This window comes from Rhinatrema bivittatum, chromosome 7 (genome assembly GCF_901001135.1).
Source record: "Rhinatrema bivittatum chromosome 7, aRhiBiv1.1, whole genome shotgun sequence".
In the NCBI taxonomy this organism is placed as follows: Eukaryota; Metazoa; Chordata; class Amphibia; order Gymnophiona; family Rhinatrematidae; genus Rhinatrema; species Rhinatrema bivittatum.
Genome location: NC_042621.1, coordinates 270,898,643 through 270,970,731, shown reverse-complemented (window position 1 = coordinate 270,970,731; position 72,089 = coordinate 270,898,643). Strand labels below are relative to the sequence as shown.

General features: G+C 41.0%; 1 protein-coding gene across 1 annotated transcript; it reads right to left on the bottom strand.

Moving 5' to 3' along the window:
- Positions 1-55,021: 55,021 nt before the first annotated feature.
- LBX1 (ladybird homeobox 1) lies at positions 55,022-56,500 on the bottom strand. The gene is made up of 2 exons (XM_029608018.1): positions 56,176-56,500; positions 55,022-55,514 (listed from the first exon to the last, which is right to left on the bottom strand). The coding sequence occupies exons 1-2, from the start codon at positions 56,498-56,500 to the stop codon at positions 55,027-55,029; spliced, it is 813 nt and encodes a 270-aa protein (XP_029463878.1). The 3' UTR covers positions 55,022-55,026.
- Positions 56,501-72,089: the final 15,589 nt, after the last annotated feature.

Below are 72,089 nucleotides of genomic sequence, written 5' to 3'. Positions count from 1 at the left end.
AACAAATTCAGAGCTTAGTTATGCATTGAGTTAAAAAGAATATTCTCCAATTTCTTTTAAAAGTGCTACTTGCTAACTTCATGGAGTGCCCCCTAATCCTTCTGTTATTTGAAAGAGTGAACAACTGATTCACATTTACCTGTTCAAGTCCTCTCATGATTTTAAACATCTCTATCATATCCCCTCTCAGCCATCTCTTCTTTAAGCTGAACAGCCCTAACCTCTTTAGTCTTTCCTCATAGGAAAGCTGTTCCATCTCCTTTATCATTTTGGTTGCCCTTCTCTGTACCTTCTCCAGTGCACTGGATCTATATCTTTTCTGAGATGCAGTGACCAGAATTGTACACAGTATTCAAAATGCGGTCTCACCATGGAGCAATACAGAGGCATTATGATATTTTCCGTTTTATTAACCATTCCCTTCCTAATAATTCCTAACATTCTGTTTGCTTTTGACCACCATCGCACTCTGAGCCGATGATTTCAATGTATTATCCATTATAATCTCTAGATCTTTTTCCTAGGTGGTAACTTCTAATATGAAACCTAACATTGTTTAACTACAGCATGGCTTATTTTTCCCTATATGCAACACCTTGCACTTGTCCACATTAAATTTCATCTGCCATTTGGATGCCCAATCTTCCAGTCTAGCAAGGTCCTCTTGCAATTTATCACAATCCTCTTGTGATTTTACTACTCTGAATAATTTTGTGGTCATCTGCAAATTTGATCACCTCACTTGTTGTTCCCTTTTCCAGATCATTTATCAATATATTAAAAACCACCGGTCCAAGTACAGATCCCTAAGGCACTTCACTTTCCACTGAGAAAACTGACCATTTAATCCTACTCTCTGTTTCCTGTCTTTTAACCAGTTTGCAATTCACAAAAGTACATTGTTTCCTATCCCATGAGTTTTTAAGTTTCTTGGAAGCCTCTCATGGGGGACTTTGTCAAACGCCTTCTAATAATACAAATACACTATATCTACCAGCTCATCTTTACCCTTATGTTTATTAGGGATGGGCATTCATTGCATTTCAGGAATTTAAAAAAACGATAGGAAAAACCAAGAAATTTCGTGTTGTTTCTCCTATCTTTTTTTTTTTTTTTTTTTTGGTGGGGACCCAAAAAAGCAAACACCCCAGAATCCTTCCCAATATTTTCCATTTATTAAAATATGAAGCCCTCCCTCCACTCTCCGAAACCCTCCCCCCCCCCCACCAGAAATCCCTGGTTGTCTAGTGGGGGGCTGAGGAATGAACTCTTATTCACAGGCCAACAGCTGTGACAGGGGCTACAGGTACCATTGGGAAGCCCCTGTCACATGGTAGGGTTAATGGATGGCCCATGCCATTTTTCAAAATGGCATCAGCCAGCCCTTTGCTGGGGTTTTGGGGTTTTTTTGTTTTTAAACAAACCGGCTTATGACAAAAAAAAAAAAAAAACCATTTGGGGGTGGACCCAAAATGGACTACCCATAGACTGAAAACAAAACCTCAAAGACATTTTTTAAAGGTTCTATCCATAATGTTTATTAACCCCTTCAAATAAATGTAGCAGACTTCTCTTGTATAATCCATGCCAGCTGTTTCCCATTAAACCATGTCTATCTATATGTTCTGTGATTTTGATCTTTAGAATAGTTTTCATGATTTTTCCCAGCACTGAAGTCAGTCTCACCGGTCTATAGTTTCCCGGATCACCCCTAGAGCCCTTTTTAAATATTTGGGTTACATTGGCTACCTTCCGGTCAGGTACAATGGATGAATTTAATGATAAGTTACAAATTACTAGTAATAGGTCTGAACTTTCAATTTTGAATTCTTTCAGAACCCTGGGTGTATACCATCTGGTCCAGGTGATTTGTTATTCTTCAGTTTGTCTATCTGGCCTACTCCATCTTCCAGGTTCACCATGATTTGGTTCAGTTCATCTGAATCATCAGTTTTAAAAATCAGCACCAACCAAAGTGGGAGAGAAAATACACTGAAAGAACCAAGGAGCTACACAATATAGTTGATCCTTATGTGCCTAGTGATATACTGCCAATTTCTTATCAAGGAGCTTTCTCCATCTCTGATCCACTTCATGAGGCACTCCTTTTTTCAAAAAACTTTAATTCTCTACCACGTTGTTCCATTGAACAAAAAAAGAAATTGTACATGTAACCCCACCCGATGGAGGGGGCCTGTGTAATAATGAGTTTGCCCTCTGTGAATAGACTGCTGAGGGGAACTTTCCCTGTGCACCAGCACACACTGAAATAAGTAATTCTGTTTTTAATATTGCAAGAACAAACTGTATTAAAAATGATGTATCAAGAAGATAAAGTTAAACCATAAATATAAAAACCAGCAACTAGAAACAATGCAAACTGTTTCAGAGCAATGTTCTTCATTTGAAATAATTAACCAGGACTTTGTAAATCTTTATGCTTACTAGTACCCAGGCCTGGTATACTTTAAATTACCAGTGAGTTCACTATATCCCAGTCACTGGGCTTAGTATTATTCATGTATGAGCAAAGACAATTGCCTCAGTCCACACTATTTCCACAGGCATGCGCTGCAGTATATAATGTTCCTTGCCTCCAGGAGTTAGTAGTCATGTGACGTACCCATGGGAGTGGGAGGCAATATTGTAGCACAATGCTGTTGCAACTGAGATGTGCAAAAAGGAGGTGCCCCTTTTCCCCTGGGGTATGCTGATAGGGCTGGGGAATAAAGGGTTAACAGTTAAACAATTCAGACTTGGATGTGCTTGTAATCCAGTGGGTTATAGGTGCTGCAGATAATTATTATTATTATTATCATGTATGGCCAACACCCTAAAGTGCCTCTACCTCTCCACATATCCACAGATATCCCTGCAGATTGACATCTTTCCAGCAATCGGCAGGAGATATGGGAGAATTCTCGGACCCTTCTTCTGAGAACTATTGATTGCTTCAAGAAGAGTGCTGACAGAACGTGCAGACCTGCTCCAAAATTCGTTCCTGGGGACAAAGTATGGCTCAGCACAAAGAACATCCAGCTCAGGGTACCATAGATTTATCGGGTTTTATCGGGTCATAAAGCAAATAAACCCAGTGGCCTATCAGTCTAGATTTCACCTTCTCTCCTTATTCATTACCTCTTCCATGTCTCTCTGCTCAAACCATTGATTCTCATCAGATACTCTAAGAAAAATCTTCTCGCCACCCTGTCTCAACTGACTCAGAAACAAAGTTTGAAATCAATGACATCATCCACTCCAAGGTGGTGAGAAATAAACTTTATTACTTGGTGGACTGGAAGGGTTACAGCCCCAAGAAAAGATCCTGGGAACCGACAGAGAACCTCAATGCCCTCTTTCCCCACAAGTACAGATGGCCTGGAGGGATTCCTGGGAGGGGGCCTAAAGGAAAGGTACTGTAATATGTCATTGACCCCAGGTTGCTACACCCCGGGCCTGGTGTGGTTCCATCTTCTTTGTGGCGATATCTTGGCGTGGTCCCCAACATCCTACTTCAGGGCTATATTCTGTGGCCTAGTCTAGGGCACGCAGTACTCACTGCTTTTTATAGGCCCAGCCTCCAGGACTTCCTATGTTGCAGACTGATGACATCACTGCTACTCTGAAATAAAAGGAGGCTCAGTTCCCTTGGTGAATACCTCAGCAATAAGTCCACATCCTTGGTCCTGTGCCATTGTGATTCCTGCTGCTCTTCGGTGGTGTTCCAGCCTTGCCTCACTGCTGCCTCAGTGTTCCAGTCTACTTGTGATGTTCCGGCCTTGCTTCTGACCCCTCTCTACCTACCGTCAGCCCTGAATCCTATCTTCACTGATCCCTGCCTGTTCCTACCTGCTAAATATTCTGGCGTAGCCCTTTTATACACTTTCCGGCCAGTCAGCTGCTGCCTAAGCAATGCTGTGCCCTGTTTAGGCTGATTCAATTCAATAACAGCCCCCAAAGGTCCAATCACCCTGAGTTGTGACACCTGTATTGTTCTTGTTTCTATCTTCTTCGGGAAAGGTACCCCTGAAAATAAACCTCCACATGATGGATCAGATGATCCAAATGCTTTGCCAATTATGCATACCATAACATATTATGAGTGAATGGCACTGGAAAGGTTTCCAGTCAGCCCTGGGAATAACGATTCATATGATATGGATGTTTCTTCTTTATCTGAGGATTCTGTGGAAGAATGATTGGGTATGGTGGATAAGTATCTTTGGGGAGTCCTATATTTAGGAGTGGAAAATGGAGTACAAGTTATGTTTTGGGATTGCTTGGAATGTCAAAAGTACTCCCTTCCCCAAGGAGTGAAACCCATCTGCAAGAAGTGTGATGAACACTTTTTCCGATCCTATTTGTGACTTGGAGATGGCTAAGTTAAGGATATGTATTCATTTAAAACAAAAGTGTAAAATATGACAAATGAGCATATTTTTGTTTTGATCCAAACAAAAACATAATAAAGTTTTCATTTTCGGGAAATAGTGTACACTATTATTTATTTATTTAAAATCCTTTCTATACCATCGCTAAGTTATATACCATCTCAGCAGTTTACATGTAGGCACATAAATTAATGTAGGTAAATGCATACTATTCTACATTCTAACAGGTGCCGCCAAAGGTTCAGTTACAATATATCATTAAAGATAATCAATTGTTTAGTAAAGAGGTCATGACCAGGTGTACCAATAAGGTACTGTTCATGGGTAAAATTCATATTCATAGTGTTACAATTATGTTTATTGTGATATAAGCAAAGGGGACACACTATAGCAGAATACTGTACTCTGGAAACAGAATGTATTATTTCCTGAAAACAAAAAAAACATAAAAAAAACAAATTAAAAAAAACTCGAAAATGAAAATAAAACAAAAAAAAATCTAAGAAAAATCAAGATGAAGATGAAAAACTTAGTGGTGAATTTTAAAAGCCCAATGCGTGCATTAATTAGGGGATGCGTGACCAAGTTGGGCTTGCGCTCGCCGATCAGATTGTAAATGCTGCCAAGACACACATGTATCTTCCGCAGCACGCTCATCTCGAAAATTTTCAAAAGGGGGCAGGACATGGGCACACCTCAAACAGTCATTAGGTGGATGGGAAAATTTAGGAGACGTAGAAGAGCAGTGGGAAAAACTAAGAGAAGATATTATAAAAGCAACTAACCTTTTCATTAGGAAAGCAAATAAAGGCAAGAGAAAAAAGAGGCTGCTATGGATTTCTAAGATGTAGCTGAAAAGGTAATGAAAAAAAGGTTAGCGTACCTCAACTACAAGAGATTACAAAAAGAAAGAGAGAGGCAGCGTTATCTGGAAAAGCTAAGAGAAGCTGGGAAAGTAGTCAGGAATACAAAGATGAAAGTAGTAAAAAAATAAATAGCAAATATGGTAACACAAGTGGACAAGACTTTTTTTTTTTTATGAAACTCAGAGGTAAAGGGGAGGAATATGTAGAGGCTGATGAGGAAAAAGCAGAAGGGCTAAACAAGTATTGTTTGGTGTTCACTGTGGAAGGGCCAGTAACAGGACCATATAAAGTTAACACAAATAGAATTAAAAGTGAGGTAAACCTCAAAATGATTTTCAGAAAAGTGTGTTCTAGAGGAAGTAACTAAACTTAAAATAAATTGATGGAATGGGTGGGATATATCTGAGGGTATTAAGGGAACGTAGAGAAGTTCCAGCAGCTCCGCTGGCTGATCCTTTTCAATGCTTCTTTAGAGCTGCAAGTAGTCTCGGAGGACTGGGAACGGGCAGATGTGGTTCCTCTTCACAAAAGTGGGAGTAAGGAGGAGGCTGGGAACTACAGGCCTGTTGGTCTGACCTCTGTGGTGAGCAAATTAACGAAATCACTGCTAAAACAGAGGATAGTGCAGCTTCTGGGATCCAACACTTATCCCTGGGAGTGAAAAACAAGAAATACATCAACTATTGGGGGATCTGCTGGACACATATGACCCGGACTGACTACTTTCTGAGACAGGATGCTGGGCTCAACAGCAGGGTAAGACAGTGTGGAAAACATGAGGGGGGATCTAGCAAACCTCGAGGAATGGTCTAGAGTCTGGCAGCTAAGATTTTATGCTAAAAAATTCAGCGTCATGCTTTTGGGTTGCAAAAATCCAAAGGCGCAGTACAGTATAGGGATGAAGTTCCTCTAAGCATGAAAAAAAGAGCAGGATTTGGGGAGGTAGCCATCTCTGATGATAAGGTGGATAAAGCAACAGTGAAAGCCAGGAAAATGTTGGGGTGCATACAGAAAGAAAATGCTCCCCATGGAAATGGTGGAGATAAGGGGACAGAATCTAAATTCAAGAAGGCATGGGATAAGCACATTCTGCCGTTCTGTTTCTATGCTTCAATGTTTCTAAGTATATGCCATGTCTCAGAAAGCTGTCATTCAAGTTAATAACCCAAGTGCAGATGGGGCAGATTTCGAGAGAGATTCTGCATCCTGACTGGTAGAGAAGGCAACAGACAAAGTTTATCCGTGGGTAAAACACAGTTTTACCTGCAGAAATGAGCTTTTTGATTATTGCCCACCTTCTAAACATGGGGATTTTTACCTGCATATGGTTGGACACATCCCTGGAGCAAGGTTTGGTCAGGGGAGGCACTGTAAGTTCACCTTGAAACATATCCATAGAAAAAGCAGGTGCAAATTTATGTGGTAAAAATTTATTTTTTGCAGGACAATAATCAAAACACAACTGCGTGCATAGTTTTTCTTTGACTATTTCAGCAGACCCCATGAGTAAAAGCTATCCATAGGGATTGAAGAAACCCAGGAGATTTGATTCCCCATAGGGTACTTGCCAGGTTCTTATGGCCTGGATTGGCCACTGTTGGAAACAGGATGCTGGGCTTGATGAACCCTTGGTCTGACCCAGTATGGCATTTTCTTATGTTCTATGTTCTTATGGCCATCCAGTGCTCCCTCCATGTGACAGGGGCTGGCCAATGGCATGGATATCCTATCACATGGTAAGGGCAAAGGCCATCGGCGCCATTTTTATTAGTGGCAGCCGACGGCCCGAGAGCGGGAGATTGCTCCCGGGACCCCCACTGGACCACCAGGTACCTGTAAAATGTTTTTTGGGGGGTCAGGAGGGTGGGGAAGCAATGGATTAGTTTTAAAGGGTCGGGGTGGGTTTTTTGTTTATCGGCTCATGTGAATCGGAACCGGAATCCGAACCGATTCCGGTTCCGATTCACATCTCTACTTTCAAGCACTCAGCCTTATGCTGCATTGTTCCAAAGCAAATTTGAACCTGTTTTCTGAAGAGGAACAAAGAAGATATTATACAAAGATACTGCCTTTGTCCTACTCTGTCTGGTGCTTGTCTTGTTTGTCTTGTTTCTTAATTGCAGGTGCTGGATGTTCTCATTTTTCTTACAGTGATAGAGAGGAGTCGGAGAAATGTCTTCCAGGGAGAGCTCTGCCTACAGTTGTCACCAAGGACTTTTTGCATTCTGTTTGGATCAAAGAGGAATTTGCGTACTGCTTCAAAGATGGACATTCCCATAGCATTTACGCATCTTAGATGTAGAAATGGATTTTTGATCCAGCTGAGGGGACATACTTAAGTTTTATAAAGATGATTGACCTATCCTGTGAAAGGCATTAGAAGACAAGAAGACTTCTGAAGTTAAGGACTTTGATTTGAATAAAATATGTTTTATGTTGTTAATGCAAAGAGAAAAAAAATTGCAAAACAGAAAAAAAATGTGTAAATGTAATTTTGGGAAAAGTATAACATTTTCATAATAAGATAAAAATATATAAAAAATATTGTTCCATATATTTTTTTGTTTTTTTTCTGCATTAATGTTTATTACCACGTCTACTTAATATATTAAATTCTATTTCAAGTGTCAATGCCTAAACATAGGCATGGCACCTTGCACTAATTGTGATATTTATTTACTTGATCCATAGACTTGTTCCATAAATGTCCCGCCACCACCTTAAAATTAACATAACATAAGAAATGCCATACTGAGTCAGACCAAGGGTCCATCAAGTCCAGTATCCTGTTTCCAACAATGGCCAATCCAAGTCACAAGTACCTGGCAAGTACCCAAACATTAGATAGATCACAAGCTATTATTGCTTATTAATTTCCAAAATAGCAGTTAATGGATTTAACCTCTAGGAATGTATCCAAACCTTTTTTAAACCCAGTAACACTAAGTGCTGAAACCACATCCCCTGGTAATGAATGAACTACTTGCTAACTTCATGGAGTGCCCCTTGGTCCTTCTATTATCTGAGAGAGTAAATAACCAATTTACATTAACTTGTTCAAGTCATTTCATGATTTTGTAGACTTCTCTCATATACCCCCTAATTCGTCTCTTCTCCAAACCGAACAGTCCTAACTTCTTTAGCCTTTCTTCATAGGACAGCCGTTCCATGCCCCATATCAGACCCAATATTCAGACTTATACGGAGATCTGGGGTGTGCAATCATTTTAAACAAAATAAATAATTGTAACAAAATTGTCTATTTTGTCTCATTTCGGGAATGCCACAAAACAAAATTTAAAAAGTTGAAATTTCGTAAAATTTGGTATTTCATGTTAGTGCAAGCTAACCGGGACTTAGTACACACTAATTGAAAATGTTACTGATAAGTTAAAAAGTGTCATTTGAGGAATCTGTTCATTAGCTAGAAGTATTGCTCTGCATTCTCACTGGTTGTCTCCTTAGTTACTTGTTTGTGGGGAGATGGCCAGTGCCTGGTAAGAAGTGTAAACAAACAAGTGATATAATAATATCATCAAGTTCTAGTCAGCAAAAGCATGTAATGCAAATGCATATTTTGAATTTGCCAATCCCTTTGTATTTTAGGAAAGGGGCCTGGCATTTTGGGATATGCATACATTGAATTCCCTCTCTCTCACCAGTCACCACCCCAATCAGTCTCTCTCCCATCTGTCACACCATACATTCCCCCCAGTCACTTCCCCTCTCACCAGTCACCCTCCCCCCAAACACACAGACACCCACCAGGGGAATTAAAAGTATGCATATCCCAAAATGCCAGGACCCCTTTCCCAAAATACAAAGGGATTGGCAAATTCAAACTATTCATTTGGATTACATGCCTTTGCTTGTGTTGACTGGAACTTGATGGTATTATATCTATCACTTGTTTGTTTACACTTGTTACCAGGTACTGGCCGTCCCCCCACAAACACCACCTTGCAACCTTGGCAACACAAACAAGTAACTAAGAAGACAACCAATGGGAATGCAGAACTATACCCGTAGCTAACGAACTTCTCCCCAATTGACACTTCTTAACTGATCAGTTACATTTTCAGTTAATATGCTCTAACAGGACTTAGTCTGCACTAAGTCCCATTAATACGCACTAACTCCAAAATTAGGGAAATCTGAAATAAACACCCCTGAACCATTTTAAAAACACAATCAAATTGATAACGATATGAAACAAAAATGACACGAATTAAAAACAAACAAAACACGTCTCTGTCAGACATAATTTATCCAGCTAAATTACAAGGGATATTCAGCAGCACAGTTATGCCACTGAATATCTGCACAGAAATCGCTACTTAGCCAGACAAGTTATATCATGCCAAGTTAGACCTGCTCAGTGGCAGGTCTAACTTATCCAATTAATTTATCTGGATAAGAGTGAATAATGCTACTTATCTGGTTAAATTAATCATTTAGATACAGCTGCCCCGATGTGCCCACTGCCCACCCACAACTTATCTGGCTCTTTATACAGCCGGATAAGTGACTTATCCAACCATCCAGCGGCCGCTGAAAGTATCTGGCTATCTAGCACTAAACATGCTTTGAATATCCGACTCAGCATGGCAAAGACAGAACTTCTTGTTTTCATCCCAATCCCACTTCCCTCATTTCCTTTTTTTCTGTCTCTGTTGATAATAATCTCATCCTCCTGGTTCTCTTGGGGTCATCTTTGATGCTTCTCTCTCTCTCCTTCTCTACACACATCCAAACACTACTAAAGCATGTTGATTCTTCTTCTATAACATCCTTAAAATCTGCCCCTTCCTTTCTGAGCATGCTACCAAAATGTTCATCCATGCTCTTATCACCTCCTGCTTAAAATACTGCAACTTGCTCTTTGCACGCCTCCAGCAGAACTGACGTTCTCCACTGCAGGCTGTTCAAAATTTGGCAGCATGACTTATCTTTCTTCAACATTACTATGACCATATAACTCCTCTTCTCAAGTCACTACATTGGCTTCTTATCTGCTTCCACATACTGTTCAAGCTTCTCTTTTTTATTTTTATTTTTAAATTTAACATTACATAGCCATAAATGACAAGGTAAAGGCAAATAAAGAAAAATATCTCTACATTAGAAAGAGAAATAATAAAATAAGGTAAAAAAAACATAAAAATACATTGCCTTAGTCCACAATACTTGGGAAGGAGATAACAGGCATTAAGGGAGTGAAATAAGAGGAAATCAAAAGGCTTAACTTGCTACAAGGTAGAAAGTCATAATATTAATGAAAGCTGACTAAAGGTACTGAAGTTGGAAACTTCTTCTGATCTAGGAAAAATCGTAAATGTTCAAGAAGAAGGAAAATATATTTGTTACCAATATAGGTTATAATGCATTTACATGGATATCTAAGCAAAATTGTTGCTCTCAATGACAGAACTTCCTGACGTATAGCAAGAAATAATTTCCTTTTGTCTTGGGTGGATCTAACTACATCTGGATAAATCCAGATACGTTTCCCATAAAAGAGAGTATGTGCTTTATGAAGTAAAATTTTAAAATCATATTTAAATCTTGCTCAAAAACAAAGGAAGCCAAAAGAATCTCTCTTGCTTCAACCTCTCCAAGATGGCAGATACATCCAATGGTGAATCTGAACCTAAAGGAAGACCATTCTTTCATTTTCTACGAGAAGGCAGAAAATAAAGTTTAGTAATAGGTGGACAAGCTTCCTCAGGCAATTCTAGAACTTGAATGAACTATTTCTTCAGGGTATCCTTAACAGAAACCACTGGCAATTTAGGAAAGTTAAGAAAACGCAAGTTCAGACGCCTAGAGACATTTCAGGCTGTTCAGTTTTCTTCTGAGTATCATTCTTGTCTTGTATTAAAGCAACGTTTGAACTTTGGATATTTTGAACTTGCTTTTCTACATTAGTCACCCTTAAATCAATCTCTTGGAACTTTTAAGAGTGAACCTCTGTAAGCTCCAAAACTGTTTTCACCAGCAGCCCAATGTCTGAAGCACAGTTGGAAATAGCCAAATCCACAGGACCACACAGAGTCTAAAGTAACTTCAGGAGGTCTTACCAAAGGTTGTAAGGAAGACCTTAAAAGAAAATATCCATCTCGAACTGCAGCATCTCTTGGGGAGGTATAGGATTGCAATGTCTCCCCAAATCCTCTACAACTGCTGGTAACTGTAACAGCTGGATCTTCTCTGCCGACGGCCCCTCCCGACATGATAACAGTCATAACAGCCTCCTGCAGTGACATCAGTGCCACATTATCGGAGGAGCCCGGCTGAGGTGGAGGAATGTGTTCAGGAGGGCGAAGAGTAACATCCAGTGGATTCACCACTCCCTCAGTGAGAGCTGCTAAGGACTGCACTCCTCCAAAATCCATCGCCCGGGCGCAAGTTGAATCCAATGTGCGCTGGCCGGGGAGAGTCACAGGCATGGAGGGGATTTGCTTGGGCTTTCCCTTATGCTTTGAAGGCACAGTAGAAAGAAGAAAATCAAATGAGATAAGAGATGCAGGCACACATGGCATCTAGCAGGTCACCATCTTGACTCCTTCGCCCCCCCCCCTCGAGCTTGTCTTACTCACCTATAAATGCATTCAATCTGTGACTTCTCTTTCCCTATAACTTTTCCCGTGAACACTGTTCACAGAGCAAGTCACTCTTACCTGCTCTTCTCCTCTACTGTCAACTTCTGACTTCACATTTTCTACCTTGCTGTGCCATGTGCCTGGAATAGATTTGAGTTGGTGCATCTTGCTTCTTCTCTGGCCTTATTCAAATTAGGTTTAAAAAGTCCCCTTTTTTTGAAGCTGCTTATAAATCCTAAGCACTTCTTTATAATAAACATACTGGCCATAGATTCTTGTTTGACACATAGGCTTGTTTGTCACATAGGCTTGTTTGTCACATAGGCTTGTTTCGGACAGTACTACAGGCTACTATATTATCTAAATTGGACTACTGTAACTCCTTATTACTAGGTCTACCAAATAACTCAATACAACCATTACAGATGCTACAAAATGCAGCTGCACGCTTGCTGACTAACATGCACCGCTACAAACACATTACTCCAGCTCTACAATTCCTACACTGGCTTCCGATCCTATCTAGGATAACATTCAAAGCACTCACCCTTATACACAAGACTTTGTATAACCAAGACATGCATTGTTTTTCTGAGTTCTTTACATTCCATACTTCAGACAGACCAATTAGAAAAATGCACCAGGCTAAGCTAACTACTCCTACGCTCAAACAGATAAAATATGTCTCAACGAGAGAACGAACATTCACAATAGCTGGAATCAACCTGTGGAACAAACTGCCCACTGATCTGCGCCTGGAACCCTGCCACAAGAAATTTAAACAGAACTTAAAAACATGGCTGTTTAAACAAGCCTACAATCTGTGATCCTGTCCCTTCAGTTAAAAAAATATATAATATGACATTTATATAATTCTATCTTCCCATTCCAATCTATCTCTTGTTTAATAACACTAAACACACTTTGGCGACATATTTACTTGCAATATTATTAATATTGTTATTTATCTATCATCTAATTCTGACCTTGTAAGATCTGTACTGTTAATAATGTACCATTAATTTGATACTCCGGCTCTTTACGCCCCTGCCAATCTAGTTTAATTTAGTTTATTTTAATTATATTATAATTTCAATGTTATCAGCGATGTATCACTATTTAATTATGTTGGATTGTAAAGCTTGTTGCTAATTTATGTTCATTGTAAACCAAGGTGATGTTTGCTAACGAGCCGCGGTATATAAAAACCCGTAAATAAATAAATAAATTAATAAATTAATTAATTAATAGATTGTAAGCTACATGGAGACAGACTGCCTCTTATTATATCTCTTCAGTGCTGCACACATCTAGAAATGATAAATAGTAGCTGTAGTAGGTTCGGACTCTCTGAATACCCTTCCAAGCTCTCAGGCATTCTTACTTATGGTGGGCCTCTCTGCCCTCCAGGAAAAGTCTCTGGAAATTCTCCAGGATCCTAATAAACCTTGTGGTGATCTGAAAGACTTACAGCCTCTCAGCAGGGCTGATCTAGATCATACTATTTCACTGATTTAAGGTAATGGATTTATTTAAGACAAGGGGACCTTACACTACACAAATATTTTTACGTAGTGGTCACTGAAGAAGAGATGGAAAGGCAACTGAAGGGTTGATAGGGGGGTACAAATGATAGTGGAGTAGGTGTCATAACTTTTACAGAAAAAGAGGTTGGTATGGATCTAGCAAAACTGAAAGCGAACAAAGCTATAGGGCCAAATAGGATATATCCTAGCAGGGTTTGAAAAATTCCCCCAGGTCTTATTTGCTAAGGATAAAATGCACTCCGTCTCCATATACTGCTGCTGGTGCTCATCTCTCACCACAGGCAACTCACTCTCTCTTTCTGCTCTTTTTCTCTTCTCACCTCATCTTGATGCAGTCCTCTGTCAACATCTTCCTCCGGTCGCCCTTCACTCTCCTCCCTCCCACCAAAGCAATCGCTGAACAAACAGCGCCCCGGGCAAGGGTTGCTTTTGGCGCCCTCCTTCCCTTTCAATGTTGCACGTTCCCAGATTCTAGAGATGTGCGTTTATTTTCTAACGAAATTAAAACAGTGCAAACTTTGAGTTTCTTTTCATTTAGTAAGAAAATGAAACAAAATTAAAACCCTGCCGAAATTTGGGGATTTTTTCCTTTCTGTCCATTTCGAAAACAAAAAATAACCCTGCACTGCCAGCATTTAAAGACTGACCCTCCCCTCCCCAAGGCCTTCCCCATGCCCTCCCTCACACTATCCTAGAATGTCTCTTACCACATCTGCGTGATTCCAGTACTCCTTAGTAAGCAGGAGCAATCCTCAATTACGTCTGTCTCACCGGGTCCTTTTTTGAAAATGGTGTCAGCAGGCTTTGAGGCCAGCGACATTTTGTTGTATGACCATAAAGCACACGGTTGTACAATACAATGGTGCCGGCCTCAAGACCAGGTGGCACCATTTTGAAAAAGGGATCCACTGGAGGAGGAGCGACAGGGGATCAGTCCTGCATGATTTGGATTACTGAAGCCACATGGATGGGGTAAGAGACATCCAGGAAGAGTGGGAGGATGGGAAAGGCCTGGTTTAGGAGAGCAAGGTTTCAGTTAAGAAAAGTTGACAGTGCTGGCAATTTTTCAGCAGGAGGAAAGCCCTTCATTGCTTTTTGGTTGTATTTGCTTTGTTTTTATTTTTTTTCTTTACTATTTGGTGCTTATTTGGTTTCTAATAAACAAAATGAAACAAAGGAAACACCAAACAAAAAAAAAGGAAACAAAACAAAACCTTTTTCTGTGCACATATATGGAAGACTCACTAAGGATGAGCATTTGGGAGAAATGAAATAGGAAATGAGACAAAATTTCGTATTTTGTTTCGGTTCATTTTCAATACAGAATGAGTTAAATTCCAACACAATTTCATCGGCATCTCACTTTGTTTTCAAAACTTATTTTTTAAAAAAGTATCTGGTTAAACCTAGACCTAGGCCTGAAGCTGGGGCCTCACCTAGAGAATAGGCCAAGACCCAAAGCAGAGGACCCAGCAGACACCCGAGCATGAGCGGTGCCTCAGCCTGGTCCCTACACCTGGGCTTCAGCCCAGACCCAGGCCTGATGATGGGGTCTGGCCCAAAGGCCTGGTCTGGATGCCTGGGCCTTGACCGAGACCCAGGCCTAACCTTGAACCTGACTAGGAGGCTGGGTCCTGAGACCAGGGCACAGGCCCAGTGCTTGGGCAAGGTCCAGAGACTAGGTCCAAATGCCGGACCCAGGCCCGATACCGGAACCTGACCCAGAGAAACCGATGCCAGGGTCTGGTCCAGAGATCAGGACCTGCCTGGGCTTTGGCCTAGACCTAGGCCTGATGCTGTGGTGTGACCAGGAGACTAGGTGCCAACATCTGAGCCTTGGCCTAGGCCAGGGCCCGGCCCAGAGGCCCATCCCGGAAGCCAGATGCCAACACCTGGGCCTTGGCCCAGGGTCAAGCCCAGGCCTAGCACCCAGGCCTCATATGTCTTCATCTGACAACATCTTCCTTCTTTCTTCGTTCTTGAAATGTTGTCATCTACTCAGGAAGCGACAGAATTAATTAACTCCAGTGCATCCCCCCAGCAGAGGGCACCATTTTGATGTACGGCAATTCAAGTAGCTCCAAAGTGGATGGTGTCATTTCAAGAGCAAAGAGTGAAAAAAGAAGACATCGGATAAAGGCATCTAATACCTGGCTGCTGGGCCATGGCCTGACCCTGGTTCAGGCCTGTGCCTAGACCCCAGAGTTATGACCATGTCTCGAAGCCTGGGTCTGGGGTAGGGCCTAGGCTGAAGTTGCAGTGAACTACCATAGCTTAGGCCTACTCAAGGCCGAGGCTTCGGTCTGGGTCTAGGCCTTGGCATCAGATTCTCCCTCAGACCTGGTAAGAGGGTCCCAGGTATGATCTTGGCCCTGGCATTTTTTTGAGAGGTGGAGACAGAAGGCCTCAGAAAGCCTCATTTCTTTTTATTCCATCTTTGGGAGGAGGGGGTAGTTATGTTTATTTTGTTTTTTGTTTTCTTTAATCTTTTTATTATGGAAGAACAGGACAAACAACACACACACACACACAAAAAAAAAATTGCAACATGAACATTTTGCATTTTCCAATCTGCCCCCACCCCCCAACCCTTCCCCTAAAAGACAAAGAAAAATTGAAGAAAATCCAGTGAACCATCTCAAAGGACAGTCTCCTAATTAAGGAAATAGAATCAGTCCCTACAACCAAGATTCACGTGTCCAGTTTTGTGTACATCTAGTGAGCTGATGTAGCCTGGGAATCCTACAGGGGATATGCATTCTTAAAATCCTCTGGAAGCCTGCGATGGAATGGCCCCCAAAGCTGCCAGAATCATGCAACACTTTTCTTCTGCGCAAAACACTGTGATTTGTATTCCATAGTAAAAAGGTCCATCATTTATAGATTCCACATTCTCAAAGCAGGTGGAAAAGCGTCCAGCCAGTAACAAGTTATACATAGTTTCGCAAATCAACAGACTTTCGGAACAAATCGACGCACCTTAGACCCCCAAAATTGCCCTGGAGGACTATAATTTGGTAAAGCAAGCTCTGGAGTTATACAAACTGGTCTATTAAGCATAATTACTAAATGTGTGAGATATTGTTTCCCCAAACTGCTTTATTTTAACACATGACCATAAACAGTGGCAAAGACTCACTCCCAATAAAGATCACTTACAACATTGAGATGTAGAGATAATATCCATATGGAAGGCCTGGATCGGCGTGACAAGAGCTCTGTGGACAATGTGAAATTGTAGTTCATGTAGATTAACATTTACCATCATATTCATATACATTTGTAGGACCTCATCTTTAAAGTGTTTTTCCTACATTACCACCCCCAAATCCCATTGCCATGCTTGCTGTAGCCCCCTTACTACTGGATAGTCTTGATGTAAGTGTAAAAGCTTATAAATATTCGAGAGTAAACCTTTAGGACATCTGAACAGCCTCAACAGGGCTGCAAAGGCAGGGGAATGATATAGAGCAGGTTACTGTCTGGTGGTACAACTCGTAAAAATGCATAAGTTGTAAATATAATAAGTAATCAAATGTCCAAAACCCCAGTTTATCTCTACATTGTTGGAAGGAGAACAATTGAAATGTATCCATAGTGATAAAGTCTTTTAACAACCAGTCTTTACCTAACAAGAGAACTGCGGAGAGATAATACCTCTCGATTGAAAATAGCTGTGACCCGTCAGTGGCAAATAAGGAGATACAGCTGGGGAAAGATTCAAACCCCCTCTCATCGACTGCCATCCCAGGATTACTGGGCGTAATAGCATGGAGAATTTCAGGTGAGCAGGAAGATCTCGTACCCTCAAGTATAAAATCTCCTTCAAATGACAAGGCGAAGCAATGTCCTCATCCACCTGCTTATTTCATCTTTTTAAATGAAATAAACATTAAACAAAACAAAATTTGTGGGAAAGATCCCCCAAAAAGCAAAACGAAAAATGAAATTAAATTTTTACTTCTTCCCATCCCTAAGACTCACAAACTGACTCAAAAGGGCAAGATAGTGCACTCCCGGTTTGACATTTAAATCACCAAACCCATAAAAACTAGGGGTGTGCATTCGTTTGCAACGTATTGGCAATCCGCAAAGTGTAGGGCCATATTCGTTGTATTTGTGGGGAAGCGAAACGTATCGCGATTCCCACGAATACAACGTTTGGCCATGCGTTTTCGATGCATTATTTTTACCCCTTATACAGTAAGGGGTAATAGCGTGTCGAAAACATGCGGCCAACCACCACCACCACTACTAATAGTGCCCGCAACATGCAAATGCATGTTGCGGGCACTATTAATTATTCCCACGCGATACAGAAAGTAAAATGTGCAGCCAAGCCGCACATTTTACTTTCAGAAATTAATGCCTGCCCAAAGGCTGGCGTTAATTTCAGCCGGCATTGGCCAGCACCAGCGGCGGCTGTCAGCGGGTTTGACAGCCGACGCTCAATTTTACTGGCATCGGTTCTCGAACACGCTGACAGCTACGGGTTCAGAAAACGGACGCCGGCAAAATTGAGCATCCATCTTCCGACCGGCGGGCAGATTTTTAATTTATTTTTTTTTTACTTTTGGGGCCTCCGATTTAATATCGCTATGATATTAAGTCGGAGAGTGTACAGAAAAGCAGTTTTTTCTGCTTTTCTGTACACTTTCCCGGTGCCGGCCGAAATTAAAATGTGCGGCTTGGCTGCACATTTTACTTTCTGTATCACGCGGGAATGACTAATAGGCCCATCAATATGCATTTGCATGTTGCGGGCGCTATTAGTTTTGGGGGAGTTGGCCGTCGCGTTTTCGACGCGCTATTACGCCTTACTGTATAAGGGGTAAAAATAGCGCATCAAAAATGCACAGCCAAACACGGGCTAAAGTGCGCTCCACCGGAGCGCACTGTACTGTATCGGCCTGTAAATTTGCAAGCATCTTCACTGGATTTTCCCAGCAAGGTCCAAAAATCTGAATATCATCCATGTAAATATATATCTCCAGCCCAGGTCTCTAGTATTAGCTCTCAGGGGGTAGAGGTATGGGCTAATGGAAGCAGTAGGCAGACTAGGTGGCCACATATTGAGCCCCAGTTTTGGAAGTGGTGGCAGCAGTAACAGGACCAAACTGGCATTAATTGGGCCACACAGTATTGACCTCACCCACTGCTGCCCGAGACAAGATTTAACCAATGATGGGGAACTTATCTCTGTCCACCTGCCCTCCTGGCATCATGCAGCACCTATGCGTGTGGTCCTTAACCTGTGCAGCTGCAGACCCAGCAGGGGAGCATGCAGTACTTTGCTGCGTGAGCACCACAAAGAGACAGGCAGATAAGAAGAGCTGCAAAGTGAGGAGGAGGAGAACGGATATCTTCCTATGAGGCCTGTTGCTGCTGCTGGCTCCTGTTTCAGCAACTGCCATGGCACTCACACTCCAACGCAGATGATGTTTGGCCCAGCCCCAGGTAAGTCGAAGAACTGCTACGTCCAGAATGGAGGGAAGGAGGAGAGATTCTGAGGAGTAGAGGATGTTATTGCCACGGGGAATGGGAAGAGATGATGAGAGCATTGGATGTTTCTGCAGGGTGTGGTGTGTGTGTGTTTTGGGGAGGGGGCGGGGGATGCACGACTAAAATTTTGCCTAGGGCATCTAATATCTTGCAAAATATCTTGCAAAAACCTTAGTTTTTGAAGTCTTCACTCCTATAGAAATAACCGCCAGTTCTTATTTACTTAACCCTATTCTGTAGACGTAAACTTTTCTTGAAGACTGTAATCTGTAAACACCTGTATTTATTATAAGAACTTGTATTTACTATTTATATTTATTATTTAGCTATTAACATTGTTCTATTACCACTTGGTACTATTTCTCTCCTTCACCTCTAACTCTAAGTTCCTACTAAGTTAGCCATGTTATTTATACCCAATTGTTGGATGTAATTGTATATTTGTTTAATTGTTCAATCTGTTTGATGTAATTTTCTGTTCCTTGTTCCGTGTAAACCGAAGTGGTATGCACTAGTGCATGAACTCCGGTATATAAAAGCCTTTAAATAAATAAATAAATAAATCATCTCTGATTAAAGAGGGATTGCAGAAAGTGGAGACCGTTGCAGGACTCCTAAAATTAGAGGCCAATAACAAGGGAATTATGCATCTGTCAGGACCCATAGAGACCGATTTGACAGAAAAGAACCAAAGAATTACCCCTAACTCCCAACTCCATAAGCCACTGCATCAATAATCACTGATGTGATGAAAGGCCATTTCAAAGGCCATTGACAGGACCAGAAAACCGGAGTCTCCTCAATACATCAGCCAGCTTATGTCATCAATTAAGGACACTAAAACGGTCGGTACACTAAAACGGTCGGTACACTAAAACTGGTGTGAAACCTGACTGGGCTAGATCTACTCCCCTCACCCCTCTCCAAATTCTTCCAGAAGAACCTTAACTGGACAGTAGCCACAGACTCAGTGGGGTCAATTTTCAAATACTTATGCAGGTGTTCTGCTTATAAAATCGGAATATACTGCATATTCTCATAAATAGCCTCTGTGTTGTAAGCAATTTTTAGAAAGGTGAGAGTACGCACGTGCTGCCAGTACTGCAAGGAAAAATGTGCACCTACAATGAGGGTGTGTCAAGTGTTCTGGTGCAGGGATTGGAAGGACACACATATTTATGTAATTTTATAAATGAAGTAAATGTATATTCATCAAGCATTCATGCTTGCTTGTATACCTGGCTAATCAAATCGCACATATTAAATCTGACTTCTCTTTTGGCTGAACTTATTATGTGGCGGCTCTGGAGCAAGTGGTTGAGGGTGAACTGGTGAAGGTCTGGGTCAACTGTGAAGGTCTTGACAAACTGATGCTTGGAAGCATGCGCACAAGTAAGTATTTTCATAAGCAAAATATGCACATACATCAGCCAACTTTATAAAATACCTGCCTCCAAGCATAAAATGAGGGTTATTATGTGCACATCTTGCAATTATTTAATGTGTAAAATAAATGCATGTACTTCTATGGAATATTTGCAAAACGTGTATGCACCAATCCATTGCAAACTTGTCTGTACTGACAAATACACATGTACTACTGGGGCAGAGATACGCGGTATTTTACACTGTGCAACTCCCATTGCCCTGTTTATAAAATACCCTGATTTATGCGTGTGTTTGCTGAGTTATGCAGACTGTTGAAAATTATCCTCCTTAAGTTTTGTCAGGTCAGGAATGTAGGATACTGGGAGGTAGAAAGGTGCATGCCAAAAATGTTATGAATAAGATCATATTCAGTTCATTCTGAATGGAATGAACTGAAAATAGACTCCTATGAAAATACTCAAAAATTTTCAGGTATTTTTGTATTTGTGCATTTTGCTAAAAAACAGACCTCTGGCAGCCCTGGCTAGCCTTTCCCAGTGCTGAGGCCTAGCCCCGGGCTAGAGCCAAGCATCAAGGCCTAGGCCTGGGCTGGGCCTGGTGCTGAGACCTAGGCTTAATTGTTGAGGCCTAGGGCCAGTACTGAGGCCTAGGCCCAGGCTGGGACATTTTTATGGCTGTATATCAAAATGGCACCAAAAGAAGGCACCAAAGTGATGTCACTTTGGCACAATCCTCAAGGTGGATGGTGCCATTTTTAATATGTCACCACCTGGGCTAGGCCATTTCTATGGCTGAACATCAAAATGGCTCTGGGGTCTGGTTACTCTGGAGGAAGGTGTCATTTTTAAGTTGCCAGGACCAAGGCAGGAGTGACTGAGCTTCGCTCTGTCCATTTTCAGCAGATCCAGGAAGGGGGTAAGTGGGGACCGTGGTGGAAGCTCCCTGTCCCCAGCAGCTTTACAGAGGAGGAAGGCTCTGTCACTGGCTTCATCACAAGGGCCTGGTATAGGCTTAAGCCTCAGCACTGGGCCCAGCCTCAGCATTGGGCCATACTGGGGTCAGGCCTAGGTCTTGGAGCTGGGCCTGGACTTAGTCTAAGCTTTGGCACCAGGCTTGGGCAGTTTTTTTGCCCAGGAATGCCCAACCAGTACCGCCAGAAGCCTGGTTTTTTATTATTATTGATTTGGTGAGAGGGTTTTTGGTTGCTTAATATTTTTGACAAATGAACCAACCATACAACAATAAATCAAATTGAATTTAAATGAAAAAACCAAAAACAAAAACCATGAAACAAAAAATGAAATGAACCAAACATTTTTGGGACCGCACTGGGTGGTAATTAGCACGCTTTGAAGGATCCAGAGTTGTTTATTTAAGTAGTGATTTAATTAATGTTGGCTTAAGGGTATTTGGAAAATAATCTTGCTCTAGTGACCCATTTAATTATACAGTCAGATAACTTAAGACTGTCTGTAGTAAATCTCGTTCAAGCTAACTTTGACAAGGGTACAACAGGCATCTGACAGCCTTGCACCTGACCGGGTCACAATAATCCAAAAGCTAACATACTGGTAGAGAATATTTGTGATTGAAGGTTTGGGAAGGCAGAAGCTTGAGGCTTGAACAGTTTTGAGGGAGCATCATGGAAAGGGCTGTTATTGCTTTTTTTTTCAGTGAAACTGGGCTAGCCTTGGAGTAAATGCCACTGGCATAGGAGTTAAACTGACCTCGTAATGCAGAGAATGGTATTAATGGCTCTTTTCTAAATTGCATTGTTTGGAACATTACTGTATTACTCTGTGTGTCTCTTCAGTCAGAACTAAAGGATAAAACATTGTTTTGTGGAGTTCCTTAACTGGGAACAGCCATCAAAATGACTAACAATTACCAAGCCAGGCTGGACACACTATCACAGGGGCATCATGTTGTCACTGCTTAGTTAACCACCCAAGTCCCCACTCAGTGCATGCCGTAAACACAGGAGATTCATGCATGAGGCTGTGTGAGTGTGGTGAAACACAAAGACACAAAGGGCCGGTATCTCTAGGCAGCTCCCCTGGTGAGATCCAACACTTCAAGACACAAGGTCAGTATCCCCCCAAGCAACTTCCCCGGTGAGATCCACCACTTCAAAACACAAAACAATATCCTGCAAGCTCCCTTCCTGACATGATCTGCTACTTAACAAAACACATAGCCACACTCACATACTCACTCACACTCTGAGTCAGCACACAATAGATACCGGGATAAGCAGTGTTTATTATTAATTCTAAGTTAATTCCATGAAAGTATGGAATAAACACAGATGATTCTTAGAAGCAATCATTCTCTGTGGCAGTGCCAAATTTTTGGAACTCATTACCTCATGAGTTGTGTCTGATGGACTGCACTAAGAGCTTTAGAATTATGTTAAAAACTTGCCTGTTTACACAGGCATTTTTGTAATGGCAATCTCTGTTATTTGACATGAGTTGGTTTCATAGAGCTGAACTGTTTTTGCTTTGCTTATTGTCTTGGTTTGTTTTAGTTGTTTTAAGGATTACATATTTTATTTTGTTTGCTCTCTAGGGCTTTGCCATAGGCAGCCTATACATCTTAATAAATAAATAAGTTATGGTCCAGAAAACAATGTAGAATATACAGATGTAGCAACTAAAAAATGAAATTTCAGACCTATTGGTAAAAATTTGTAACCTATCATTAAAATCATTCATTGTACCTGAAGACTGGAGGGTGGCTAATGTAACCCCACAAAGTGCTTGGCAGTGGAGGGAGTTTGTTTTGTTGTCACTGAGATGACACCTGAATTTAACCATATATATTTTTGCATGTCCTCGTTCTGTTCACTTATTGCAAATCTTACATTTTTATGATTATTATGGTTTTGCTGTTTTACTGTAGTTATGATGTTCTCTACATGTTTTAAAAAGGATTCATAAAAGAATATATTGATATTTGTTTATTATATGATTATATCTGATTCTTCTGTTAAATGTTCTTTGATTACTTTTTACATTATATTGCATATTTATAAATGGTAATAAATATAACAGGAATTTAATCCAGATTAATAAGGCATTTTTAATGTTGGTAAGAGCTTGATATAATAGAATTAAAATATTTTAAAATGTCACTCAAAATGTATGACTGCTTTTGTAGACCACTCAGAAATCCATTGTAGGGTGCATAGTAAGGCATTATTTATCAATAAGAGTACAACTAATAGGGCCTAGACCTGTATGTCTGCTGCCCACCCATGTTAAGCTTGGGCCCCTCCAAAATTTCTGGCTATGCTACTGCACCATGCTATCCAAGTTTATAAAATACATAGTCCCAACATAAAATGTATTTTATTTCATTTATTTATTTATTTGTTAGCTTTTCTATACCAACATTTGTGGGTACATCGTGCCGGTTTACATTGTAACTGTTCAACAAGAGGAGAAATACAATTAACAGGAGGGGGGAGCGGGAGTAGCAGAGAAGAGAGGAGAAAGAGCAAGAGCATGAAAGAAAGGGGAAAGGAGCGAAATTGATAAGAACAGAACTGAGAGCTGGAGAAGTATATGATATATACATGATAAAAATACAAAAAACAAAATATGTACATGTTATAAAGAAACAAAATATATACATGTTATAATGACGGATACATGAAATACATGAAGGATACATGGATACATGAAATACATGTTATAAAGGTAAAATACACTTAGGGGTGGATTTTCAGAGCCCTGCTCGCCTAAATCCGCCCAAAACCGGGCGGATTTAGGCGAGCAGGGCCCTGCGCGCCGGGAAGCCTATTTTACATAGACCTACCGGCGCGCGCAGAGCCCCGGGACTCGCATAAGTCCCGGGGTTCTCCGAGGGGGCCGTGTCGGGGGCGTGTCAGGGCGTGTCGGGGGCGGGCCCGGTCGTCGCGGCGTTTCGGGGGCGTGTCGGCAGCGTTTTGAGGGCGGGTACGGGGGCGTGGCTACGGCCCGGGGCGGTCCGGGGGCGTGGCCGCGCCCTCCCTACCCGCCATCAGGTCGCGGCCCGGCGCGCAAGAGGCCCGCTGGCGCGCGGGGATTTACGCCTCCCTCTGGGAGGCGTAAATCCCCCGACAAAGGTAAGGGGGGGGTTTAGACAGGGCCGGGCGGGTGGGTTAGGTAGGGGAAGGGAGGGGAAGGTGAGGGGAGGGCGTTAGAGGATTCCCTCCAAGGCCGCTCCGATTTCGGAGTGGCCTTGGAGGGAATGGGTGTAGGCTGCGCGGCTCGGCGCGCGGGGGCTATACAAAATCCATAGCCTTGCGCGCGCCGATCCAGGTTTTTAGCAGATACGCGCGGCTCCGCACGTATCTACTAAAATCCAGCGTACTTTTGTTTGCGCCTGGAGCGCAAACAAAAGTAGGCTATTCGCGCTCCTTTTAAAATCCGCCCCTTAGAGCGATGGCTGAATATACTATGGTGGGGGTCAATTTAACTGCAAATCTTCACCCATAAATACCCCTTACCCAATTTTTACTGTCAGCTTAGCGGCGCAACTCAAACAGAGGTTGCTTGTACGGGGGTATCCTGTTAAATGTATTAAAAGGGCATACAAAAGAGCTTATAATGCCGAACAACAATGGCTCCTGCTAGAAAAAACATCAGAATCAGAAGAACAAAAAATAGTATGTACTATACCGTTTTCTAATAAAGCAGGAAAAATTGCTTCTTTAATTCGCCATCACTGGTCCATTTTAAAAATACATGACATCTTTCAAGATTTTCCTACTATAGCATATAGTAGAGGTAGGAATATTGGTGATTTTGTTACGCATTCATTTTTATCTCCTCAAGTTGTCATGAGGACAGATGATAACAATGGACATTGGCCATGCAATCGTTGCTCGATGTGTCATCAAACTATAAAGGGGCAAGATTGGACCGACAAGAATGGAAAAATACACACGGCACGACAATACACAGATTGTGAATTGTCCAGGGTAATCTATCTAATTATCTGTCCCTGTAATTTGTATTACATCGGGCGTACTAAACGCCAAATTCAAGTAAGATTGATAGAGCACCGCAGTTGCATTACTACGGGAAAAATGCTGGCCCCGATGGTGGCCCATTGTAAAGAAAAACAACATACTTTCCAACAACTACAATGGCGTGTTCTAGAGGCAATCCCAAAGAATGTGAGAGGAGGTGATCCGAATTTTTTGTTAAATCTAAGAGAACAACAATGGATTTTTGGCATGAGCACTGTCATACCTTTAGGTTTAAACCACATGATTGACTGGTATTCACTATAACCCCAGAAGTGACGTGTTAGGCACGTCACTTGGTTAAAGGGGTTTAAAATGAAGGCGGGTAAGAGAACCGGAAGAGAAGAAAAAAACGTTGAAAAAAACGCTGCAAAACGCCATGCCAGGGAATAAGTGAGTAGTGAGCAGTACACTTGGATAATATATGTGAACAATGTATTTTGTGAGTTATGAAGGTTGTGTTTATAGCGTAGATTTTGCCCTTGAGGAAGGACGAGACAGTCCGAAACATTGTACAGTATTGGGCACGGAGAAGCAATGTGAGGAGTTTACACATTGCAGTCAACAGTCGGACATAAAGCTTTGGGTTGGAGAATTGAGATAAATGACCACCATCAAGATAAGTGGATGTTATCATATATTAAGATAGAACAGATGTTGTTTTAAAGCACAAAAGCACTTTATTGCAAGCACAAAAAAAGATAAATGGACTGACCAATGATTAAAAATAAGGCAGAGTGATTGAAGGTAATATTACCATACAATGATGCCTATTATGAAGGTCACATAATAGTTGCACCGCTAAGCAGACAGTAAAAATTGGGAAAGGGGTATTTATGGGTGAAGATAAAGGTAAAATATACATGATATAGAAATAACAATTATACATGTTATCGAGGAAGGATACGCATGGGAAGCATAAGTGACTGGAGACAACAGCTGGGATCCAGGGAGGGTCGAGTGAAACGAGTGGTAGTAAAAGGGGGTGACAAAGGGTAAGAAATTATTACTTCTTACTTTGTACATTATGAGAAAGACAGAAGAGAGAAGTCCTGGAGGGAGGTGTCATAGTAATAAAGGTCTGAGCTATGTTTGGTCCATGTCTGGATAGGCCATTTTAAAGAGCCATGTCTTGATTCCTTTTTTAAATTTGCGCAGACAAGGTTCTAAACGGAGATCAGTGGGCAAGGTATTCCAGAGGGAGTGACCGGCAATGGAGAAGGTTCTTTCTCTAGTGAAGTAAGGTGTGCAGTTTTGAGGGTGGGAGTATAGAGGGTTCCTGCAAGGTTGGATCTGGATGGACGGCTGGAAGAGCGGAAATGTGGTGCATTCTTGAGCCAGCTGTGATTGTGGTTGTATAGTAGATTGTGGAGAATGGTGAGGGTTTTGTATCTTATACGGGAGGAGAAGGGTAACCAATGAAGGTCCTTTATGATAGGGGTAATGTGGTCGGTATTTTGGGTATTTGTAAGAATTCTAGCCATGGCATTTTGCAACATTTGCAGAGGTTTGATCGTTGAGAAGGAGAGGCCCAGAAGTAATGAGTTGCAATAATCCAGTTTAGATAGTATAGTGGTCTGTAGGACTGTGCGGAAGTCTTGGGTATGTAGTAGAGGTTTAAGTTTTTGAGGATGTGGAGTTTGATATGATGTTTGAAATGTAGTTGTTGGTCAAGAGAGACGCCAAGATCTCTCACACTGAAAGTGGGTGCATCTATGTGAGGGGAAGAGCTGCTTAGTGCTGTAAGCGTGCGGACTGTGAGATTAGAGATAGTGAGGATTTCCGTTTTTGTTGCATTAAGGGCAAGATGTAGGTTGGAGAGAAGTGTATTGATTGAGGCAAGACATGATTCCCAGAAATGTAGGGTTTTGGGGAGGGATTCTTGGATAGGGATGAGGATTTGAACGTCATCAGCATACAGGAAAAACTTTAGGCCAAGGTCGGAGAGGAGGTAGCAGAGGGGTAAAAGGTAAATACTGAAGAGTGTTGAGGAGAGGGAAGAGCCCTGAGGGACGCCTTGGGTGAGGGGAATGTGTGAGGATTCACAGTTAGCTATTTTTACGGTATAGTCTCTATTGTTGAGGTAGGAAGAGAAGCATTGAAGTTCAGTGCCTGAGATACCTATCACAGAAAAGCGAGTGAGGAGGATATTATGGTTGACGGTGTCGAAGGCCGCCGAGATGACAAGAAGGGCAAGGATGTAAGATTGACCGTGGTCCATGCCCTTGAGTATGATGTCAGAAAGTGTGAGAAGGAGGCTTTTGGTGTTGCGAGCTTTGCGAAAGCCAAATTGAGAGGGGTGAAAGGTATTGTATTCTTCCAGGAAGTTGGTGAGCTGGGCATTCACTACTTTCTCCATAATTTTTGCTAAGAAGGGCAGATTGAAAATGGGACGGTAGTTAGCTGGATTACTGGGATCAAGGTTGGGTTTTTTGAAGAGGGGTTTGACTACTGCTTGTTTGAGGGGGTTGGGAACTTTTCCATGTGAGAGGGAGCAGTTGATTATATCAGCCATGGGGTTTTGAAATAGTTGCAGGGATAGTAAGGAGTGTCTTAGTGGGGAAAGTGTCGGATGAATGGGTGGCGGGTTTAACTTTTTTTAGGATTGATTCAATTTCCTTAGATGAAGTTAGATCGAGGAACCCAAGGTTGGTGCCAGTATTTTTGGGGAGTGGAGTGACAGGGGAGGGATTAGTGGGGAAGCGTTGAAGGACATTCACAATTTTATTTCTAAAGAACATAGCAAGTTCCTCACATTTACTATTGGCATTTTCTTCAGTAGATGGGGGGGGGGGGAAGAGTTGGTGAGTTCTGTAACATAGGAGAAGAGCGCATTTGTGTTAAATTGATAGTCATGGATTGTTGCGGAGTAATAGTCTTGTTTAGCATTTAATGTAGATTGTATGTGTGTAAAGTGGATTTGTAGGCAGCTGTGTGTGTAGGGGAAGGGAGTTTACGCCAGGTTCTCTCTTTGTTTCTTAGTTCATTTTTTAGCTTTTTTAGTTCCATGGTGTACCAAGGTTTTTTTGCTGATATGTTGTAGGAAATTCTTTTGTTGACTATAGGGCAAACTTCGTTGGCAATTGTAGAGGTGAGATTGTTCCAGGATAGCAGGGCAGAGTCTGGGTTAGTCAGGTCAAGGTTCAGATTGACTTCATCAAAGGCAGTGATGAGGTTTTCAGTTGAGCAGGGTTTACAGTAGGAGATGGTGTTACTAAGGGTGGTGGAAAGGGGGCAGGGGCATTTATGGTGAGTAGAGCATTGATAAGGGAATGATTAGACCAAGGGATCGGGGCCATGTTGAGATTGAATAGTGGCATGACGAAAATGAGATCGAGGGTATGACCTGCTTTGTGGGTAGGGCTTGCGATCAATTGTCTGAAGCCTAGAGCCTGGAGGGTATTTAGGAAAAGCTCACAAGAGAGTGAGGGTGGCTGAACATCAACATGGCATGGGTGTCTATGTTAATGTGATCTGGTATGAATTCGATGAGGGGGGAGGGATCTTGATCGAGTAGCCCGGGGTGGGGGGGGGGGGGGGGTGTAGATGAGGCAGACTTGTAGCTCTTTGGCTTTAAACAGGCCAATTTCTAGCTTGTGCGGTGCAGTGATCTTTTGTAATTTGAGATTAAGGTGTTTTTTTGCGGCGAGGAGGAGGCCTCCACCTCTTTTTTTGGGTCTTGGGATTGAGAAAATGTTGTAGGAATGCACGGGTAGCTGGTTTATAAAGACATGGTCAGTGTTCTTAAGCCAGGACTCTGTGATGGCACAGATGTCTGGGTTAGTATCCATGAGCAGGTCATAGAGGATAGGGGCTTTTTTTAAGATTGTGCATTAAATAGGAGAATTGCTAGGGTGGAGAGACCTAGAAATTGTGTGAGGGGAGATACCATGATGGGTAGGAGGTATTTACTGTGGGTTAGGGGACGGTGATAAGGGGAAGTGTGGGTTCTGTGGGAGGGGTGATGTATACGGGGAATAGTGAGGGGATACATAGACAATCAGTGCAAGGTAGCAAGTAGGTATGAGAGGTTGAAATTAACAGAAACACTGTTATGAGATGGTTGAGGTTTCCACGAAGGCAAAGGCTGCTGTGCGTGGGAGCGCTAGTCCAGTGCATGTAAAGGTTAAAAAGGGGACTTGGCTGAATTTCTTTAGTTATACTTTTCACAAGTGCACCCAGAAAGTTGTGCACCAAACAAAGCGACCAGTTTTGGGGAGTCAACTCACGTGCTTGATAACTGTTGTGAAGAAGTTCAGTGTAGCACTGTATTGTTGGGTCTTTGGTCCAGGTAGAGATGATTGCTGCAGGCTATCTCATCAGGGGGGATCAGGATATCTGCAGGAGCACAATGGGAGCACGAAGGGGTGCACTAAGGGGCTGGCCCCTTAGTCGTGCACCTTCGGCGTGCGATGCCTGGCGCGCGACGCCAGTAATGAGAGCCGGGAATTTAAAGTTCCCTCCGGCCCTTTTGATGATGCGTTTCAGGGGGCAGGATCAGGCCTCATGGCTGGGAGGCGAGTCGGGTTCGGTCTAGTGGCTCGGGGGGGCTCCGGGACCTCGATGGTTCGGCGCCGATCACGCAGGAGCCCCAGCCAGCAGCGGTGGAGAGTTGCCGAACAAAGAGAAAGCCAGCGGTGAGAGCCGGGAATTTAAAGTTCCCTCTGGCCCTTTTGATGACGTGTTTCAGGGGGTCGGATCAGGCCTCGTGGGTGGGAGGCGAGTCAGGTTCAGTCTAGTGGCTCGGGGGGGGGGGGGGGGCTCTGGGACCCCAATGGGTTGGCGCCAATCGCACAGGAGCCCCAGCCAGCAGCGGTAGAGAGTCGCCGACAAATATACCATATATTCAAAAATAGTACGATCACAATCATGGAGGTAACAATCATAAAATTGACAATTAATGCCAACAATGCCTTTTAGTCTATCACAGTAGGTATACTGGGGATGCTATTTGCAGAGAAAATTTTATAAAATGCACAACACCCTCAACATTTTGCAAGATTAGACAGATATAGTATCTGGAGATCATTGAAGTGCATACAATATATTATGCAATGTAAAAGTAAACCAGAATATCTATTTACAGAATATAAAACATGTGAGTAGTAATAAACATAATTAAGAAAATCAGTTTCGCTGTCGAGTATTTCAAAAAAAGGTAAGTTGCAATATTCTATATGACCACTAGAGGTCCACAGCAATGCTAAAAATAAAAAGTCAGATGCTACTCTACTGGTGGCTACCAAAGTTTATGGTAAAACTAAATGTCAAATTTGAGTATAAATCATCAGTGCCTGTAATTCTCAGCATGAGTGAAACAAAGAACGTTGTCCACTATGTGGAGATCAAAGGCTGTGCCTGTCCCCTCCTCCTCCTGCCCTGCTCTCCATGCCTCTTTTAGTAATTAAAGAAGTAAAGCTTGACATAGGGCTGCAGTACACAGTGGAACAAAGAAAAGTTTCCAATAATCACAATTCAAAGACTTCCATCATTTTGTTTTTTTAAACACAATCCTTAGAATCAGAAGATCCTCTTAGTTTAGATACAGTTTCCAAGGATTCAGAGTTTATCCTATCTTGACTGATTAAAGGTAGGAGTTAAACTCATGTTGCACTTGCAATCCTCGGTGCACATTATCAGTAGGTCCTTGGAAAATCCATCAGACTGCGTCTGGTGAAGAAATGTCGAGGTCAGGGACTTAATATCTCTAAATGATAATGGGAGAGTGATGGTGGTGAATCCATCAAAACACACACAAAACGTGTCATGGGAGAGATGAGGAGACAAAGAAGAAAAGGACAAAGTGTCAGCAGATGGTGATCAATGGTCAAAATTAGTGGGTAGATCAAGAAGAAAGAGGATTTCAGTAAAGGTCCCTGGTATGAGCAGATTGCTAGAGTCTTTAGCATGAGCTATCTCTATGGAAGTTAGGGGGTAGATGTCAGATTGGAGTGAATCAAGAATGGCTTGAGATACAAGAAAGTCAAACAATGGAAGTAAACATCGTGCTTGAGTAGTTCGGATATGAAGGAAAGGAGGTAGATGGGATGAGAGTTAGCAGGGGAGTACAGTCCATAAGAGCATAAGAAATTGCCTTACTGGGTCAGACCAAGGGTCCATCAAGCCCAGCATCTTGTTTACAACAGTGGCCAATTCAGGCTACCAGTATCTGGCAAGTACCCTTGCTTGAAAATCAAGCTAGATAGAGAGATTTCTACCTAGCTTGGTTTTTTACCTAGCTTGATTTTCAAGCAAGGTAGAGAGAACATGGTATAAATCTACTTTTCTTTCACCTTTCATCACTTCAAATTACATTCAATCTTCACTGATGGTAATTGTGCTGTTCGTACATGTGACTGTGCATGTAAAATTGCCCCCCAAAACCCAATAGAGTCTCATCTCTCTCTCTCTCAGCAAAATGATGAATCTAAACCTTTACATCACAACATTATTAGTGTGAAATAGAACTTTCCATTATGGGAGAAGTTGATCTGTGGTTAAGGAGGAAACTGAACATACTTGCTTTTTTTGTTGAATATTTTCTTCACAGCCCCCTATCTCCATCTTTTCTCTCTCCTTAAATGCCTGTAGATAAAGTTGTACTAGTGTTTTCCACAAACAGCACAGTTATCATGAGTGAGGATTTAATGTGATTTAGAGTGATGAAAGGTGAAAGAAGAGTAGATTTGTTCCATGTTCTCTCTACCTAGCTTGATTTCAGCTAGGTAGAGTGCATCAAGCTAGGTAGAGAGAACATGGTATAAATCTACCCTTCTTTCACCTTTCATCACTCCAAATCACATTAAATCTTCACTGATGGTAACTGTGCTGTTGTTCGTACATATGACTATGCATGTAAAGCTTCCCCCCAAACCTCACCCTGAGTTCATAATGCCCCCTCTTACATTGGTATAAAATGTTCAGAAATAAGTGAGGCTCCACAGAGGCGCTCTCTCTCACTCACTCTCAACAGTGATAAAAATGTTTTTGGGTAGCTAACACAGGCACAACGCACAGGAAAAAGGTGTAGTTATTTCTTGCATTGCTGGGTGTTACCCTATCGCACGCCATGCTAACTGACCCTCATTTCCATTTATTCCTCCCAAACCCTTCCAACTTGAATACAAATGAAAGATTTGCATTTGCGATATAGTATTTATTGCATGCGTTATGGCATTATCACGGGCATTAGGGCTCTAACACCTCGCGATAACGCCCTAACATGGTTTGATAAATGACCCTCAAAGTTTGTTACTTTCAAGCTTCCAAGTGTCTATGTAGTATAGGCTGACCCAAGATATAATGGATGTGCAATTCAATTTTACTCAGACTAATAATCATCTGAAAAGATTTTATATCTGCAAGAGGAGTGTTGAATAATCCAAGGCTAGTTCTCCGAATTCCTCTAGTCCATCTGTTTGACTGTTTTCCTTGCCTTATCCTTTCCTATTTCCTACCCTCAAACTGCAGAAAGATGGACTATAGGGCAGCATAGGTTTCCAGAAAACCTCATTTTACATACCATTTCTTTTTGCATTTTCTGGGAAAATCTCAAGGGTTGTCCATCTACCGAGGTTCAGATTGATAAGCTCCTATGATCTCAATACACCACTTTGAGCCAAAAATTGAAATGAGAGCCAAGTATGATTTAATTCAGATTATTCCAAGCCAGGGCATTTCATATAAACTGGTGGTGTACATTTGTTTTTGAATGAAATGAAAAATGCTTGTGTTTCATTTCATGTTGTTTAAAAACCTATAAAAATCTTTGTTGACTTTCATTTGAGAAAATCAATGGCAACACCCCCCACACACACATGCTAATAGATGCTGCAGCCTGACTCTAAGCCTCCCCACCCACCCGTGGACCATGCTTATCTCTTTGGTGGGAGTACCTGATGTAGAAAGGAGCAGAAGTAATCCCCAGTCACTTCTGCCATCAGACTCCTGGTTCATAAATGTCACCAGCCAGCCCTGAGGCTGGCATCATTTTGTTTTCATTCAATGGGATATTTATTGGTTCAGCAAATTAAACAAAAGGAAAATAAAATTTAAACAAACTGAAACCCAAATTTATATATATATATGTATAAATAAAATGATGCCAGCCTCAGGGCTGGCTGGTGCCATTTTAAAATACCAATCCAGCTGTCCTTTGCCTATATCATGTGCCATTGTCACATGATATAGGCAAAGGACAGCTGGCACCATTTTGAAAAATGGCGATTGCAGGGTCCGAGCCTGGGGAGGCCCATTTTGGGGGCGGGGGGGTGTTTAAATAATATGCTTATTTCATTTGAACAAACTAACAGAACTAAAATAAAGATTAAAAGAACTGAAAACAAATTTGAAAAAGCTCCTGAAACAAAAACTGAAACCAAAATGGAAAAATGTTATGGACATATCCCTATTGTCCACTTTCAGTTTTGCAAGTTTCACACAAACACCGTCTTCTGTAAATCAAGCGGTATCTATCAGTCTCCCAGTTGTATCCTACCCAGTGATGAAGGCACCTTCTCCAATACCTTTCCTGTGAATACCAAACAGAAGTGTTTGTTCACTATTTTTGCTTTTTCCTTATCTTCCTCCACACAGTTCTCCTTTTCTCCTCTCAATGTAACAGTTCCACCTCTGGTCTTCCTCTTTTCACTGACGTACCTGAAAAATGTCCTTTTACCTCTTTAGCTTCCTTTTCTTTCACTCACATGTTTCCTGTCCTGACTGCGTTCCCTGCCTCTTTCAGCTTTTCCAGATATTCTTTCTTATGTTCTTCTTTATGAGATCTTTTGCCCTGTCAACGTATGATCCGAATGGCTCAGTTAGGAAGGGGCGGCTGGCAGTCACCATGACAGCAGTACATCAAAGCCGGGGAGGACTGTAAAACTGATGTAATGGCCAAAGAAATCCTGAAAACCGAGGCAACAGGTGCAGAAGCTCTGCAGGGTGATCAGGTTCAACTAGTGCCTGCCTAATGGAAGAGCAACTGGCTGGAGTCTGCATGTTTTTTGGGTACATGAGTTATGTAACCCTGACTTGGGTGATGTTCAGGAAATCCTGGGGCTAACATTGAATTCCTGGCGATAACTGTACCTTTCCCTATTTCCCTGGTTGGTGGGTTCTCCATAGGGTGGAGAGTAAACCTCCAAGACCATGGGCGGTAACTGTTTCTTTTCTTCTTTTAAATGACAACAAACTGGACATAAAACGTTACTGACAAAGTAGTTCAGACATGGAAATGTGCCACTTGAGACACGTCTCTCAGACAATATCCATACTGCAATTAAATGTGAGAAATCTAGGAATCTGCGATACATTGATATCAAGATCTAACAAGAATTTGGCAGTGACATTCATTAAATGAAAGTGTTCTCAACAAACATAAAATCTAATACAAAAGTAAGAATAGCATCCCATATATTTCCCCCAAAATTCACCAAATGAATATGCAATTGTTCATATATTCAATGATTACTGTTCAAATCTCTAAACTGGTTGAAAAAGCCAGTTCATACCAAAAATTTGTTCCACTGCTAATGAGCCATCTTATATCTGCAGTGATTACTGGCATAAAACAACATCTCTATACGCATACAACATATAATCCTGTATGATAGCAAACTGCTGGCAAACAACAAAATGGCTGAAGCTTAGCTGTAAATTACATTGGTCCGTACTGTAAGTTGAAGTGTTATAATATTCAATATTGCAAGTTAGTGCTGATACCATTTTAGGCACCTGTTATGATGTTTTGGCTCTAGGGAGAGCTCACATTTTGTTGCCAGTCACAGGTTTCATGCGACAACATTTATAGTTGAGTTTCAGCCATTTTGTTGTTTGGCTGCTACTGAAATTTCATGTGTAAAATCTCCACGCATATATTTTTTAAATATAAAGTGAAAAAACGCACATAAAACAGTCCAGCACCACTTAGCCAGAAGAGTTCTGACATAGCCCGTTAAGTAGCAGCTTTGGCATCACTTAGCTAAGTAAATCTTAAAAAGCATTACATATTCGGCTAAGGCCTAGATTTTCTAAGCCATCTTAAGGCTATAACGCACATTAAACATTGCTTATTGCATGCTATAGCCGTACCATGACGATATCGCATGATATTCACAATATCGCATAGTATTTAGGCCCCAAATACACATGCTTTACACAAGATAAGGGCAATAGCTGGTCGGTGCCACTTTGGAAAATGGTGCCAACCAGGCCCAGAGCTACGGGGCACTCAAGACCTGCACTACCCCAAAGCTTAAATTAGGTATGGGGGTTTCTGGGAGGTGGGATGGAATTCCAGAAACCCCTAGAACACCAGGTCTCTTTCTGATGTAGTGGGAGGGCCCACAAGGCATCAAGGATTCTGGCCTATTTTGGAAGGGGAGGACCAAGGGGCTGGGGGGTATCAACTGGTATGGAGGGCGGTTTCTGAAACGGGGAATTTGGTTGGAAAAAGGGTCTCTTTTGACAAAGGGGAGAGGTATCAGTGTGCAAGTTCTTTTTTTTTTTTTTTTGTTAACTTTTGGATTTTGCGCCAACTCAGTAGGTGGCAAAGGGAGGCGTGGGGGTCTCACAAGACCCCTTAGGGTATTTTGACAATTTTGGGGAGGGGGTGGATTTCGGGCCACATGGACCTTTGAAATGATGATGGTCTCATGCGAAGCAGGCTGCAGTTTTGCAGCCTCTGCCAGGTTCTTTTTTATCACAGAGTTTTTCTTTGATTAAAAAAAAAAAAAGGAGATGTTGATACCGCTGCAATATCTTCTCGGGGAGGGGCAAAATATCAGGGCTGCACCTCTCTGTGATATTTCACCCCTCCTGAGATACAATATCATGGCTTGATAAATCTCTCGCTAAGTAAGATAGCCAGATAAGTGGCACTTTTTAAGAATTATCCGGCTAACTTGAATACCTATTCCTGCATATTCTTTACATATGCACAAATGTTGCAGGGAAGAATTACCCATATTTTAAAACCCGCGTATATATAATATGCACGGATTATAAAATACTGGGGGTAGATCTGAGCGCATGGGTACACCCACACACGTGTGCACAGATCTTTTAAAAGTATTTTCAAAGGAGTGAATTTTAAAAGCCCGACGTGCACATTAATTAGGGAATGCTTGATGAAGTCGGGCTTGCGCACATCAAGTGGATTTTAAAAGTGGCCAAGGTACGCGCGTATCTCCTGCAGCGTGCACATCTTGTAAGTCTTCAAAAAAGGGGCAGGGCAAGGGCATGGTCTAGGTGGGGCATGAACCTAAGATATGCACATAAATACTGAAGCAATTTGACGCACACCAAGGCCCCCTTTAATGTAAGTTAAAATATAAAGAAAACTAGGCAGATCTGCGGGGTTTTAAGGGTCCGGGCTAACTGGGGGGAGTGAAGGCTATCAAACCACGGTGGTTGGAGGACCTCTCTCTTAACTGGGCGAACTGAGGACAAGCTGGTAAAACTGAGAATGGCGTTGGCAGGCGCCACTTTTTAAATTCCCTAAGTTACGCAGTAGAAGTGGAATTTGCATGCACATGCACATGGCCACTTAAAATTTGGTGTGTCCAGGCTATTTTAGTACATGTGCATATCTGCGTGCGTATGTTGTAAAATGGCTGTGAACCTGGGCACGGACCAACCTATGCGTGCAAATGTGTGCATGTACACGGGTTTGAAAGTTACCCTCCCAGTCTCGGTGCTTTTCCCATTGAATGTAACGGAGCGATATTTTTTTATCCATAAAGTTGACTCAGAACTGGTGCAAACATTTGCTAAATCAGCTCGTGTGTATTTATATGTCTTTTTTCCCCCCACCGTGTCTGTTTTAAAGCAATAAATTGGCTCAAAAGACCACGTTTATTAAAGTTTCTCTCCAAAGGCATAAAATGGAAGGGAGATTGGGCAGCGTTGATACATCATATGTTGACAGTGACATTTATAAAACCTGCTGCACGGTTGTACCAGCGTGCCTGGCGTTAATGGCTCTAGTTGCCTTAGTGTTAGTCACACGTGGTAACATGTATGTCGTATGTTAGTATTAATCCCAGTCTTCCTTTCAGGGATGCAGCGAACTGTCTCCTCCTGTAGAGGTCACACTTGCATAAGATTTACAGAGTAAGTTAAAAGTAGTATTTATTTAGGGGGGTCTTTTTTTTCACGTCTGCTGTTTTATTCTAAAAAAAAAAAAAAAAAAAAGCTGCTTGCTAGTCACAAAATTAAGAAATTGCACTCCCTGTTCACTTGCATTGCCTGAAGTCTTTTAATGTTGCATTCTTAGGATAGCAGTACTGCCTGTCGGGAAGGTGTTTAAGAATACATGGAAGTGAGACATAAATCAGCCCTGTAGGTTCTGCTTCTAAGACGTTCCTGAGAGCTGGTCGGAAAACCATACGGACACAACTAAAAACAGACTTTGGCAATACATTGAAGTTATTCAGTCCTATGCCGGACATTAATCTGCCGCCTCACACATCTGAAATGCCAGGGATTGTTTTTGTTTAAATATATATATTTTTTTTCAGGTCAATGAGTTTATTGCTATTATTTAAAAAAAACACTATTTAAGTGAAATGTTGAATACTGCTCTTTTCTAAGAAAAGTCCCATACCTGCAGAGAAAATCGAGTTGCACTGAAGATCATTGGGTAAGGCAAAACATCTAAAGCTAAATGTATAAGACTGAGAAACCAAAATTGGAAGCAGGGGTTCCCTGGCTAAGAACCCACAGGCAGCAACCAGACCGAGTGGTGATGGTTCCGTTCGGGGACTGATCTTCCTATCGGAAAAAAAAGATGGGCAGCTGCCTCTCACAGGGCAGATTTGATTTTCCGAGGAACGCCAGTAGGTGGCGCTACAATTCTGTTTCATGGCCGCCAGAGCCCGTGTTTGTGCAAAAGCAAGTCATCATAGCCTGTTTGTCAGTCACTGAGACAAAATGAATTGAGGTTTACATCAAGAAGTATAACAACAAGAGGACACTACTAACAGCGACAAAGCCAGAGCAGACAAATTACACAAAAGCAATGTTAACCTGATTATATGAGGCAGGTAAAGGCGTGACTACTCCAAGGAAGTTTCTCTCACCTCAGATTGATGCTAGGGGTCATGTTTCTCTAGTATTCTTCCTCTCCATGTGGAAAAGGAGCTTGTGAATGTGGAATAGTCTTAATCTATGTAATCAAGAAGGTGGAATTAGAAAGATGTGAAGCTCACCCTGTCTACACCCTGTTGTTTAATCCCATTTGATGCTATGGAAAATCCAGCCTACAATGTGGGAACACCAGCCATCTTTAAAAAAAAAATGGCTTTAGAGTTGACTATTTCACCCAGCAATAGATCCTGAGGACTTCTTGCGGCATGGAAATACAGTGACAACCTTCAGCCTGCAGATTTTTTTTTCTGTTTCAGAAGTGCTGGCTTGCTGTGCCTGCCAAGTAGGTTGGGTGCCAGCTAGCAATCATCCTCCCCGGGTTGTAAATCATCCGCCACTGCCAGCTGTACACCTGGTAAATTGTGGAGAAGAGCCATCTCTCACATAAGCCATCCTTCTGCGCAAAGCTCTCCATGAATCAGAAAGCCGGTAAGAAGGAAGTTATTTGCGAGTTATAAATAAGGCCCTACAGGCTGAGGACAGCTCCTGCTGTATTGCCAGCTTCTGGGGGAGCTCTCCGTGGACAGGCGCGTTTCTGTCAGCTTCGCACACTGCTGGCTTTTTTTTTTGGATAAGTAAAACGCCGTAGCTGACAATCTTCAAATCCGAGACACTTTCAACAGAAGAAAAGCAGTGACTTAAGGATCTGTTTGAACCCATAAATAATGCCTGGGCTGTTCAGTTCATCTTGGGGAGATTAGTGATGGTTTTCTTACATTGCTGTGCTTAAGCATGATCAATGTAATACTGAAAATATCTTTGTACCTTTTTAATGATATGGTTGAAATTCGAAAGCTGCAGAATGTTTTTTGTTTTGTTTTTTTAAGGAATGCTCCGTTAGTTTCCTTTGCCTACAGAACTAATTATTCCTTATTTGTGTCCATTCGAGACTAGAGAACATGTATATGTATGTAGATACAGTATGCCATTTACAAAGATCCACTGAATGTATACATCATAATATTTGAATTGCAGACCTCCATTTTCTGATTTTCTGTAAAGTAGAAGCAGTTTATACCTATTACTGAATTATAAATATAATATATATATATATGTATGTATATACATTGTAAATATATATAATTCACTAATTCATTATATATATTTATATATCTATATATGCGAATGTGTAACTTCAAATATATTTAACATATTTTGCTCTTTGACTGAAATAACTGTGTTCTAATGTAATTCTTGAACCTATTTTTGTGGGGACGAGAGGGACTTAAGGTCCGTTTCCTTCATTAAACGCATCAATCTCTTCACCTTCTTCATATCATATCTTTAATTTTAAGAAAGGTTAAGTGCCTTAAGAGCCACCTTTTCAGCATCCCCAAAGGAATTGTGCTGAAGAGGTCTGATGTCAGGTAGGCTCAGTCTGCCAGCGGAATCAATACCATGTGGAGAGTAATTATTGAGACATAAATTTATCATAAAGGTGATCACCAATAAAACATCTCTTGGAGACATTTTAATTTAAAATCAAGTTCAAACCAAGAAAAGTCCTTAACAAGCAGAAAAATAACTGCTGCTTTTATAACACTTCATTATAATTTAAAAAGATGGCTTTATCATGTTCTCTAAGAATACAGCTTTGGTTTTGATGAATCCAATAGTTGATTTATGGAAATAAGTCTCAAATCCATAAATGTATTTTGTAACGACAGAGGTGCATATCAGTAATTTTTTAAACTAAGCAAAAAAAAAAAAAAAAAAAAGATGAATATATATCCGGAGCAGATCCCATGTTTCCAAGGCTAGCTGGTCTACAGAGGCAGCATGTTAGACCCCCGAGTTCAATTACGTTTTTAGAACGTGATTTATGGCTTGCTCTCCGGACGGGAGATTGTGAAGATATCAGACTGGCATGGAAAGAGTTAATGCTTGCCCACAGGTCCAGTTCTAAATCAAAAGGTCTGGGTAAGGATCTTTTCAGGTCAATACGAGTTGCAGTGGTCCAAGATTTCGTCTTCCCTTTCCTCCCCTGGTAAGTAGCAGTCTGTGGGCCTGGCTCTGGAGAATGCATATTAATTACCAGTGAGCATGTTGGTTGGCGTCCCAAGCAACCTGTTTGTCATAAGGAATGAAAAAAAAAACCAACCAAACCCTATTTTCTAACGATGTTGTCCAGAGATACAGAACGGGAGAAGAATTTTGAGAACCAGGGTTCTGAAGATTGTAAATCCTTAGGAGAGGGAAATCCTCTTAACAGTTGTACTGGTATGGTTTGTGTTAACCATGCCTTGTGTCCCTTATTAGTGTTATTTTGGTTTACCGTGTACATTGCTGTTTACCTATCAGCAGCACCTCTTGAAAATGAAATGTCTGTTTCTTTATATTGCAACTTGTGACCTTGCTTCAGTGTACCAGCTGGACCCCACGTTTTTTTTTTTAACATAAGTCAAACCCCAGTCCCAAAGAGCCACAAACAGTCCTAGTTTTCGAGGTATTAAACTTAATCATAAACTAAGGCCACTGCACGCAAATGCAGTGCATTTCAGGAACATTCGTGTAAGGTCCAGTGAAAACCACACCGGCTACTGGCGGCCAAGGGCCTAAAGGTTGACACCTTTGATAGTGCAACTGTTATTCCTACACATCTTTCATTTGTTTCCGAGTCCTGGAGTAACTGAAGATGCAGTCCGGCATGGATATGGGAAATCCGCGCGTGGAAGGGCCTCACCAATATTCACTTCAGTCGTCCATTTTACCCTGTGGCCTTTAAAATCATCGGGTGCTTTCTGCGGTGCTTGATGCCCCCCTTTCTTCTTAGGAGCAAAAAATAAAAAATGGAGGGGGGGGGGTGAGAAAGAGGGGATAATATAAAAGCAGTCTCTCCTGCTTAAGGATTCCCCAGTTGGCCTGGCCCTTCCTATCCAAAAAAATGTGAAGCAAGCAGCCGTGCGGTGAGCAAGGTCATTTCGATCCCACGTACATTTTATCCACAAAAGTAAGCGTAAGTTAGGTGTCTTAATATTGCAAGGCCTAGCCCCATCAGAAAGGGAGATAGTGACCCCCCTAGTTCTATATTATTATCTATAGGAAGCAAGCTGAGGAAATCGGGCCCCTCGGTATCACAACAGGTGAAGAGGGAAAGCCGACTTTCCACGCAACCACCCGGGAGAAGCCCCACGCACAGCGCCAGCCTTGCTGAGAAAGGAGTTTGCATCTTTATTTCAGGCGGGTGTGGGTAAACCATGGAACATTTCAGGATCTTTTGTGATATAATTGAACTTTAAATGTAATCGTTCGGATTACTGTGTCACGCAAGTGTTTTCATTAGTCCTGCATTCAATAATACCGATAACAGAACCGGATACACAGCAAATTTAACAATGCAGTCTAACTACAACACAATGTATGGTTCACATTTTTTTCATTACACTTGAGTCATTCCGCTATCCCACTAACACCACTTTTCTCTCCCACGTGGGCCTCCGGGAGCAAGGCCTCTCCTTTTCTCCGCCATTCCCCTTCCGTCGTCTGCTCTTGTCACAGCCTGACACCGTCTTCCCAGGCGCTGCAGAGCTGCAAACCAAAATAACTTCTTTCTCGTAAATTTAACAATTAGAAATATTTATCGCTAGCAGATTTACGTTTTCCGTTTCCAGTCTTCGGGCATATTGGTAGACTATTAAGACTAATTAGCATCCTTTGCGCATGCAGATTTGCTTAGCTGATTACAGAATAACTCATCACTAAGAGCTCCATCCTTGCACGTTTGCAAGGCATTACTGAGGCGGTAGGGCCTGGCCCTGCTGTCTAGGAAGGCTGCAGGACGGCTCCCGTTATATGAGGGGGGGGGGGGGGCGGCTCGAAACAGAACTTTTAAAAGGGGATGAGCAACGTCACACCCAAGTTAGAAGCCCCCCTTACCGCGTCCAGGAGGCCTGATACCTTCTCTGGCAAACATTTCAAATGGATTCCTGGGCATCAGTGCCGAGCGACGAGGTCACGTTCTTTACAGGTCTGCACTGCACTAAATGAAGTGGCAAATCACGTTGTGGGAAGGTCAATAAACCCATCAGACTGCCCGTCCCCTCCCCCGGCCAAAAGTCCCCGAAAAAAGATTCTTTAAAGAGAAAGAAAATCTGACAAAAAGAAGCTCTGCTGGAGGGGAAAAAAAAAACCAAAAAAACCCCCCACCCAAGCAAACAGTTTGTGCTGTTTTCCACCCAGCCTTTAAGTTGCAAGGCTTTCTTTAATATTTTCTTTTTTCAGTTCTAAGAGCCGGTCAATTAAAAATCCCGTGTTGGAAATAGTCTACTTTGCATTTTAAATATTTAAAACGCTGCAAATGCTCGGAAGAGTATCTTTCAAGACGGAAAGGCGGTAGCTGTGTGCTTTTAAAAGCAGATACTGCTGGTTTATTATTAACACACTGGGAAGTACATAAGCCCTCGCAACTTTATTTTCTTTAATGAGCCTGGAAGTGTATGCGGCCCTGAAGGGTTTTCTTCATTAAAGATGTAGCTGTAAGAATATTGTTTCATTAATTATCTGGTTTTAATTACACTGTTACCCTTTGAATCCATATATTTGAAAAGTTTATACAGTAGTTCACCCTTTAAGCTTATACTTCGAAAACAATGTTAAGGGTTGATTTTATATTTATAGATCTTATATATATACAGGCCGTATACGGCCTGTCCTTCAGCATCTCCTCCTCTGCCCACCTTCCCCCCAGCAAACCATTCTAAAAAAAAATGGTTACCTGCAAATTCTAGACCCACAAACAGGGTAGAAGAAGCTAATCCACAAGCCCAATGATCCCCCTGAATGCTGACGCCTGACCTGTTCCAGGATTCGGAAAAGGTGGGGGGAAAGTCGAATTATTGTCCTGTGTTCTCCTGCTGTAAATTCCACAACTACAGCCGCGCTCACCGGCCAAACTACCCGCGCATAAAGGTCATGACGGGGTTTTCAAGGCGACCTTGTTCCTGCAAGATCACCCCCACACCCCGTATATCCCATGGAGTTGATTTCCCTGTTCATGAAATGTGATCAGCTCCCATTAGTTTGATTTTTGCAGTTCATTGGTTCAGCATTTAGGGGAAAAAAATTATTATATTAGCTAAATAAATAAATAAATAAAATAAACTGCCTTCACGGCAGAAAGTGGGGAAAATGTTCTGGACCCTGCCTTTCCGTGCATCTGCAGCTCTGAACGACCAAAAATCCCACCATTTTCTGATCACATTTAGAGCACCCAACACAGGTGGCGCGCAATAATGCTCAGATAACTATCGAGGTGGTTTGTCATTAATTATCCAGCGCTAAATTGTGCCGTTTCCCCTTTAAATCCCAGACATTTTGACAGGGCACATTAAAGAGCCTGCCTGCTCAGGCTGCGCACATCATAAAACTGGACAGGCAATTTCTGTTTTCACCAAATAGCCAGGCTAACTCGTTCTGCATCTTTGATTTTAATGCGCTAGACAGGCAGCTAAGCAGCAAGGGAGCAAAGGGGGAAAAACCAGGAGAAAAAAAAATGCTGGCCTGGAAAGCAGACGGGGTGGTGCCACTGCTGCCTCGCCATCTCCCCACCCCTCCCCTCCCCCCCCCTAAATCCACTGCGCCAACTGAATTATCAACTAGAATTTGATTAATATGCAAATCTGAAGCAAACAGCTCCATATAATTCTTTCAGTGGAGAGTAATTAATCAACAGTTAAAGCAAATTAATACATATATCAATTTTGTCAGGAACATGCTTAGTTCAATCGCCCGTAAAATTGAAGTTTGAAGTATTAAGGGGCTCTACAGAAACGTTATGGCTAAAACTTTCAAATTGATCCTACTTAGTAATCAATCAAGCTCTCCCCTCAGGTTAATCTGTCTAATTTTCATCTCAAATCATACACTTTAGTGACACGCCATCTAGCAAACAGTCGATAAAAAGTTAACAAAAATGATAACGACTCAGCCAGAGTGATTTTTTTTTTTCCCTTGCTGTAATACAATCCAGCAGTTTTGCAGCTTACACGGCTTCGGTGTAGCCCTTTGCAAGCCACATTTCTATATAGTAAAAAAAAAAAAGAAAAAGAAAGAAATCCTCATCGTGTAAAGCACCTAATTAAAGATGCAATCATTTTCGTCCCCTCCCCCACACCACCTCCTTTTTTTTTTTTTTTTTTTAGGGGGAAAAAAAAAAAAGCAGCTAAGTGGATGTGATTTAAAACAAGAAAAAACTCACAACTGTTCTGGCGTTATTTATTCCTTACGGATTTGAATAAAAGATGCGTTTCTTTCAACCAGCATCTGCATGTTTCCCTTTCTAAGGAAAGGAAAAATGCTCCTTGACAGCTAAGGTGATCTTCACGTGGGTCCCTCACTCAGCATTTTTTTTCCAGACTTCCCAATATTTCGCACCCCATTGGTGTTTACAGCCGTTTCCCGGCGGATCTTTGATTACCATTTATGAACAGAAAAGAAAGGATTGGCTTCATTAAGATGATATCATGCCTTCCTCTTGCGTAAACTGGGAAATGAGGTATGAAGAACATGCACTCACTTTGTGGGACGGATAGGGCTCCTCTCCCACGCTTTCTCGGGGTTTTTTTTTTTATGAGCCTTTTTTTTTTTTTGGGTGGGGGGAAGGGGGCTGATGAGATAACAATTAATTCCCAGCCCGCAAGATTTCACGCAAGTGGGGAGGGCGGAAATGTCCAAGTGCAAGAAGAGATCCAGTTCTGTTTGTCTTCCGGGTTTTAGGTAGCAGGGTAACAACTAGTAGGGCCAATAACTTTATTATTATCCCCCCCCCCCTCCCCACCCGATTTAGTAATAGTAGTAGTAGCGTCTTATAAAAAAAAAAAATCCCGACGCCGGTTCGACTCCGGATCAGTTTTCTTGGCGCTCCGAATGGAAGGGAAAGTGCAAAGCAGGGGGAGAATGGGCTATTTCGAAGTGGGACGGGGAATGCGACTCAGTAAAGCGCACGGGCCGCTTGCCGGGCTATGCCTAAAGCTATTCCCAGAATCCGGGGGCCACCGGGGGGGGGGGGGGATTGCTTGGCGCGATGGCTGCTCCTGTAAAATAAGCCCAACCGAGGTCTCGATTAAAAGCTGATAAACTGCGGGTCAGAAGCCCCACCCATTGTGGAGGTCCCCTCACATCAACCTGAAGGTCATCCCCCGCAGATCTTAACGTGCCAGGGTTACCCTTCTAATTGTATTGTTTCACTGTAAACCGAGGTGATGTATAGTACCGCGGTATAAAAGAATCTATAAATAAATAAATAAATAATGGAAGCATGGAAACAGTGCCTCTTGTTAATGGGCCGGGCGGAGGCACAAACTATCCGCTTACACCCAGCCGATCATCCTGGGGTTGATGTGCCCCCTCCACTCTTTAAATACCCAGCCGGTGAGATGTTCGCACCAAATTGATGGTTCTGCCTCTGTCTGCCTAACCCCAGCCGCCTTGGCTTCTCAATTGAGATGTTTATCTTGTTGTTTTCGGGCATTTGCGGCAATTTTATTTGATGACACTTGAACCTTGGACACACTTGTTAGAGGCAGTGGCGGTGAACTGGTATTTGCCTTATTCTCCGGAGTCTTGTTCAAATGGAAAATCTGAATCGCATTCCAGCAGTACTTCACGGCTCTCTCTCTCTATATTGCGTTTCCTGCTGGACCAGGGTCGTATTTGCCTATGCATTCTACAAATCTAGGGATTTTCAGGATCACCCTCCACCTCTGCACCCGTTCACGGAGGTTTTGAACTGCGCCTTTGTCCTCATCTTTTTGGTTCGCAAGACCTCCCGTATTTTCGGAAGCATAAAGATTGTGCTTCTAATTGCTGCAAATGTACACAAAAAAAAAAAAAAGAAAAAGCCTCTTCTCCGCCCGTGCCTCCCGATTTGCCATCGTTTCATAACTGTCACGGCACCCTTCATGACCCCTAGATTTATAACCCCCCAAATATAGGGAACCTGACCAGCCGAAAAACTGTTAAAGTTTACTAAAATTCTAGACATTGATTAAATATCAAACATATAAATATGCGGTTGTGCAAAGGCGCCTGTAAATGCGAATTATAAAAGCGAAGAAACGTGGATTGTTATCGTACAGCCTTAGAGGATAAGCCTTACAGCCGATGGCAGGCGTCTTACAAACTTCAAGGATAGCAGACACGCCCAAAGGGTCCCTCTTCAGCTTTCCAACTGCGATAAACCGAGATTTTTGCCAGGCTCCCTTTTGTTCCAGGTGCACTTACTCAAACAATATCGTATAAAGAATAAACATTCATACAGAGGGATTTTTTTTTTTCATTTCCTGAATATTTATGCTTTGACAAAACTGTAAATAAAAGTAACAATCTCAAGCAACTCTCTACGGGAAAGTAGTGTTCCCTGCTGTTGATGGTGCTGAAAAGTTGGGTCGTTTTTGTAAGACTTTTTTTTTTTTCCATTTCGGAAAATACAGGTGTACAGTCTGAGAAGATCCAATTTTCACATCAGATTTCTTAATCGGAAATTCAAGAATATTACCAGTTGGCCCAATCTCTCTTTTCTTTTTGTACAATGTCGGCCTCTATCTCGCGGGTGGACGCCTTTGAGGGTCTGTGTGAGCGCTGGCGCCTCTCTGACCGGTCCCTTGTTTTTCGAAGGGTTTACCCAATTGTGTACCCATGTGCAGCAGTTTTGAAAAAAAATTAAACCCTTGGCTTTCTCTGTTTAGTTTGGTTTGGGTGAGGGGGTAGGGAGTCATTACCTGCATGAATACATTGGATAGTCGTGTACTTACACGAAGCCCCTCCAGACTTAACCCACATAAACAAGATGCAGTACTTCTGTCACAAAATAACCATGTGGCCTCCCCAGTGATTCTGCTTATTTGTTTATTGCTTAGAGCCTGATTTCCCAAGCAAATGTTGTTGATTGCACTAAAGGTTTTTCCTCCGAATCAAGAGTTAAAAGTCCACAAATTCAGTTTGATAAATACCCTTTTGCAGTCTTAAGTACAATAATAGGTGGTAATCTATGAAATAAAATCTTGCTGCACCTCCCCATTGACTAATCACAAGCCACTGAATAGAAACAACTATTGATAGTGCATACCTGCCTTATGGATATCTTTGGATATAATGTACTGTAATAGTAGCACTGTTTATTTGTAGTGCAATCATAATGATTTACACACAACAGACTATATCAAAGAGAGAGAACGACAGTCCGGGACCATGAACGAACATTAAACAATACCAAGCCATAACAACATAATTCAAAGTGGTCACTGAAGCAGCCAACATAAGTGAGTGCAAGAGTAGGAGCACAGTTTATAGGGAATTGCCTACATAGCAACCCAGAAGATGTCAGTAAAAAAAACAAAAGGGTCACTGGGTCCATCCAGCCATCCTTTTTATGCTTGTCCATTGTGTCTTACTACTGGATCTATGGTCTGCTCATTCCCTCTGCCACTAAAGTCCCTTGGTGTCTATCCCATGAATGCTCGAATTCTGCCACTGCTTTTACTCCTGTAGCCTCTGCTGGAAGTCTGTTCCAGATGTCCACCAGCTTCTCAGAGAAGATTTATTTTTCTGGTTTCTTTTAAGCTTCCCTTCATCCTTGAAGTTTTCATTCTATGGAATATGCTAGTCCTGATACTATATTAATGTCTGCTAGTCATTTGAATGTTTATATTGCATTCTCCCCTTCCTGTCTTTCTTCTAGAGGGTATATCTTAGCTCCACTTCCTTTGGGAATACACTATTTTAATGGCCCTCTTTTGAATTGCCTCTACCTTGTCAATGCCCTTTTGTAGATATGGCTTGCAGAAGTGAACTGGGTACTAAAGGTGGGACCTCACTGAGACCTGTAGAAAATTAATATTACTTATATCTTTCTACTAGTGATACCTTTCTTTATGCAATCAAGAATATTAGCCTTCCCAACTGCTTTGTCACGCTCACTGGCCAACCAAAGATCTATTTCTTGTCACACACTTCTTTTCTTTAAAAAAAAAGATGTTAGAGAAGTCCAATAATCAAACTCGATATGGTATTCTGTTTCATGTGCAAAGTATTGTGGCTGTTGTGATAGGCCACTTGAATATATAGGGAAAAGGGGTCAACCAAAAAATTGTAGATGTGCTCTTTTTGGTCTAACTCAATATTTCTGTGATTACCTTTGGAGGACTATAGGCCTTTCATTGGGTCAGTAACGTTTCCTGAGAAAATAGATGACCTTTTAACACTTTTATAGTCAAAATATATACATATATAACTATTTATTATTTAATACATGTTTAATATAGGACATACCATAATGTGTAATTCTGCAGTGTGTCCAGCACAATGTGTGGTACAGGTTAGTTATGGATAATCCCTGATTCATTTAGCCAGATATCATGATTTTCTGGTACCTAACACTTTACTGGTAACCACTTTAATAGCATTGTTTGGTTTATCTGAACATATTTTAATCAATATGCATATCTGTTTACAGCATAGGATCCTATTCCAGAACTATATTTCCTTAAATCCAACCCTGAAGACACCTTTCCATTATAGCAGTTAGCGGAAATTAACAGGGTCTGACCAAGCATGATGTTAAATGTGTGAGAATCTACCAATGAAGATCTGGAAAAACAAACAAACCGTAAGTTGTAATTTCCTTAGAAATTATGTGATCTACAGCAATCTCCAAACATCCAGTAGCTTTCATGAAATCGTAGTTTTTGGATGATGTCAAACAATATTGGAGTCCTGTAACAGAAAGGCGTTTTTTGAACATAAGGGGTCCAGGCTGCGGCTCCCAGGCTTTTGTTAGAAATAAGCTGGCATTAAACAGAAGGAGAGAAGCAGAGTATCCAGGAAAGGGGACTCCAAGAAGTTTTTCCAATATGGCGGCTAGACTTCTCTTGGCATTCTCACACAAACATTCTGTAAGTCAAACGTTTTAGGTTCGAAATTGCTATTTGAAAAAGTAGTGTTATAAAGTTTAAGTCACTCAACCAGAGCACATATGTAAATAACAATAAAAACAGAAGTAAAGATTTTAAATAGTTTGTGTTACACATTTAATATCCCATGCGCTCTCAGTGATATCACTTTCTATGGCATTAATGCAGCACTGGGGGTCATAGCGAATTGCTGCACTTAGAAAAATAATGCAAATTATTATATATTTGACAGTGAAGAGTTGTCTGATTGCCTGATTGCACTACAATCATGCTCTTGTTCTCATGATTGAGGGCTGTGAAAAAAAAAAAAGAGAATCATGTTATATGTTTGTGAATATCTCCTTGTCTCCTCTATCCTGTAGCCTTCTTTACACAATCCATAACAATAGCGTAGAAGAAGAGACGGAGGTAGTGCTCTTTTACTTAATTTCCTTCTGCACATATCTGGTTTTGTAATACAAATGGCAACAGCAAGCATTCCAGATATTTAAATATATAAAAAAAAAAATTATGATACGTGCAGCGGATTTAAGCAGATGTAAAGGTTGAATCACATAACCTTTACATCTGCTCGAATACATCAACCATAGCAGGTCATGATGTCACGATTATGTAAATAAACAGACAAAAAAATGTAAAAGTTTGTGAAATCAACACTGCATTGTGTGTTCTGAAGACTGCAGACCATATTCAGGGGACTGTAGGCAAGCAAATAGACCAGCCCCCAATCCAACCGCAGAATCAGAATCAGAATCAGAAAAAAGAAAGCCTTTCCTTTCAGCAGGGACTCATGCATCAAACTTCAATTTTCCGGACGATTGAATTAGCGATTTTTTTTCTCCTGAACTAAAATACACTTAAGTCTTTGGGATTAATTACCACGTTCTGGTCCCTCAGACTGTAGTATTAGTTATCGTTGCCACGTTTGACATCATCCCTGACACCTCATAAAATAAGGAACTGAATTCCACTGACTCAACCTGCATCAACCCTCCTGGATAATTCAGAAGGGGTTTATTCTCCGTTTGGGAGTCTCAGGGTAAGTGAACAGGATAAAATATGGATCTCAGTTATATCGTTCCAAGCACTTGTAGATACAATCCCCCAAAAGACAAAGTCACTGATGTGATATAGGTGACAAGAAAGATAAACCAGAGACGAGAATTTCTCCTCTGCTCGGGCTCTAGACAAACTATAGTGACTGCAGACTCACAGACAACAACTGAAACCAAATCTGAAGGCGAATATGATGTCATCGTGTCTGCGCGCCGGTAGGGCTACACGGCTAGAGAGAAAATAGCATGGATCGGTTGGTGAAGTGGATCTTGAACTCGTATTTGGGGACGAATGGAAAGTTAAATAGACGGAGAGGAGCACTGGCACTCAGATGCAGGCGGTTGTAGCATAGCTTGGTATAAAAGGTCTCTCTGAAGAGCCACAGCGGTTATGGTTACTGGAAGGAAACCCTAAAGAGCCATGGCATCCATTATTGGCGAGGAAAGGGTTAACCATTCAAAGCGGCAACTTAAGCAAAACAAAAACAAACAAACCCCAAAACATGTAAAGCCACCGCTGAGCTTAAACATGACCGCACCCGTAAATGTGAAAATACACCTCATCATCTGCACGCGCAAACAGTGGGTCCCTGCGCTCTTGCTCCTTTCCCTAAACCGAATCCCACGGTCCCACAACAGCAAAAAAAAAAAAAGGACACCGCTCTTTCAGCAGCACCGTATCCGGCAAATAGAGAGCTGGGGGTTGGGGTGGGGTGAGTGTAACGACGCACGGAAGATAAATAAAGGACTAGAGAAACGCGCAAGAAACGCTGCTCGCTTTTAGTATCGCACAGCACAGCCACAGATGCAGCTCCGGGACCGCAAGGAGAGTGGGGGGGGGGAGGAGATGGATGAAAAGAAAGTCTTGGAGAGGTCCAAGTGCTGAACGAGGGACAAAGGCAATTGGCAGGCAGTGCTTAGTTATCACTTCTGATTCTAAATTTAAAAAAAGAAAAAGGCGACTTGCTTCCTTATAGGAAATAAATCATGAGGATCTGCGTACAAGCTTGCCATTCAGTTCTGAAATCATTAGGCGTGCTAGCTCATCGGTTATTACTTTTTTTTTTTGGGGGGGGGGGTGTGGGGGGGGAGGTTGCTTGTGATCTTTGTTTACCAAATGCAGAGCCTACGTGCAAGGTAGCTTTCCACGCGTATATCTTTCACAACAAAGCATTTAAAGGCAGAAAAGACTTTTCAGGGCTTGTAAAGTTTCTTAGAGGGCGGCTTGCTTTAAACACACACACACACACACACACACACACACACACACACACACACACACACACACACACACACATACACACACATACCCCCACACACACACACACACACACATCTATCTATCTAACGCTTTCAAAGTGGGCTCACAAATGGAACATAACCCAGTAATGATCAGAGCTCAAGCACTGGGCAGAACGAGACGGTACCATTTCATCAGATGCCCAACGACTGCCATGGCACCGTGCCTGGTACACTCTGTCAGAGGGGCGCTACCGAAATGCTACTGATCCTGGTTTTAGAGCGACACCATGCATGCAGTCGCTATCCCCAGGCTATCCGGGGAAATTAAATGCAACCCAGAACCATAGCTAGAGTGTGTGTGGAGGGGGTGAGGGGTGCGGAAAAAAAAAATCCCAAAACAAAACAAAGAGAGTTTGCTAGATTTTGTAAGGTTAACTTCATCCTTCCTAAGATTTGCTTGAGTGTGTTCTTCCCTAAAAGTTTGATAACCGCCTGATGAAAAGCCACTTTAACGTTTAGGCAAATTGCTGAAAGGTTATTGAATAAAGGGACACCAATCTCAAAATATTTAACGAACGCACTTGAGTAGTGTTTTCTTTATATATGTATATGTATATATAAAACCAGATGCAATAAGGGAAATAAGAAGAATGAAATAATACATTTAAAAGACTGATGCCCTTAATTCGATGCGCCACACAATACTCACTCGTATTTGAACCTTTGCAAAGGGGAAACTATTACCGTCGTGTTGCCACGTGTGGCAAACTTTCCTAGCTCTGCTGCCTTTTCTTGTCAGCTCTCCTCCTATTTGCACATAGGAGACAATAGTTATAACCCAAATTAACTCCAGGCTCTTTCTTTTTTTTTTTATTCCTCGACTATATTGAATTGTAGTGCTTTCAGCCTCATTAAATCCTCCCCAAGACAAAAAGAATAAAAGGAAAAGGGGAAAAAAAGGGTGGGGGGGGGTGCGAAAGAAAGCGAATAAAGGCCTTTAACTAGCTCCTCTCAATAAATGTCACAGTTTCCAACATTTACGATTTGCCTGTTTAACATAAAAACACTTAAGGACAAGATTGAGAGCTTTGCAAAATATCTGGACAGAAGTCAAACATATCATTTCCACCCCACCCCCCCAAAAAAAAGGAAGACAAGTGTTTCCAAACTGGGAGGGGGGGGGGAACAGGAGGGGAGAGTGAATTTCATTGTAATTCATGGACTTGTTCTAAATGGCAAGAGGAGAGGGCAGAAGAAAAGAAAACACATGGAAGGGCACAGATGCCCTCTTGAAGAGAAAGCTATGTTTCCATTATTGCTTTTGTAAAGTGGAGTTAAACAGTCGAAGGGAGGGTTAACCCAATCCATCAAATTGTCTGCAAATTGTGAAGAAAATTCAAAAACCATATGGCCTCCAAACGCTGGCGTCCTTTCTGCTCCGGAGGGCCACGCTTGTCTCCGTATTGAGAGCCGCGGGAGGCTGTGCATGGCCCATTGTCACTTGTCACATCAGGGAAGAGGGCTCATTTGTCCCCAGTTTTCATGCTTTACGCTAAGAATTACAGCCCCATCCATTTTCAAAGAGAAGGGGGGAAGAGAGAGAGAGAGAGGAGATTTATATCGCCCCGGAGAAACTGGCCCAAAACTCAGTTTTGGAGGCATCTCTCTCTCTCTTTTTTTTTTTTTCCCCCTCTCCGTACCAGATTTGTGTTTCTCACATAAATTTCGCAAAGAATAGGAAAAACACACGTTACCGGGTCAAAAAGGCAGGACACGCTTCGGGAAAGAAAAAAAAAAAGGGAAACCAAACCAACAAGAACCCAAGGAAAATATATACACCTTATACTTTCTATCGACGCCGGATTTCTGCTTTTCTTTTTTTTTTTTTTTTTTTTTTTTTTAATCTCTTCAAAATAACTGAGAAGCTTTCAGCACTCTCTAAAAATGTTCCTAGTTTAGCACACCTTTTACTTATTCAGTTTAACTTTCCATTTGCAATACTTACATATCTCAGTTGAACCAAATGTTATCTCTGATTTCAGAACCACAAATTTGACAGAAAACAAAGGGATTCATGTATTTATCGTGCATTTCTGAGTGTGGGAAGAGGCTCAGTCCCTGTTAGTGTCATTCTCAGATTGCTCCACGTCCACGTCAACAGTTTTGTTTTTAAACAATAGAAGCCCCTCTCTGGCTCGGCAACTCTTCCCTGCACCCACCAAAATATCAATCCTATCCCAGTATTAAAGAGGTCGATTTCAAACGATTCAGACAGGTTTAAAGCGAAATCTCCATTCTGGCACATATCAAAGCTCAGTTTAGAAGACAACATACATTTATGCCAAGGCAATCAGAAACGATAAGCAAAAGAATCCAAACAATAACTGTGAACGTCTATTAAAATGTTAATAATTTTATTGTGTTGGAAAAGGGAGCTCTGTACAGTTGAAAGAGAAAGGAAGTAAGCCAGCGCTGTCCCTGGTATGCTAACTTAAATAACAGGCCTTTGTAATTTTTACAATTCAAAAAGATGTCCTCTGTACATTTTAATAACCTATCACATGTTGTTTAAATGCATGATTCTCGAGATTTGTTCTTCGTAGCATGCAAAATTCTATAAAGAGTAAAAAATAATTATAGGGGTGTTTTAACCACCTTCATATAAAAATACGAAAGGTAGCTTTTTCATAAAAGCATAACAATAGCAGAAAATGGCAAAAATAGATGTACTTGATAAAGTGAGGCAGAAGTGGCTTTAGAAACAAATCTATATGAACTAAGAAAAAATATATTTATATATTTTTTGAACTTACAGGTATACCCCCAGTATTAAAAAAAAGGAAAAAAAAACAGAAATGAAAAGGAAAAAAAAATGCTTCGTGCACATTTAAGCATGCAAGAAAAATTGCTAAATTTAATTTATTCTAACTTAAATCCTAATAGAGTACTTTGAAGTATTTAAATAATTGGCTCGCAAACAATCGTGTATATGGTGTTTCTCCAAGTATCTAGGATCTGCAAACAAATTATTTATAATTATTCGAACCAAAACCTTTAAAAAAAAATTCCAAATATATGCTTAAATATTTATATAGAAGCCATACACAATTGCACCATTCCAAAAAAAATGATAACTACCTGATCTGGCAGCCGTTGAATGTTTTGTCTTTTCCTATATTGCTTATTGCTTTTATTGAAAAGAAACTGCCTCGGTTGTAAATATTTGAGTTTCTATAACTATAATACAAGTGCAGCATATAAAACACTGTCCATGCTTTCTTTTTGAAATTGTCTTTCGCTTTTGGAAAAAAAAAATAAAAACAAAAAACAAAACAAAACAAAAAACCACCTCCTAAAAATCAGTCATCAACATCGATCTCCACGTCCTCCTCGTCTTCCGAAGAGTCCTTGCTGGTGGTCTGGTCTGTGAGTGGGGAGCAGGGGGACAGCTGGAGCTGGCCGCCAGCCTCGAGTCCATGTTTGGTCAGAGACGGGGACGTGGCCCTCGATTTGCCCCTGCTGCCTTCCGAAGTTTGTTCTGACTCTGAAACGGGACTATTGGTATCATCTGAAGTGGAGCCAAGTTTCTTGGTGGACTCCACATCGGCTTTCATCTCCTCCAGGTCTCTCTTGAGTTTAGCCCGGCGGTTCTGAAACCAAGTGATGACCTGGGCATTGGTCAGCCCCAGCTGCTGGGCGATTTGGTCTCGGTCAGCCGGAGACAAATATTTCTGATACAAAAACCTTTTCTCCAGTTCGTAGATCTGGTGGTTTGTAAACGCCGTCCTAGACTTTCGCCTCTTCTTGGGAGTCTGTCTCTGGCCAAAAATAGTCATCCCGTCCCTTCCTGAAAATAAGAACATTTGTTTTGTTCGGTTAAACAATCCGTAAAGGTGTTGCGTGCAACCCCAAACTAACGTCAACAGTGCCAGTAGGAAATAAGGAAAAAAAAAATGTTGTATTGATAATATCAATAATTTCTTTCACGCTAAAATACTTGTATATGTTTCAATAAATGAATCTAATGACTCCCCCCAGTGAGATTTTATTTTTAAAACGACTATCTACCAAAATAAAGTCCAAAGTTAAATCATTATCAGTTCTGTATTATATCACGGTCAAGGTAAGACGTCCATTTTCAGGCAAAAAGATAATATTAGCAGTAGCAACTTTAAAATATTATTTGATCACCCCCATCACAAGAAGTCTATCAAAAAGGAAGGAATACCAAAAATAAAATAAAAAAACAAATAATAATTATCTTATTAAAATAAAACTGAGGACAGTGAGGTAACAGCGGTCCCTGATAGTGCAGCGTAGGTGCTTAAATTCGGATTTCACTGAAATATTGCCCGCAGTGTTGTTCTCCTATTATTTTGCAGGTGCGCTTAGGCTGGGCTGGAGACAAGAAGTCCGTTCTCTGCGGATGCTTTGGAAATGCATCTTGGGGTCGGGACAGAGCCGGGAGCTGGGGTGGGGGGCGAGGGGGGGGGGGGTGGTCGTCTTACCTTCGGCCGCCTGCAGGACGCTAACTTCCAGCCCTTTGAAGGTCTTGCTGGCCAGCTCTTCCAGGGCACAGAGAGGCGAGGTCTGGGAGAGGAGCGCCCGGCCGGAGAGCGCCAGCCCCGCCGGAGGCGCCTTGTCCGCCGCGCTGAGGAGGTGAGCCGCCCCGCAGATGCTGTAACTTCTCCGCACCGAGGGCTTGTTCAGGATATCCTCGATGCTGAAAGGCGTCAGGGGCTTGTTCGAGTTGGCAGGTGGCGGCAGGTGATCCAGGGGGCTTCGCCTTCTTTCTTCCACAGAGGACGATTTCGCCTCTTCTTTGGAAGTCATTCTCTTGACGTAGTGGCTTGCTTTTTTTTTTTTTTTTTTTTGTTTGTTTTGTTGTTTTTTGGGTTTTTTTTTTTGGCAAATACGGTTCTTTGCAAGAGCTCTTCCAAAAGTTCTCCCCACAACTTCAGGAAGGTCCTTCCCAGCTGTCTTCTCGGAGAAGGACCGGAGACAATCCGCAAGGTTAAAATGATTTTAAAAAAGGAGGGGATGGGGGGGAGGGGGATTGCCAATGAATAGTCAAGGATTTCGGCAGCCCTGATTCGAAGATGACTTTTTGCACTCTTGTCCCAGTTTCCTCTTCCCAGTTGCTATTTAAAGGTGCAGAATCCCCCTCACTCTTTTTTTTTTTGTTTGTTTGTTTCTCGCAGAGACCCGATAAGACGAGAGGAGTGCTAATCCTTAGACTGGGGAAAAAGCAAAGAGACGGGGTAATTGACTATTGCTAACAAGTTATTGTTGATTGGGAGACAATCAATTATCTTCAATGGCACTTTCACCCTCTCTCTCTCTCTCTCTCTTTCTCTCTCTCTCTCTCACTCACTCTCGCTCGCTCGCTCGCTCACTCTCAGTCTCTCACTCCCTCTCACTCTCTCTCTCTCTCTTTCACTCTCCGCCTGTCCAATGCAGGCGCTTGCAAGTTGGGAGCTCCATTAATTAGAAGGCTTGGCTGGTAGGTGGAGCCCCATTGAATTATAATGCCTAATGCACTTGTCATTTTCTTCCCCATTATTTGTTTCGGCATATATATTTTTAAATTACATTACACGCAGGCTTTATTGCATGAGGAAAATACTGAGTAAATGAAAACCAAAATCTAGCAATTTCCTGTTTTATTTTATTTTTCCCTCCCCGTTTACGTGTATTTTTTTTTTTAAAATAATGTATTTATTCACTGAATCAAGAGGATCACTGGTGGCAGGTAAGATAAACAATTTAATCGCAACATTTTTACATTGTAATACTTCTTTTTCTAACTCACGTATCAGAGCCTATTTGCTTTGTATTTTAAGGCGTTGATTTACGTCCACGTTTCTTCATGTTTTCGTTCACGTCTCTTGTTGTTGTTATTATTATTATTATTACTATTATCTGGATGTTAAAAGTCACATAAACAAAATTCCCCAAATGCTGACAAACTTGTAAGAATAAGCTCCTGGAGAGGATGCGCTGCTATATATATATATATATATATATACACTGAGCACAATTTCATGTCACTGTTGCTTGTGCTTTCTGCTTCATGTAATATAGCGCGAGGTATTTCTGTATTTAGTGATTTAAAAGGTAAGAAAGCAATCTTGCCTTTGGCTTACCTGCATTATGTTCATGCCTTAACAGTTCAGGTTCCTCCTTAATCCTAAACGACCGGTTCAGGAGGTCTGGTGCTTCTATCCTGCGGATACCTAAGGAGTATATATCATTCTCTCTAATACCTAGAGGACAGGGGAGAGAAAGGAAGGAAGGAAAAAAAAAAAAAAAAAGGAACAGAGTCCCCCCGTCCCCCCCTTCAGCTCTGGCTAAATTCTCTCTGCTATAATTCAAGAGCAAAAAGGCCACCAAACGGAATCTGGAATATATTTCATCTCCCTTAAAAACTCCAGATGCTCCTGACATGGCTTTCTATGGCTTCACTCAATCCTAACTGAATTACTGCTTTTTTTGTGTTGCCGGGTCCTAGGCACGGGATGGTTCTTTAGTGCGAAGGGAACTCCCGTGGCCAAGGAGGTCAGCGTGAAGCACGCCAGTCACAAAAAAATAAAAAAAATAAATAAAATAAAATAAAAAACCGGAGGCACGTCGCAGTCGCTAAGGCTGGGTGGCGCGCGGCCACAATGGAGATTTGTTTTTTTTTTTTTCTTTCTTTCTTTCTTTTTTTTTTTTCATAAATTAAGTATAACTGATGCAATCACCACAAAAACAAACAAACAAACAAAAAAAAAAGCAAAGGATCTTTTCAATTCAAACGTGTCAGTCTATCAGCTCACGATCACCGTTAATCGACGGCTTTATCCTGGTGTCTATTGGAGCAGAAAAATAGACACTTTGTACTGTATAATTAGCCGAAAGTCGCAAACAGAATTTAGAAGCATTTTTTTAAATTTTATTTTATTTTTTAGTAGCCGGCTTCTGGTTCTGCTGTTTTCCTGTTTTAGATAAATATTCGATATCTATAACTATAAACAAGTCTCCTAAATTTGCCTGCACAGTCCTTTTCACCGAATGCTCCTTGTTTTGCTGGACAGCTTTACTTATTCGATTTATTTGCACCGGGAGCCTTATTCCGGGTTGGAAGAGGAAGGCATTTCGGATATTAAGAAACCATCGTAAACACAATTGCATCGGCCCCAATGAAAGCCATCCTAATTCCTGTCCCCCTTACCATAAGGTGGCTAATTCGGCATTGCTCTTTGGAAGTCACAGGCCTCGGTTAGGGAAGACCTGCTTCGATGCAGTTATTCTTTCGCTGTCCATTGAAGCTCGTGCGTTGTCAAGTTAAAAATTCTGTACACCAGAGCAGCACACAACCCACGTTAAGGCTCAGCACGATTTAAAATCGGTTTAGTGTCCCTGCAAGAATGAGGCGTGATTGAAAGCTCCGTTTTCTGACATGTTAATTCTTACAGAAAACCCTATTTGAAATCCAATTTAACCGCGTTGAACTTTAAATGTGCTTTATTTGTTTTTTTTTTTTTCACCCCACACCTGTATCCCTTTAGTATTCTTTTACCTTGATTTATAGACTGAGGATTTGTTGTGATCTTTTGATGCTGGAGGTGCTAAGCACAAAGGAGCAAATGGCTCCTTCTCTTAAAGAGCCCTTACCCAATTATTTTGAAAGCGCTTTACTAAGCTTTATTAAGCAATTCCCTCCCCCCCCCCTTTTTTTTTTTTTTTTTTGTAAAATAAGACCTTATTTGAGGACGTTAGCATACGGAAAAATGTGAGTTTGGGGAAAAGTTGAAGTTTATTTAAAAGCTTGTTCAGTTAATTTGGGACTTGATCTATTGTTTTGAAGTTTGACTTAAAACATTTTTGCTTCCTAGGAATTTCTCCTCATTTTTTTTGGACCATGGGCAATTATTTTTTTAATATTCCAAATAAGTGCTTAATAGATAATATATGGAGAGATGTTGTTTGTTGCTTGAACAACATATTAATAATATGCGTTCTATTATTTTGAAATTCAATTGCTTAACATCTCATGAATAGCCTCACAAAGGCTTGTTTGAAGTTGTAAAACACAGCGATATTACATATAATCTACATAGAATATGCTAATCTCCTCGTGCAGGATTATAACTATGAGCACAGGTTTTTCAATAGTAAATGCAATACCAGAAAACTATCTTCTGTTCTCACGCCACGATGCACTTTTAGTGAAGAAATCTTTAGTATTGTTAGCTGAATAAAGACACCTTAAAGATCAAAACGATACGGTACTAGGTAAATTCTTCAAAATAACTTGACTATTTCTTGACTCCACTGCTTTTCCTTTTTGATGGTGTTTCTAGGTCTATTTTCTTCTTGGCTGGATACATTTTATTTCTTATATATTTAAACCTCCTTAGATTAAATTGTGCACATTTTTTCTACTTGCCCACACCCTCATCGATTTTTCATCTCATATTCAATATTTTTCAGTGTGATGTCTGAAAGATTCTGTCAAGGATCAACACAAAAGACCCTGAATGTACTTACGTTCAGAATGGTGGGAGTGGTCAAGTAGGAGGAGCTTTCAAAAAACTTTATACACTAATTTCTCCTCGGGAATTGAATACAATTTGCAACAACAAAAAAGGAGCTATAGATGATTTTATTTCATTGCTGCTATTTTAACTGGGAGTTTCAATAGAATAAATTCTATTTTTCCAAATATTTGAAGGGTTTTCGTAAATTACAGTTCTTTGTTGGACTGATCTTTACAATGCACTATTTGGCTGATTTGCTAATAAGTATCTGAAGAAACAGACCGGAGTAGCTATTGAAGTGGTTTCACAGTATTACGATGTAAGACTTGGAAGTAATATTAATCCTGGCTTTTGTTTTACTTCCTATTTTGGGGCTAGAAGTTATAACCCATCAGGAGTCTGATATTATTCAATATACTCTGACTCCCAGATGCTAGGGATGGAGCAGGGCTGGATTTAAGATTATGGCTCCCATAGCAGGAGAAGCCCCAGTTTTTGAGCACCGTCAGAATTTGGTACCCAAGGCATGTGCCTGTGTTGCCTATTTTAAATTTATGTACTTATTTATTTAAAAGGTCTTATTCACTACGTTCCTGGTTCTACAAAGCGGTGTGATCGTGCTGAAGGTATTATCACCTTACCAAAGTGCAGTACGGAGTTCTATGAAGGTCCAGCCTCAGGGCCTGTGTCTTAAGGGTGCGTTAAACCTAGAGCATGTTTTTCTACTATGTACGTTTCATAGCATGTGACTGCTATCTTCATATCATTATGGGATTAATGTAATAAAATGTGAGTAAAAACTGTGAACTAATTTTAGCTCACATTTTTTTTTATGCTGGGTAGTAGAAGTTAAGTTATCTCCTGATGAAATAAGATAAAAGGATTATGAAAAAAGTATGCTAATCTGAAAATGGCAAGCATAAAATATGACTTATAGGTATAAAACCTGTTATCTGCACAGAAACCATATTTTGTGCCCTCAGTGCATAAAAACAGATTTATGTGCACAAAACACAAGTTGTTTGCATAAAAGAAAATGTGTCCAAAGCGTATTCTCGGTAAATGCTTCCTGCACAGAAAACTTAATTTGTGTACATTTTATGTTTTATGTGCATAAATTCTGAGTACAGGACACCCGCACCACGAACTTCGGGTTCAGGCCCATGGACTAACATCAGCCTCAGTAACTTTACATCATCTAAGATCAGGAACTACATTTCTATAAACCTGGGCGCCTCTCTGTATCGGGCAGTAATAGCGAATGCCTTCTTTAATATGGGATTTAAAAGGAGGAGCGCTAATTTGTGTGCATACATTTTTCATGCAAAACTCCGTCACACTTCTACATCAAGTAAAGTCCGCACACAAAAAAATGCGCGCACATTCGCAGGTAAAACTATGTTCCCAGCCCAATGCACCTTATCACATCGGGGGCCTCTGTTAGAACATCGGTAGTAACATTTTAGCAAATATTTCTTAACGCACTCTTAGACCCCCGAGATCTTCTAGGTAACTGTGAAAACCACAACAATGACATTGTAACTTTATTTCAAATCTTTAAAATGTTTGGTGCTATTCTTCATCTTGAATGAAGCATACTATTTTCCTTATCTTCTTAGAAGAGTTGCTTTATGCTAATGAATAAAAATACCTTTCCTTGACAAAGTCATTTGACTGGGGGGGGGGGGGGGGGGGGGGGGGGCGGGGAGAATTAAAAAAAATGACTTTTTCCTGCCCTGACTTTTGTCACCGCAGTGAATGATACTAATGAGCCGTTCATTAGTGTTCATATCAGCCAGCAGATAAATATGACTGTAATAGGCACAGTTTTACTGGCACATGGGGCTACCTTTATCACGTGATGTTTGTACTTTAGCGCTCATGTGAATACACGGGTATGACAAAAACTTCTGAAATACAGTCAAGGCAGCTAACAAGATCGTTTGACACCTATAGTATTTGGATGCCCCGGGTCCTACCTTATTGCTTTTTCTAATCATTGCCACAATTCTGGCGAGGTCGTGTCACAGCTTTTGTGCTTATCTTTCACACGCCAAGGGAATAATAATAATAATAACATACACTCACGGAATTATTCCATACACATCAGAGCCTTCGTGCTTTTTGGAAGCATGACCTACAATTTGTAAAACTTCTTGCATAGTTGCTTGGACTTGACTAGACTCGTAAAGCTGAATTCAGATCGTAAAGGCTTCGCCTTGATGTTTTTAATTTCTCGCTATGAAACACAGAAACAGAAAAATATACAGAAGATGACGGTAGGGCCCGTCACATCTGCCCCAATGACTTCCTGTTGTACGCCTGAAACCTTTTCCTGCGCATCTCAGGGAGCTCGCGCCTCCTCTGCTTAATAATATGTAAGGCACTTAAATCCTGCAACTGTTCTGTTATTGCCTCCACTGCTTCCTCTGGAAGGCTGGCCCCTGCCACCGACTCACTGCTGGTGAAGTCATATTTTCTGATGCGTCTCTTGAGCCTCCGCTCTCGGAGGCCTTTTTCTTCTGCATCTTGAAAATGTAGTGCTGCCTCTCCGTTAGTCATATTTAGCAATAGAAATGTTTCACCATTGACCGATGTGGTCAAATGTGGTCTTGTACCGGTATCCCCCCCCCCCCCCGACCCCCAGACTGGAGCGGGTGCTAAGATTGATTATCTGTGCTATTGCAAAGGTTAACATAGAGGACGCTGTGATGTGATTCCAGAAATATGATGTTTGCTGTTTTTATTTCATTTGTTGAGAGCAGCACAATACATTGCATGCAAGTTAAATAAAAGTGTACGGCTTAGTTCTGAAACCTCTGCGGTTGAATCTTAACACTTGGTCTTATTTGGCATGTTAATGTCAATATCCTGCTAAAGCTGCTTTTAATGGCAAACAAACAAACAAACAAACAAAAAAAAAGCATGTTGCTCAAAAATTAGAAAGCAATGATACTCTTTAGAGGTTACACACAGGACGCTGAGGTCCCAAAAAAGAGAAAAGCATGAGAGAGATGTAAACCAGGCACTCCAAAACGAAAATATACAAAAATAATCCATAAGGAATTTCCGAAGAATTGTATCATTAGATGTTTATTTTCATTTTGGAATGCCTGGTTTGCTTCACTCTTATTTTTTAAATATTCTCAGGATACACTTTTTGAAAAACTGTTGACTTGACAACTTTCCTGTGCTTTTCAAATAAGCCAAAATATGCTAAACCGTTGTTAGTATTTGTTTAATGTACACCTCTCTCAGGTCAAGACCAATGATTTGCATTGAAAACTGATGGAGAAAAAGATATTGGTAGGCATTGTAACTTAAAAATAAAGCCAGTCACAAGTGTATTAGGTTAGCTTGGAAAAAAGGTACCACTTTTGTTGACCTTTATTTCTATGTATGTAAATGAATTAATAGGGCAAATCCTATTGCTCTGAAAAGTAGAAACCTTTCCTCACCCATAAGAATAAAGGGAGGAGCCAGGGAGGAATGGCATTTTATTACCTCATTGATATAATGTAAAATGTGCAAGAGAAAACTCAGAGGTGGAAACAGGAAATCGGATCTGATTTTCATATGAGTATCACTTGCTGTTTTCCAAAATGTATATATTTATGTAGCAGCACTCGCCATATTCACCCACATTCATTATACAAGAGTGACTATTTGGCTCTGCAGATGACAGGTCGTTTCTTTCTTTCAAGTTGTTGGAAGATATTCCAAAAGAGCATAATTTAGATTTGAATTTCTTTTCCAAAGTCTGTCACTCATTTCAGGCCAAGGGTAAAATATTTGGAAACATATGATCCTATGGCATAATTTTGTTGCAGGGATGCACTGTGGTATTGTTTGGTGTTGTTCACCATAGTTTGAGAAATAGCTGTTATGCTCGTCTCTATTAAAGTTTCTTCATACTTCAAAATTATTAAACATGCACTGTAGCTTCTAGTTTTTGTTTTTTTGTTTATGCAAGTGTGAAAGGGTACAGAAGGGATATAATGTTGTGTAGAAGATATTATTAAGGCTTTTATTTCCACGGAGTCACAGAATGAGTGTGAACAATTAGAAGCTCCTTCGCCAGTGAATAGCACCCGCGCTAACTTCAGCTAACTATTTATGAATCAGCGCTAACTCAATCAGTGCAGAGATTAGCTGTGGATGCAATGTAGACTGTGGGCCTGGGGCTTTCCTGGTGCCATGCACAGGAAAGTGGGGGCAGGCACTTAATGAAGGCAAAACGAAAAATATTCGGAGCAGAACAGGTGCTAAACATTGTAAAAAGTTATTTATGAAAGTCTCGGTGCTCTTGAAGAGTCCCTTTAGCGCTGCAGGCGCATCCCTACTGAAAAGCAGAAGCAAGTTGGTTCGAAGAATATTTAGAAGTCTTGCTCTCAGTTTTGAAAATTATTTTTTCAAAGTTTGAGACTCACTTAGAAACTGTCCAGACAGTGATAATTTTGTTGACTTCTGTACTCTTAGTAGCAAAATTATTTTTTTTCCACTTTTTTCCTTCCCTGAGGATTGAGTCTGATTGGTTTTTCCTCTACATAGGAGTATTTCCCCTTCTAGGAGTGTTCAGTGACTGTATGTAGTCTTCATCGTTAATTTAGCACAGGATGATACATTCAGTTGGTGCTAAATTTTCCTTCAGAGCACTGTGCTACTTACTTGGCATGTTGTTAAATTAGCCTTTCAGAGCCAAAAAGTAAGTTATCTGATTAAGCTCAGCTGAGTGACAGATACATGATTTAAGCACTATTGAAATAGGGTTTTTGTTTGTTTTTGTGTGTTTTTTTAACAGGGCCCTCTGTGAATCAGGGTCTCTTTGTTCCCCTAAACAAATCATTGCACTTTACTATATCTCAGTCACCCAATACTCTTGAAAAAATCACAAACTCATTGAGAAAGCAAGGGGTTAAATGGACAAGCACTGTGCTATTTAGCAGCAGTGTACACTAAGGCATTAAAATTAGCACTGCAGATATTTACAAAGAAAAGGCACTATAATTCTATGCAGTGCAGCTGAGGTGCGTTTAAAAAAAACGGAGCTGGGCTCACTGGCTCAACCTTGTAGATTAGGGATTTGTGGGACAATAGTCTTTTTCAAGGATATCTAGCCTAGTAGTAAGATAGTAGGGCTGCAACACTCCCAAAGTGGACAGCTTTATAGGGCAAGCCTTAGACTTTGAAAACAATTACAATCAATTTGCCCTGCATGTCAGCAGTGTTAAATTATGAGGAAAAAAAATGTTGAGGTAGGATGCTATATATATATATATATATATATATATATATATAATAGATGGTATTTTATACTTGATCTGACTTGATTTTAGTATTATAACTGCATAACTGCACTATAGAGATCACACATTTTGGCTGCTATTAGTGACCTTCTATGAAGTGAAGTATTTAAAGCGCTGATCAGTTTCTGATTTTGCATCAGTGCTATTTCTTTGGCAGCAACGCAAACAAGTTATAAACAGGCTCTGCTGTGTTTTGATGGCCAAGGCCTGATTTACTAAGGCTTTTCTCCCATTCTCAGTGTCTCTGGGAAATAAGCTTTAGTAAATTCTGTTTTACTGCCTGAATCCTATGCACCCTCATTTCCATATGGAAATGAAGGCACATAACATTCAGATGGTAGGAAATTGAATTGCTAGAAGGCGGGGGGGGGGGGGGGGGGGGGGGGGGGATCTTCCCATGCAAATCCACAAGATTTACAAAAAAAAAAAAGGAAATGCCCCTGCCCAGCCTTTTTGGATTCTCCAGATTTGTTGCTCCTGAAAAGCAGTCAAAAACGTGGTCACACAGTGCTCACAAGTTTTATCAACTTTGAAAACTTTCTTTGCTTGTGTGTTGGGGTGGTGGGGTCAAAGTGTGAGGGTGACCAACCAGTGCTGCCCCCTTTGGACATTTGTCTAGGATTCCCATCGGGTTAGAAATTGGTGAGAAAAAGCTGCTTTCCCCCCTCAATCTCTGTGCTGCAGGACTGAGGCCAACAGCACCAGCAGCAGACCCAGTTCTTTCTAAATAGTGCCTCACCAGAATCCATTTCATTAACTGCTGCCTTCCTGCTGAACCCCCCCCCCCCCCCCCCCCCCCAGGAGTTCGGCTTGGAACCAGGGTGCAGACCGGTGCTGGTCTCTGGTAGGCAGAGCAGTCCACAGGTTTGCTGTCTTCTGAAGCAAACTTGTGTGTGATGGGAATTCAGAAGTTAAGCGGGGCCACTAAAGTGCATTAGGCAGAAAACACAGTTTATATGTGATATTGTGTGCGCAGTTCTGGGCAAACTTTCCTCCTGATGCAGTAAGGAATTCTGTGCACAAATAATGTGCATGTAAAGATGGGCAAATTGTTCAGCACCCTCACATGTAAATCTAATGCCAGTGCAGAGAGGAGTGCAGGCTTAACCCGAATGCTCAAAATGTAACTTTTCAGAGGTGGTGCAGAGTTTCTGGGGCCAGTGTTAGTCTATGGGCTAGGAGGAGAGGGTCCTGTGCTTGGGATGTATGCAGAGAAAATATTTTGTGTGCACATAAATTACATTCTATGTACACAACATGTGGTTTGTGTGCATAAATCTTGTTTTTATTTGTGCACACATACTTGGAAAATGCATTGTAACCCTTATATTTCTTTCCTTTTGGTTGTTGTTTAATGGCCTTTATTTCTGCTCATTCAAGTGGATTAACCACTTTGCTTTATCCTGCTATATAAAAGTACTAAGCAATTTTCCCATAGACTCAAAAAGGGAAAAATACTTTAGCACATCTGGGCTCTTAATGGTCTCTCAAGTGCCTTATTTATGCCTACTGTTCTTTACTACTGAGCATCTGTAACATCTGCAGTCTTTGTTTGGTATTTGGGGTTTGTTTGTTTTTCCCAAAATAGTCAAATTGACTCTATCATCCACAGAATATATGGTGCTTTCCTGGTGAGTTTACAAATATTTGTGTAAATCATCTAAATTTGAATGGAAATGGAAAGGAAGTATAGAATATTTCTGGGCATAAAGGTTCCCCTATGCATTCATGGACTCAATATGGCAGTTAGGGCAATTAATAAACTAGAAGCACATGCACATGTGGGAACCTCTGTACACAGTTTGCAGGTGGAAGTTCTGGATTAAGGCAACATACTCAAAGAGAAAAGTAAAAAAAACCAAAAACTAAAAGAATGATTACTTATTTTTACTTTTTGTTAGAGAATAATTATAGGAAAATTGTTTGTTTAAAAATCCCTAAAAAAATTATTTATTAAAAGTTGCCAAAATAAGCTCCTGGTTAGAATGTGGGGATGTGTAAGAAGTATTTGACATTAAAGTTTGTTTGGTGTAATGTTCCATCTCTACTAAATAAATAAATAAATAAATAAATACATACATACATACATACATACATACATACATACATACATAAATAAGATTGCCATTTTAACAGAAAAAGTTACAAAACGTTTGCATTGGATTTAAAAAGAATCGATATAGTGAGCCAATCCCTAGTGCAAAACGGCGTGTAAACTTTTTGCTTGCCTCACCTGGTTTTATGGTTTACTTACATTGTATTGGATTAGATTTAATCCATTCAATCAGACATTTCTCCACATTTCATTGTCTCAAAACTTCTAATATTCAAAAACAGTTCACTTCCAGAGTTTTTGAATAAAGAAAACGAAGAATCCTTTATCTTGTTTTTATTTTTTTCTTTTTCATGTAAAAAAAAAAAAGTTTGCAACAAGTACATTAAATAGTTTCATATTTTTCTTACTCTCGGATACTTTGCTGAAGCAAGTAGTTAGGGGTAAAATGCAATTTCACCTGTCCACAGCAAATATCACCATATATAAAAACGAGAAACCAAGATCAAAATCAAATTCCGTAGCTGAGATGAATATTGTGTGTGTATGTGTGTCCTTGAAAACAGTGCAAAGCTACAAACGTAGATTAAGGTCCAGATTTTATAAAATCTTCGCGTTCTGAATAAGGAATCCTATTTTTTTCTTTTCTGGAGGTACTGGTGTGTGTGTGGGGGTGTGTGTGTGTGGGGGGGGGGGGGGGTGAGGGTAGGGGCATTATAGATGCAACATATCTGAAGTAGTTGATGAAATAAATACACATGATCAAGTATTAGGTTTATGGCTTTAATAGCACAGAAATCTTGCCTCTAAAGCGTTTTTTTTTAAACTTTAAAAAGCTCAAAAAGTCCCCTCTACAAAAAAAAAAGGAGAAAGCAGTAGACAATGAAAATGGCTAAACTCCTGCCTTTTACTAATACTTTTTAATCATTTAAGGAAAAGTAATTCATAAAAACATTATTTTCGGTTTTCCAGTGCGCATAGCTTTAAGTCAACACAATAAAGTATCTTTATTTTCACCCCTTCCTTCCCTGCCAGCTGAAAACATTCTATGGGATATTATAAACTTTTCGTTCAAAGTCAGTTCCGGCAATTATTTTTAATAGCTTGTTGGCTGGGTGTACATTGGAAGGTTAGTAGTGCAGTCGAGTTATTCATTCTCCTTACCAATGACGGGGTTCTGTGGCACCTCACTTCCGGCAATGGGAAAATGGCAACTTGAATTCGTTTCCCATGATATTGGTGCAATACTTTTAAGGACAACACCAAAAAGCAAAACCAGAAACAAACTAAAGCGAAAATAAATAAACAACAACAATAACAGCAGCAACAACAACAACAAGAACAGCAGCATGATAACAACCAGCAAGTCGAAATATTGTTAGGAAACATTACAGTAATTGTTTAATACTCATTTAAAAAAAAAATGTGGCGATCCTTGGTGAACCTCTAAGCAGCCGGAGCGCTGCAGGGGAAACCTCGATTCTCTCCCCTGGGGACTCTTTTCTTTCTTTTGGATTCCGTTCTTTGGCCCTTCAAAGCGGCTTACATTCAGGTACTGTAGGTATCTCCCTATCCCCTGGAGGACTTTAGTAAATCAGGCCCCTAAGTTTGTAGCTGAGGCAGTGGAGGGTAAAGGGACTTGCCCCAGGTCACAAGGAGCCACAGCGGGATTTGAACCCCGAGTCTCCCCTTTTTGGGGGCCCGGTTCGGCTTCTTCATTCTTCTTCTGCGTGACCACAGCCTGAAGCAAGTGCTTTGGGGGCTTTACTGATAACTCTTTAATTATTACTAACTTATGCTTCCCCCCCCCCCCCTCCTCCTCATTAAAAATAACCAACAAATAGCACTAATTACAAGGCCTAGACTGCATGCATTTATTTTTTTCCTTCCCTTCACTTGTGTACCTGTGTCTGGGCCCTATCCTCTCTGCTTTTTATTACATCCTGAGCTGTAACTTCAGGCCCGAGCTCACACCCCAGCGCCCCATTCAGTGCCGTTTATTAAAGAGCCACAGGCACTGGGATTTCAACCCTTATTGATTACGACTTTGATAGTTTTTTTTTCCTTGCCAATTAAAATCGTTTTATTTAGTTCAGTGCTGCGATTTATTTTGTGAAATATTGCCTAATCTTTCCGATGAAATAGATGTCTTCCCTGTCGCATTAAAAAAAAAAAAAAAAAAATCAAACATGACCTGCTTTGCCAAGCTGCGAAAAAACCCACCAACAACCACCCATACTCTCCCTAGATAACTAATTAAAAAAAAAAACCAACCCAAAAAGAGCGAAGGCTTTGCTTTCTGTAGTTTGCCGCACTCACCTATAACATTGTTGTCTAGAACCAGGCAAGACCCGTGAAGGCGCGGAGCGATATTTCTTTTATTTCTGCCTTTCAAAGATTGAAGTGTTAGGTTAAAAAGGAAACCTTTCCGGACAACCTCCAGCTTTCCACGTTCAGCCTAAAACAGGGTGGTTTGGTGTAGAAAGGCCACGGTCTAGGTCCCGAGTTTTAATTTTATTTATTTTTTTCCTACTTCATCCTATGACAATTCTATAAAATAAATGCAGCATTTGACAAAAAGGTCTCCAAATAAGAAGGAAACGAAGAAAGCAAATAGTTGTGTCGTGTTCTCGGGTTGTGCCCTGTTAATCGCTCTTACAAAAAGAGATTCTGAATCTTAAGAAGAATCCCGATTTTGCTTCTTAACTTTTTTTTTTTTTTACGTCAACTTTTAGGGGTTTTTTTTTTTGCATTCAATGGACTCATCTGAAACGCGAGGGCAGCTAAAGACCACAGGGGCGCAGGTATTAACCGTGCACACAGCAGCAGGGGGTCTAACCCTGCACTGGGGCTCTGTATGTTAGCTCCGGTGTTACAAGAATGAGGTTGCCCAATGCGCACCGTTATTCAAGCTCCCTTCCAAAACGATCTGGGCGGAAGTCGGGATTACAAAGAATGTTGTGGGGCAGAGTAAGGATGGAAAAGAGGCTTTTTTTTTAAGGAGAGGACAAACAGGTAAGAAAACGTAACCATTTTTATTAGGTCACACAATTTATAATGAACAAATCAAAAAACATATTTTTTTTTCACAGCCTTCTAGAGTTCAAACAACTGCAGAGTTGGTACATTTCCAGCTCTGATTAGGACCCCCCTACACCAAATTTCCTTCCTACCTAGAGAGAAAAGTAGTCAAACATTTGCATCTAAACAAACCTTTTTGTTTGCATACTTTAAGCTTAACCTAGATGCAAGTCAGTATCCACAATTAGTCTACTGTTTGCAGTGGCACTAATAGAGCTTTAATCTAGGTTTGGCCCTTCAGTTAAATCTCTCCTGTGTTTGGGCGCTGAAGCAACATGAACAGATTCCTCTGCACAGTTGCTAAAGTTTCATATACCATTTTTTTTTTCTTTTATCAGTAAGTTCAGTTCTTATAAGGCAGAGAGAGAGAGAGAGAGAGAGCGGGAGAGAGTAGTCTCTAGAAAGAAAGTTTGTCCTGGGTACACAGGAAAAGGTACTATCACTGGGGAAATTGGTCTTTAAAATCAGCCCTTTTTGTTTCATACAGATAAAATATAATTCACAATTACACAAAACAAATATTAAATAATGGCAGGTCATTCACTGGTGCTACATCTGTGTCATGCTTTCCTACCGTGTTTTTTTTTTTTTTTTTTTTAGTTTGAAAGACCCTTGTGTTATGTTTTTCAGGTCTGGCTGAATTGTGGTGGGATTTGATTATATGTCTGTGTGTTCCTCCATGTTCTGTGTTGAAAACGAATAAATAATGTCATCTGATTCCTGGCTCCTAAGATTATTCTCTGAAATGGAGACCTAAATCCTGCTTGAAAAAATAATCTTCTACTTCAAATATTTTATGTCTGCAGGGAGAAAGCTTCATAAATCAGGCTCATCAGCAAGGATTTTTTTTTTTTTTGTGGTTTGATCTAGATCATTGGAATTAGGTGACAGTTGAAGAGTTAAGGTCTGGACTGTCTGAAATTCAGGAGGTATGTAGAAAGTTGTTGACAGGAGTGAATCTCTGAAGGGCAGCATTGATCATTTCTTGAGTCAGCCCCAATATCTCCTTAGCATAAGAAAAAACATTGGGGTAGGAGGGTAAATATCTCCAGATATTCAGTTATTCTTACAGCTCAGGAATTTTGTAGAAGGCCAAACTGCACAGGAAATGTAAATTAAATTTTTTTAAAATGAAAGTAGAGCATTAAAAATTAGAAAATAAAATGTCATAGTCATGTCATAGTGACAAGTTAACCTTATGGTTTCCAATCTACAAAATTTCTGAGCCACATAAATGAAAAAAAAATCTTGAGATAGACTGCAAAAAAAGATATTTGGATTGGTTCAGTTGGTATTTGATTCGATGCTATGGAGATTTAATCCTGTGTCTAGTTTTATCCATACCTCCAAATTTAGCAGAACAGAGGCCTAGGTGATTATGTGAAATGTATTTAGTAATCTGCCTTTAGTAGTGTTTCTTGTTTAGTCTTAATCACTGAAAATTAAGAAGAACTGCACCA

Coding starts and splice junctions, on each gene's coding strand:
- LBX1 (XM_029608018.1), bottom strand. CDS start 56,500: ATGACTTCCAAAGAAGAGGCGAAATCGTCCTCTGTGGAAGAAAGAAGG. Junction 55,515..56,175: donor CGTCCTGCAGGCGGCCGAAG/GTAAGACGACCA, acceptor TCTTATTTTCAG/GAAGGGACGGGATGACTATT.